This window comes from Myodes glareolus, chromosome 16 (genome assembly GCF_982192425.1).
Source record: "Myodes glareolus chromosome 16, mMyoGla1.1, whole genome shotgun sequence".
NCBI classification, from domain to species: Eukaryota; Metazoa; Chordata; class Mammalia; order Rodentia; family Cricetidae; genus Myodes; species Myodes glareolus.
The window spans coordinates 27,294,120-27,365,910 of NC_142041.1; the positions used below are offsets into that span (position 1 = coordinate 27,294,120).

The window sequence follows — 71,791 nt, forward strand, 5'->3', positions numbered from 1 at the left end:
TCTTCCCTCCTCAAAGATCTGATTGTCCCACTTCAAATGATTTAATTAAGCAAAAAAAAAAAAATCCCTCACATTTTTGGATTTTAGTTAATTCCAGAGTAGTCAAGTTTGACAACCAAAATAGCCACTGAAAATAAGTCCTGAGAGTGATCTGTAGGTAATGTGTCAAGTATGCAAACATAGTGTCTGTGTATGTGTGCCCACAGGTGTGTGTGTGTGTGTGTGTGTGTGTGTGTGTTCACAGGGGGTGTGGATCAGTCACAATACATGGCCTCTGATACAAACAGAGGGCACAGTAAGCATGAGATGTACAAAGTCATTGCTGGAACACACACTGCACACTCTAGCACAATCATGTCCTTGGTTTTTATTCATCCTTTGGAAATTTCATACGTGTATACACTGTCTGTTTCTTTTTCCTCAGAAAAAGTCTCACTATTTAGTCCTGGCTAGTCTGGATCTCCCAGATGTCCACCTACCTCTGCCTTTTAAGTGCTAGGACCAAAGGTCTGAGCCACCAGGGTTTTTAATGCAGTCTATATATCTATTTATCTGTCTGTCTGTTGTCTATACCCTTCTTTCAAATTCATGGCCTCTTTTTTCAGTAATTGTTTTTACATGCATGCATACATACATATTTGTATGTATGTATATATATATATATGTGTATGTAAACACATAGATACAATCTACTCAAGTCTATATAACATTACTTATATATCTGTTTCCAGGGGTGACCATTTGTTATTAGAATCTACTTGGAGCACTCTTCCCTGGGGAAGACTGTTTCTCTCTCTCTCTCTCTCTCTCTCTCTCTCTCTCTCTCTCTCTCAGAATTCTGTAGTTCCCTGTAGTTTTTTTTGTATAGGGTTAAGGACTTTCCCCATCCACCTTGGTGTATCTATTGCTGTTGTCCTTGTTGGTCTCATGTTGGTGAAATTGTATGGGTGTAGTTTCTGAAATCCCTGGGAGGGCCCATCTCATAGCAAACTCCCCGATGCCCTGGCTCTTAAAGTTGTTAGGTTCACAAGGACTCCCGAGCCTTAAGTGCTGGAGTTGTGTTGTAGAGGCATCCATTGGGTCTGGGCTCCACAACTCTGCTTGTTGATTGGTCGTGGTTTTCTCCATTGCTCTCCCCACCTGCTACAAAGAGCTGCTTCCTTGACGAGGGATGAGGAACACACCTGTCTCTGGGTCTAAGGACGGTGATTTAGGTGATTAGGGATGATGTTGATGTAGTAGAGTAGGAGTTGAAGGTTCTCTTCCAAGACTGATGACATCACTAGTCCCAGGTGGTGGCTAGGTTTTTAGTCTCTAGTCTCTGGTTCTTGTTGAGCAGGCTTTAAGTCCAATTGGAGAGCTGTTAGTAACCACCAAGGTATACATTTCACTACTGCACCCTTAGGGTTATTGTGCCATGCTGGTTGTGGTTCATAGGCTGGGAAGAACTGCTGTATGCTTCCCCCTTCTGAAAGCTCGCATGGTACCTTCTAGTACGATGAAAGCTAGGCCTCAGGGGGGAGGCTTTCAGGTCAGTTCCAGCTCAGAGACCTCTGGCCCTATGTCTAAAGTGCATGCTGTCTTTAGCAATGGAGACTTAACAATGTATCTTGATTATATATACCCCTCACTTCCCCCAGGTACCTGTGCCATGTCTCTCTCTCAACTTCATGTCCTTTTTTTTTTTTTAAAAAAAATAATGTTTTACTTATTTATTTTAACTCACTAAGTTCAATTCCTGTTGCCTATCTACCCACAGACCTGGGGTTGTCCACTGGGGCGAGGAGACTTTTGGTAGCCACTTGCCTAACAAAAAGTGACTCCCCCTCCTAGCAGCCATCAACTGGGAATAGCTCCTCAGATGTGGAGTTGGGCCTCAGGAGTGGAAGTTTTAAGCCCCCTGAACTTTGGGAGGCAACGGTGATTTGTGGGGGTCTGCTCTAAGGAGAGAGAATGCTGGTGTTTCAAGAGAAGCATCTGAGGTTCGCAAACAATGGGCCTTGAGGACTGCGGGCGCTGCATGGCCTGTGCCTGCAGAGAATCCAGCAGTTTGGGGCGTGAGTAAATCAGGAAGGACAAATGGGTGCTGGAGTCTGGCTAAGGTTCTGGGGTGGAATTACTACCCTTTGCTCATGAGTAAGGAACTGACGTTAAGTGGCTTTAGGTCTACCCAGGAGCAGGTGGTAGTTAGGGAGTTCCAGAAGGCAATGAGGGATAGCAGGGAAGTGCCAGCCTGTATTCAAACCCCATAAGCTGTCTGAGTGATCTTGGGTTATAGCTTAACCTTTCCCAGCCTCTTTCCTCCTTTTTAGACCTAGGAAAGCCACACTGTCTGAGAAATACTAAGCATTAGAAGGCACCATGAGTAAACGGGCTTGCTAAAGAATCTGGTGTAAAGCGTAGGAGCTTAATCAATGAGGGGTGGGCACATCACAGCAGGTATGAAAGGACTGATGACCTCTTGACTATGATGGAAGCATGAAATGGTTCTGATATAGAGAGGGAAGCAATAAATAAGGTTGGGAGGGCATCATATAGCAACATGAGTCATGGTATCCTCATCAGTGTCACAGAACAACTTGGGAACAATGTCGAGGAAGGTTCTAGGAAACACTTCCTGAAGAATTCTTAATTGGAGTTTTTAATTGTTGTGAAGAGACACCATGACCACGGCAACTCAAAAATGAAAACATTTAACAGGGCTGGTTCAGTTACAGTTTCAGAGGTTCGGTCCATTACCATCACGAGGGGAGCAGGGCAGCGTGCAGACAGACATGGTCCTGGAGAAATAGCTGGGAGTCCTACATCTTGCAGGCAACAGAAAACGGATTGAGACACTGGGCAGTGTCCTGAGCACAGGAAACCTCAAAGCCTGTGCCCACAGATATATGCTTCCTCCAGCAAGGCCATACCCACTGCAGCAAAGCCACACCTAATAGTGTCAATCCCTGTGAGATCCGCCCAGTTACATACAAACTACCACAAATTCTATGCACCTATGGGGTGTTAAGCACCAGAAATACAGAATCATCTTTTGACACTTGGGAGTTTTCAATTGACTGAGGACTTTCAAAGACAAACATCTGGACCAGTCCTGAAAGCCTCTCAGATTTTAGTTTTTTTTTTTCCCAGTTGTTAGTCTAGCTTTAGAACAAAGGTTTATATATATCCATGATTGGGGAGAAAATTTCAGATCTTTCCTATAAGAAGGAACTAATGGGCGGATCTCCTGAAATCATTTTGCTAAGACAAAATGAAAGCAAAACAAAACACAAAACTCCAAATCACCAAACCAAAACAATAACAAAATGCACATATAGCCAAGACTATACGTGGAAAGTGTTTAAATTATACTTAGGCCCAGAGGCCCACAATTACTGGGAGAGAGAAAGCAGGGTGTGGGGACCTGGGACACCTCTTTTTGCTATTCACCTGTCGGCCATCATAGCCACAAGGTGGGTAAGTCCAAGTGTGCACTGATAGAGGAAAAGCAAAATATGGACTAAATACAGCGGAGTATTTAGCTTTAGAAAAGAAGTGAATTCTGGCACTTGTTGCAGAACGTTAAGTGAAATCAGCCAGACCAAAAGGGCCAAATCCTGTAATCAATGTACAGAGGCAGAAATAGCTCTCAGGGGCTCTGAGCAGAAAACGGAGAGTTGTTGTTAATGGGTATAGTTTCAGCATTGCAAGACGGGAAGATTCTTGAAACTGCTTGGTCACTGTAAGTGTCCTTACTTAACACTATTGAAAGGTACAGTTAAAACAGTGGCACTTTTTACCACTATTTCTGCTATGGAAAAAAGTCAACAACAAACTTTCTGTGTTTACCCCTGTACATTTATAAATTTCAGCCACAGGCAAATCTGATTTATTTATCCCTGGTCTCCTGTCCCTTCCTATTCAAACCAGGCCTTTGTCCCTGTGGTCTCCAGAAAGGGGCTTTAGTAATTATTATTAGTGGTATTACTATTGGCTTACTGTTTATTTTAATTCATATACAGCTGAAGATCTGCTGTATCTCTCCTTTGTTTCTTTCTAAGCATATTTTATACTTGAGCTAATGAAGCTGCTGTAGACCAGTATGGAGAACAGCCTGGCTCCTGAGCATCACACTGGATGTAGTTGTCACAGAGCATGCCTGATGTGGGCCTGATGATCTTCCTTAGAACAACCACAATATTTCTGCTTTCAAAGGATCAACTCACAGGAAGACATACTATACGGAAACTCTAAGAGGTTTGGGGATGAGTTTGACTCGAAATTGAATTTGTGACCTTCAGAAAGAAGGAACTTTGGTCCAGGGAGCAGCAATGGAATAAAAGAGGAGGAGGTGGTGGGGTGGATTTGAGCACACTGCTCGGTTTTGGAAGACTACAGCCTCGAGTCTCACAATTTTGGGTTTACAAACAATATCATCTTGATGCAAAGATGATTCTTTCTTGTCTCTACGAAGACTACTAGGCAACAAATAGTTCCATCCACATTATCTGCAGTTGGAAAAAAATGGAGTTTTACACAGTGTGCATGTGTGTGTGTCCTAGGTGCACCCAGCATGCCTTACCCCCAGGAAACAGTCAATAAATGGTTATTGAATTTAGCACATCCTTCTTCCCAATTGCTGAGGTTTAATCTATCCCTGATCCAGAATATCTATTAACTTTGCAGCATCACTAAGCCTTTAAAAAAAGATCCATTTGTGGATGTGTTTAAAGACTTTACAGTAAATACTACTATCCCAATTAAGAGAAAGCTGCTCAAGGAAGCCCATTCAACACACCGGTAGCCATTGGTAAAATGTAATTTAATTTAATTATTTAAATTTACATTGTTAATATACAAGAGCATTTCTTTCAAACCACAGGTTAACACACACTAAAAAGCAATGCTGTTAGAGGAGAAGGGCTTGGGGAAACTCAGCCATTGGAAACAAAAGCAAGGCACTCTCCAATAACAGCAGGTAGATACCCAATTTCCAGCTGAGGGTGGCTTCACACTGAGAGAGCACTCCCTCAAGGGGAGGAGTCACCAGCCTTAATGCTTGTCCTCCTTAGAGCTAGGGAGCCATCCACTCTGCGTACACTTGTGTGTCAACATTAAAAAAAAATTGAACAGCTAGATGACTTGAGAGGCTCTCATAGTTGTGATAACTACGGAAGACGGAAGAACACTGGCTATATAGTCTTTCCTTTTAGCCCTAGTGTCTGGCCCTGTAACTAAAACAACTCCATTATTTCTTCAAACCAGTAGGCAGGATGCCTAGACAGCCCTTTCCCTTTCGTCTGATGGGTTTGACAAAAAGGAACAGCTTTTCCTTAGAGCACTGAGCCGCTGTTTGGCTCTCCTTTTCGGACCGGACAAAAACAAAGATTAACTTTCGAATACTCAAAGGTGCACGAGAAGGTTATGTACGCTCAGTACTTCTAATTTATTCAAATTCAATTTGAATTTGGTCTGAAGCGGTCCTGTGTGAAATGTTAGCTTTCCTGATATTTAATAATGTTTATTATGTTTGCATATAAGCTCAACAAATTAATGCCGAAGTACTACTTTGTTCAGGGCTGTCTGCAGGTATAGTGTTAGTATGAGTGACTATGTTTAAGAGTCTACTTCCTATGGATGCAGTGAGTGGTGGGGGAAGGACTAAGCAAAGGTGAACGAGGTGTTAGTCTCCATTCTGTTGCAGCTGCTTGCCCTGCAATGGGCCCCAGTCTTCTCCTCCATGAATTTCAGGAGATCTGATCAGCTGATGAGTCAGGCCCCTTCCAAGTCTGAGGTTCAAAATCCTAACATTCCAGGCCCTGCCATCTTGATAGAAAAGTAATATCTTTCATAAAAATCTCACACAAAGTACACAATCAAATATCCGAATGATTTGGGGGAAAAAAGAGGAAAGGATATGATCTGTTCTCTGCAGCTAACTGTAGAGATAATTACTTTGCAGCAATTAGGCAATTCATTTGGCATTTGTTTGATTGTATAATTTAATGACAATATAAACAACATAGTTTTGTTATTTTTTTTAAAAAGACTAAAGCAAACATGATTTAAAGCTAACAAAAGCTACTGTGACATTAGTTTGACATTCAAAGTTTGATTCTTAGCAAAACGGCCAAAGGTATTTTGACTTGATACAGAATATATAATATAAAGACTTTTAGACCTAAAAATCTTCAAACATTATTTGAATTTAGCAAAACATAAGCAAAATTTTCATATCAAAGTGCTAAACAGTGCTGCCTTAAAGGTCACTGCAAATGAAGGATAACATAATGGCCTGGGAAGTGACGTCTATTGTACAAATGGTTAATAAAAAGACACATTATAAATATATATGTAACCTGCTATGTTTATATATATATATGCTTATTTAATTTCTAACTGATGTATCCAAGTCACCATGAACACCCCATTTGATTATTCTGTAACTCAGCCTCCAGGAGCTGGTGGTCTTGCAATAAATACAGGCAAAGCTATTACAATATAACGTGCATACAAATGTTCATACAAATAAGGACACTATGCAACAAATTATTTCATAATAATATGGTATCAACAGTAGAAACATATAAAAGGGGGCACAAACACGGAATGTTGAACCGCAACCCACTAATCTTTCTAGTCCTCACATTAATACTATGGTTTTCCTTTTTTTAAAAAAAAAAATGATTCGCTTGCTTTCCAAAATTGTCTCTTTAACCAATAACAAAAATTAAATTTTATATGTGTATATATATATATGTATATATATACATATATGTATATATAAATCCTTATCACCTCTGGTGCTTACCCTGTGTGACCCAGTTCCTACTTGTTTGCATGTTCTCCTTGAGGGGAAGCAAAAACTTGATTGGTTCACCCAACACTCCTTGGGCTCCTGAATGGATGAACCAGAAGTTGCTACAACCTTAGTAGGTCTAGAGAACTCTGTCCAGGTTGATAGAGTATAACAAATGCAGTTGTACACAACCCATTCTATAACCCGACCTCCTTCAGGTCAGCTGGATAGTCAAAGGGGTCAAAGTCCATCAAGAATGGCCTGCAAGTCTTAGATGGGCCGCACCTCTGAAGGGTTCTACAGGGCAGGTGGATCAAGCCTTTGCTAGGAAAATGAGCGTGTCATTTGCTAACATGTCTGCCTCCTTATTTTCATATAAGGGAGAGTTCACCAACAAGACTTAGTAAGACAGCACTTTAAAAAATTGCACTTGTATATGGAAGCAAACAGCCATTATCATTTTGCTAAGTCTGATTTGTAGATAATCTTCCATTTTTTGCCATTTGTTTTTGTTTTTATAAAGAAGAAGAATGAAATGAAGGAAAAGGACTTTTCTGCCTTGCTTGCATGATGTATGTACCCTTGATATAGGAAGTATATCCCAAAGGGATCAGTCTTAAGACACAGTCTACCCTGGTGAGCAGCCCTCGGCTGGTCTTGTTTTTCAATACAAAGCAACCATAATTGTATTTTCCAGAAAGTTTTTAAACAGTTATATTATCCTTCCCCCTCCCTTGCTGGGATAGCATCATCCAAAAGTGCTTTGTCAGCAATTTCTTAGAAAAGCCTCATGAACTATATACCCCCTCCCACCCCACCCACCAAAGCCTAGATATAAAACACAACCCCAACACAATACTCTGCAAGGTTTCTGGCTTTAGGTTGTAAGGAAAGGTACCAGAAAAAAAAAAAGTCTTTTCTTTCTACGGAAGCTGCTTTTCCCCTGAAGGAAGGATGCAGTGGCCGGTGTTCAGATCCATCCTTTAGCTAGCTTAGTGATCAGTTGCCAGCAGAGCAAGGGGCTCCCTGCTCAGAAAGGCAGGGTATCAAGGAAGAGCTTGTCGATGATGGAAGGTGGGGCCACCAAGTCCTCCAGCTTCAGGTAGAAGATGCGCTGGAGGCCCTGGGTACAGATCTTCCTCAGTTCCACCAGCGCACGAAGCACCTTGGGCTCGGTGGGCTCCAGGGCCTGCCCCTTCCGCTGGTGCTCCTTCAAGCTGCTCGTGATCTTGCTGCACAGCTCCTCCACTCTCTTTGGTTCTTTTAACCCATGTCGCTCTGCAGAAGGACAGAGGAGGGTTAAGTTTTGGGGGACATGTCAAAAGGCTCGAGAGGTCAAGCTCTTTCTCCTTTTCTGCCAGATGGGTTAGGCAGGCATTGCACAAGCAGAGTCCCTGCTGTGGACTGGGGTGGCAGCTTGTCTAGTAGCTCTGTCAGGACCTGCTTTGGATTCCCAGGGACTGCCAGGTGTGGCACATGCTTAGAATTCCAGATTTGGAGAGGCAGGAATGGGAGTACCCCTGAGGCTTGCTGGCCAGCCAGTCTTGCCTCTTTGGCCTGGCACAGGAAAGCGAATGGATGTTCCTGTCCTGAAGCGGGAGGGAGCCACCGATGTGCACCCCTCAATGTCAGATCCTATGTTCCCATGCTAGCTGGTTTTGGGAAAAGTCAGCCTTCCTTCCCTGTTCTGTTTCTTCCCTCAGACCTATGCCTGGTAACTCTACTATGAGACACACAGAGGCAGAGAAGAAAAGTTCACAACAGAGAGGGGGAGGGGTGAGAAGACAAGGGGCAGGCAACTATCAAGATTCAGAGAGCACCCCTTAATTCCACAAAGCCATACAGAGACGTAGTCTCATGTTGATCATTGGGATCTTTGTGGTAAAGTTAGTGACGTTCTTCACCACACGGTTGCAGAAAGCTGGTATTGGAAGCCCATCTTCCAGGCAGAGTTTGTTCTCTGGCTATGAGCCCAACATCCCATACAAGTGACTTTGCTGTCGCAGCCTGTGTAGAGCAGAACCTCATTTCTAAGGGAAAAGTGGGGTCTCCTTTATCCCAGTTTTCCTCTACCGGTATATTTCTAACTAAAAACCATGTTGGTTGTGTGTGTGTGTGTGTGTGTGTGAGTGTGCACGTGCACCCATCCATGTGTCTTCCTTAAATAAAACTGCACTTTTTGAGGAGGCAGGTATCTTTCTAACAGTGATAAATCCATTAGTTCCTAATTTCTTCTCTATTTAGTTGTTTTAGTCACAGGTTTTGTTAGAAAAAGCTATTTATTTCCCTGAAGCAAAAGCTAAAAAAAACAAGAACCCAGGCATTTTTCTTTCTTGTCCCAAATAAATGAGACCTGTGGACCAGGAAACCTGAATCTTCAGTGTGGCTAGGGTATGTGACTTGGGTACGTACTTTCCTCAGTAGGGCCTTATTAAGGGGGGAGGCTGGAGTTAAGGGGCCCTAAGACCCCTTCCAGAGCTGATGGGTTAAGATGTAATTACATACATCAGAGAAATCACTCCTAGTGTCTCAGTGGATTGGATTGTGGCTTGCAGGTTTCTGGTCTAATGAAGTGTTCTATAGAGAAAGAAGCCTGGGGTTTGGCTCTGAATCCAGTTTTGACTCTGCTCTTTACCCCGTGGTCCTTCAAGACTCAGTGTCTTCCTAGGAAAATGGGAATTACAGGGTGGAAAAACACACGAGTCTGGGTCCTACCCTTCCTATTCATCTTAAGCATTTCACAATGAATTGGCAGGAAAGTGTGATCATCTGTACAAATGCCCTTCAACTAAGACGATGTGACAGATGCCACCTGCAGAGTGCTGCACCCGGAGACAGTCAGCACCCGAGACAGTGGCTGAGGCTTGGTGAGGAGGACACAGCTAGAAGACAAATCAGAGAATGGAACCCGACACCCCCAAGCTTTGCAGCGCTTGACTCTGCTGGCCCCCAGGAAACTATTAGTTGGTTTAACCAGGCGCAAACCTCCCCATATGCATACATAGCCTCTGTGCTTGAAGTGTTTCAGAAGAAACACTGAAAGGGAAGGGAGGAGTCCTGCTGACAGAGGCTTTCTACTGAAAGTTTTATTTGTTCGCCCCAAAGCATAGAACCAGGTGGGAAACTTGGCAGTAAGTGTCGAGAGACATCAAACATTCATAGCCTCTGACCAAGCTAACCCATTCTTGGGAATTTATCCAAGGGAGTCAACTGGAAACAAGAATAACCTTATATGTATGGAATTATTTGGTGCAACATTTATCTATTGTCACCTCACACCTAAGAAACCAAACAAAGGAAACACTGGGGGAGATACAGAGTTAGAGAACAGGGGAACTGCTGAGTAAATAAATAGTGGCATGTCCATACAGTAGGAGATCCTAGCACTGTTGGGGATAAGTATGAAGATTACTAAGCAAGATGGGGAAAATATAAATAACATTCAGTGAAAAAGAGAATATTAAATAGTACCTAGGCTGTGATTTCATCTATGCCAAAATAATACTAATTATCTGGGGTTGACGAGATGGCTGAGTAGGAAAAGGTATTTGGTGCCACCCTGATGACCTGAGTGTAGTCTCTGGTCTCCACATGGTAGAAGGAGAGAGATGGATTCCCCGATGTTGTGTTCTTGACCTCTACAAATGTACTGTGGAATGTGCATGCATGCACACATACACACAAAATAAATGAGTGTACAGTTCTTTTCTTCACATAAAGGATGAGAAGAAATGAAACGCGAAAATATTCATGAGATAACTGGATGGCTCTTTTACCTATTTCTTTTTAAAATTTCTAGGTTAGTGCTATTTGGAGCACTATTTTAACTATTGTTAAATGCTATTTTAACATTTTAAAATAGACCAAAGTGGGAGATAGTCATCCATGAAGATCTGTCGTATATGTAACATGGCCAAGCACTAACTTGCTGGTATGAAATTCTATTAGCACTGAGCTACATGAAATCTGATTTACAAGCTCAGGAGAGGGGGTGTCTCTTACAATCAAATGCCACTCCATTAACTGAGGCTTTCCCATCCTTCCAGGACCTCCTGTCTCACAAAACATCCAAGATCCCACACTCATTATCAGGATGAAGAAGCTGAGCAATTTGTCCAGTGTGATGCGGGAGGGGGCGTCAATTGATTGTGGGTCCTTAGAGCCAGACTTTCTCATGGCCAAACTCACAGACGGGCATGGAGTTTTCTCTGCTCTCCAGCCGCTTGCGGCTGCTCAATAACTATGGCAACCATTCTTTATTCAGCGAATTGAAGTGGAGATCGATACCTCCTGCCAGCTGGATCAACCGGCCTGGAATTCCTTGAGGAATTCATAGACACTCCTGTCAGGAGCCAAAGGCACCTCACTCCTTTCTTGCTGTAAACACTCAGAGTCTGTGGCTTCTTCAGTTTTCCAGAGGAGCAAAGATAAAATTCAGGCTCTGTGCACACTCGTTCTGGCATCCAGCAAGGCTCTCAGATCACCAGGGAGTCACCAAGTATCTGGAACCTTCTCAGCAATCTCAAATTTCTTAAAATCCTAATCACTGACATTTAAGTGAAGGGACACCCACCCCCTCCTCCTTTGCAAATTGGCAAAGAGCTGCAGAGCTGAAATGCAGAGTTCATAAATACAGAGGGAGGGGGCAGCCAGATAATTGGGTTTTCTCCTTTCCTAGAGAACCATGCATAGAAGAATAAGCTTTTTCTGGGCAGGAGGGATGCGACTTAGTGGTAGAGTACTCACCTAGCATGTGTGATGCACATGGTCGGATACTCAGCAATGGAAAAAAATTGCCCCCCATGATTTGACCCATCAGGCTTACCGCACTGAATTTATACAATATTCATCCTGCCCTTCAGTATTTTAACTCAAGCATTATGTTTCCAAGACGTGAAAATAGAATTCATAGTCACGGTTAAGCATTAGACGTGTGTCACAAACATTGTGTATGTACATTGGAAGGGCTTGTGACTTGCTCTGTTTAAATTCTCACCTAAGAGAGGACTACAACACCAGAGTCGGGTTCCAGCTAGATGGGCAGGTCAGTCATTTCAACCTGCTGATAAAATTCATCTAATAGCCCTAAATTATAGTCTTTGACTTAGATTATTTTAAGAGACAGAAAGAGACGAATGATCTGTTATCTCTAATTACTACGTAAGAAGATTCAAAGAATGAAGCCAATTGCCTACAGTCGAAAGTCACAAATGGTCAGCTTCTTTCAAGCCAAACCAGAGAGAACTTTGCTCACAGCCGCTGACTATCTGCCTTTGGCTGCCTCTAATGGTTAGAAAGTTTTGCCTCCTTCTGATCTGAACTGGCCTCCCTTTAGTGTCCTCCTGCTTTCTGTGTATCTAGTTAACTGGTGGCTCATTACCTTTTTCCAATAGATGTTTATTAACTATCTAGTCTGTGGCTACCAGTGCTTTGGGCAGTTGGATTGGAGCAGGGGAGAAAACAGCACACTCTACCCAGTGGGGCAGTTCTCTAAAGACAAGTTTGGGTTCCTAGGTCTGATAGTTATCCATGTTCTGCTGGGCAGGAAGAAGGCAGGAGGGAGTCGGAGGTCAAGAGGAGATAGGAGGTGAGAAAGGAGGGGGGGAGAGGGAGCGGGTGGGGTTTAATGAATAAAATAACGTAAGTCTATACTCATGTTCTTCCCATCCAGCTAGTTCAGATTCACCCATCTCAGACCCAACATTTCGCCAAGGAAGCTTCCTTCTTGGTGTCTATCCAGGTCAGAATCTCTTATATAGAATACAGGATCCACTTCCCTTCGCAGGACAGGCAAGTTTGAAATCCGATATTCATTTGACAATCGCCTGCCTCTTTCATTAGATTTAAGCTCCCTGGAGAAAACGCCCTAGATTTGCTCCCTGAGGTCCCATCTCCTGCACCAAGCCTAGCGCATCAGGGATGCCCAATATGCATCTGATAGATGAATCTGTAAGACGGAAGACCAAAGTCCCCCAAGAGATGATTAAATGGACACTAAATGCGGAAGTTGCTCAGGTGCAAACGATGAGTCGGGAGTTGTTAAGACGCTCCCAACAGCAAAGAAGTTGAACTCTCAGACTTACCCTGCAGGAGCACCCCCTCCGAACCTCTCAGCTCTGGCAGCTATTAGCTGGGTGACCGGGTCTGTTTCTGTCAGCTCTGTCAGCCATTATCTGGGTGATTTGGGTCAGTTTCCAGGCTTGTGAGAGGGGGCTAAAATGGCAGTTGCCTCTTGTCTTGCTGTGAGAATTAAATGACCTCTACATGCAGAGTGGTTGGAATCATGCCAGGCGTATAGTAGGCACCTAATAAGTACTTGCGGCTACTCTCCATATTTAAAACCCAATTCATTACCATTCACGTCAGCCATGGCTCTGAGTTTATCTGCACGGAAATCCTTCCCCAAACTCTCCTAGGGAACCCCTTCTTGGGGGTGGGGCCTATTAATTTAACCTATCCCAGTAACTTTAGAGACTCTCTGTGTGGCGTTCCCAGCATCTGTGTTCTTCTCTCAATTTCAACTTCCTCTGGAGAAGATCTCTACTGTCTGCTGCCTATGTTGCTTTAATTGCTTTTGACTGGCTTCCTGGCTGTGATCCATCCCAGGTGCTTCTAAATTCATCAAGCAACATTAGGATCATTTATGTAAAGTTCTTGACACAGCACCACGTACTGGCTAAAAAAAAAAATTAGCTATTATTAATATCAAAGGATCCCTATTACCAATAGGTTCCATTGTTCCTCAAAGAATGGTTCGCAATCCAGCAGCATCAACATAAGCTAGCAGCCTGAGAGAAAGGCAGAACCTTGGGTCCCGTCCCAGGCCCACACAACCAGAGCGTGCAACACTATGTCCCGTCTCTGCGTGATAGGTGGAGAAGATCAACCCTAGACAGTCCTTGACCCCTCAAAGCAGCTGGCAGCAGCTCTACCCTGGTTCACCTCGTCTCCGTACACTTCACTCCCCAAGACAGCTTATTTTAATTTCACATAGTTTCGCCTGTGTTATCCCAGCCTCCAAGAGTTCTGTCTTAGCTTCTTATTTTGAGTTAGCTTTCGCTGTTTTACAGTTCTCATTTCTCTGCCTGTTGGCTGATAAAAGAAGCGCCAGGCTCTCTTCCTCGGAGCAGAAAGCAGTGGCCGAAGAAAGAGATGGGCAGTATTCCACAGTAGGCCACCAGCCAGCTTTTGGAGTAGGATCTTGTGGCACTGGCCAAATTAGAGATAACACAGAGCCAGCAAACAAGAAAGGGAAACTGACTGTTACCAGAACAGCGAACACTCAACGGGTCTTCCTGCTCCAAGCCTCACCTTTTTCTCTAGGAGTCATGCTGCCGCCACTTGATGTGTTATGTGATGTGTCACGTGTCCTTTACTGACCGGTGGGCCGTCCCAGAACCCACGCTGGCCAGGAAGCCACATGTCAGGTCAAGGCGTCCAAGTGCTTGTCTGTCTTTGAGTCGGTGTCTGTCTCTCCAAAACCATGACTCTTGAAGGAAAAGGGACTAGACACCTGGTGTGTGGCAGATGCGCCACAGACAGCAACTGAGTTCATCTCAGTTGAACTTAGGCAGCCCTTGAGAAGTCAGAATCTTTTCTAATAACAACGGCAGGCTAAAAATAACTTAGGCTTTCCTAATTTGAGAGACTTACTGATATTTACAAGCCATTTATTCAACTAATATTGGTCATGTGCCAGACACTAAGGACATTTTAAAGATTAATGAGATCCTCTTTGCCCTAAGACTTTGGTATGGGCACCAATCTATATCCCAGGTGCCTAGAATGAGCCTCAGAAGGAAATCTGTGTGTGTGTTTTTATGAGCTTGTATGTATGTGTGTGCATGTGTACATATATATGTGGAGGCTTTATCACTCTGGATCTTAATTTTAGAGCCCAAGTCTCTGAATGAATCTAGAACTCTCTGATTCAGATAGGCTGGCTAGCCAATGAGCTCCAGATCTCTCTCTCTCTCTCTCTCTCTCTTTCTCTCTCTGTCTTCTTCCATTGCTGGGGTTGCATGGATGCTGGCGATTGAACTCAGGTCCTCATGCTTGCACTGAGCCTTTTCCCTCTGGGCTGTCTCCCCAGACTCGGTAAATATAATCACACTGACATGAACTGAATGATAAAACACGTACCACCACAGAAAATTGAGACACTGACAAATGGTCACAGTCCGTACATGGAGTGGCAGAGGGATGAAAATGGAACTCCTCCACAGTTTCTCCAACCACTGCTTTGTCTGAGAGAAAGCATGCATGCACCATTACATATTCAAAGACTGAAGGGACTTAAGCCACGATATTGGCATCACCGCCCTGCTTTTGTGAAGCCCCTAAGAAGGCATAAACAAGTGTATCATATCTATGCAGTTGTATGGAAGCTAAATACATTCATAGATTCTGAGAACAGTTAGCTCTGGCTGGAAGACAACATTTAGGATAATAATAATAGTAAAGGGTTGGATGACTTTTCCCCCTCTGTAGAGCTACACACTAGTTTCTTCTTTATAAGAAACATACAAATACAGGTTATGGTCTGTATGATATTACTGTGCTCCCATTCATGTGCTGATGTCTTACCCTCAAGTGACAGTACTGGGAGGGGGTGCTTGGAAGGGGTGTCCAGAAGTGCCAGACAGGAATTTCTATTGGCTATAAGTTACTCGTATGGTTTTTTTTTCGTTATAGCAACCTAAATGGTCTAAGGCCTGACCTCTGTGAGTAAAGAAAACACTGGCTTTCAGATAAGATGAGGGATTGCCCAAAATCACGCAGCTAAGAAGTGGCCAGATAAAGACTTGAACTTCACTCTCCAATCTCCAGATCCTGAAACTGACCCCTTTCTTTTCCAAACTATATTATTCTGCCAAATTTCACCCGTACTTGCCTTTGCCACGTGACTTCATAGCCATATCTGGTGAAAACTCAGAATGGCCAGGTATTCAAAGTAAGCAGATGAGCTCTGGAAAGGCAGGTAGAGGGGTTGGCCAACTATTGATCCTGCCACAGCCCCTAGATCTGCCTTTCTTCCTGCTCTGCCTTAGAGGTCATGTTCTAAGGAGACCAGGAAAAACAGAAGAGAAAGGACTCATTGTATTACCTGTCAGAAAACTTGAGTCTGGAAAGGAATGCCTTGGGGAATTTAAAAAAAAAAATCCATTTGGGTATCAAAATTTCCTCCACAGCCTGGCTCTACAGAACCTGTTGGAGCACATTTCCTTATCAATCACGAGATGGGAAATAAAAGCTTACAGTCCAAGGTTAATTCATAGTCTGAGGCCACAAGGTAAATATCTCAAGGAATGAGTTTCCCTGACAATGCTTTGCACTTTCCCAGAGCTCAGAGACTGCTCTCAAGCTGCTGCCTTCAGAGGCAGTGAAACTGTCTCCCAGAGGGGACTCCACCTTTGCTTGTATGCTTGCTCCAGAACATATGGCCATTTGGACTCTGTGAAATATTCTCATCATTTTGCTCAGTCATGAATGTGATTAAATACAGGAAGAAAAGAATCTGGCCATCCACAATTTCCCCACAACTGTACTGGGGTGATTCATGGTCATGCCCTGGACCTCTGGTTCCCATGAGCTGGAAGACTCTTTATGTCTAGATGCTACTGCTTTGGGAAGTAATTCATGACCAGAACCTCTAGTGTTCTTAATTCCCCAAAATGCAGCAATTATCCAGCTGTCCTCTGCACTGACTTTGTCCCTTTAAGAATCTACACACTGCCAGGCATGATGCCACACACCTTTAACCCCAGCACTCAAGAGCTGGAGGCAGGCAGATCTCTGTGAGATTGCCAGATCTCTCTGAGAGGCCAACCTGGTCTACATAGTGAGTTCCAGAACAGCCAGGACTACATAGTGAGACACTGTCTCAAATAACCAAACCAAAACAAAAGAACCTAAACACTAATCACCGTGCATAGAGTTCCTTATCTTCTATCTTGGTAGATTACAAATGTCCTGAGAGCAGGATGCACGCCCAGTTCATCTTCTCTTTCCCACACACTGACAGTCTGGTATGGAGAGGCCCCAATACCTAGATATTTATCAAATAAATCCACACTTACTTTCTGTTGGAGGACTGTAAGCAGATAGCAACACTCTGTACCCCATCCGTGGCAAAGAAAGAAGCAAAGCCTTCCCATTGCTCCAGGAATTCGACTTTGGCAAGAGACAATGGTTAGGGTGGGTGAACTGGGGACCCAGAAAACCACAACTGTGGGAGACACCCTGTTACTGTAGGAAAGGAGAATGATCAGGAAGAAATTATTTCCTGTCCCGTCTCACCACTCAGGATTTGATGAAGGGGATTAGAGAGAAGGGAAGGAAGAAGAAAAATAAATTAGAGGGAGACATCCATGTTTGGATAAACTATCCAACTCCTGAAGCCGTCTTCTGGAAGCCACGCTGGCTAATGGTCTAAAATCTTTTCCCTTTCACTAGTTCCTCTCTGGTTTCAGAACAGACAGTTCTCTGGATGAATATTCTCATTCCTAGGGCTCCTCCGATGCTCCACCACCATTCTTTCTGATCACGTGGCTTCCTGAGACGCCAAAGCTCTTGGGAATGCACACTCAAATGGTCCTGGATAATCGCAGCAGTGGGCATTGCTTTCTAGGCATTTTTCTTCCCCTGTTGTCCAATACTTTCATGCCACCCAAACCCTTCCCAGATGCCAAATCCTAAAAGTTCTGTGAGATTTGAGGGCAAGTTCTGCTTGCATAATATCTGCAGCATCTCTCACAGTGTGCTCTGTATAGGATGGCGGGAAGAAAGGCAGGAACTTCAGTTACCCTGTGGGAAAGATCTACGGACAAACCTCTCAGCCCATTGCCAGTCTAACATAATTGCTTGGCAATCACTGCCCCCGCTTGAGTCTCTCAAGTGTCTAAGAAAATCATCACCAAACACACTATACTGCCCTGCTCTGTTTGAGACAGACTGGCCTGGAACTCACCATGTCGGACAAACTAGACTTGAACTCATGAGCCTCTCGTCTTAGTCCTCCGAGTGCAGGAATTATAGGTGTGAGTCACCATGCCCAACTCTTATAAAGCTGCCTTATAAAGCTACCAACTTTCTTCAAGACAATGAGTTTCATTTTGCACTGGCCAAGGTTTCCAAAGAGAAGGACCGTATAAGCCCAACTGGAGCGAACCTCTATCATCACCAGTCCAAGGAGGAGCATAAGTAGATCTAATGTCTGCCACGAATCCAGTTTGGCTACATCAGCAGCCTAGTTTTCTGTAATCTACACTGCCACCCCATGGAATGGATGTTATCATCCCTATTGTGTGGATGGAGAAACAGAAGCACAGAGAAGGAAAATGCGTTACTCAATAGCCCTTGCTGACGAAACGCCAGACTCCAGATTAATAAAAGAGTTGCTAGGACTGGAAGCCCATGCTTTTACTGCCAAATTGCTCTAGGACAGCCATATTCCCAATAGCTTCCGGAAAACTGTATTTATGTCCATAATTATTCCCTCCACAGTAGCCTGGAAACACTCTCTGCTCCCGCATTTGCGATCTCTTGACACTTGGTCCCCACTCAACCCTCTGCATCCTACACATTCTGTCTCCTCCGGGGATGTGTGCCATCGTGTCTGAGAACCCAGTGACATACGAGACAGCCCCTAGACCAGAGAACATAGATTCAGCTCCCATTTCCATAGTGACATGGCAGTGAGCTGGTGTTAGTTATAGAAAGCTAAAGCAGTCTCAAAAATTGTTGTCTTTTGTAAATGAACTCAGTTCTATACATTCCAGTTCTGGAAGCCTAACTGTCCCAGCAATGCCCAATGGCTCTGAAATGGAGAAGAAGAGCTAGGTGATCTTGGGGCTAATCTCCTTAGTTTTCGGAGTCAAGGGCTTAAACACTGATTATTTTAGGTGCTCTGCTATGATACCGGAAAGCGCTGTCAGTGCAAAGACTAGGGGAAAGAAGTCAGGCACATGACCAGCCTGGCCTCTAGAGGTGCACACATACATCTCACTTTGGCTCAGAGGTGACCTAAGCAGATGCAGGTAAACCGCATTTGGAAGGCTGAGAACCACTGGCCTAATGCTGTGACCCCTTAATACAGTTCCTCAAGTTGTGTGTGACCCCTAATCATAATATTATTTTTATTGTTACTTCATAACTGTCATTTTGCAATGGTTATGAACCGTAATGTAAATATCTGCTATGCAGACAGTCTTAGGCACCCCTTGTGAAAGGGTCATTCGACTTCCCGCCCCAAAAGGTGTCATAACCCACAGGTTGGGAACCCCTGGATTAGGCAAAGCGAGGCTGCATCAGAAAGGAGAGGCCAGCTGTGCTGAGATCACAATCAGTACTCCCTACCTACCTGGGAAATGTTTCCTTTAGCCAAGAGCATATCCAGCCAGAACTGGACCCTCAGCCAATCAGTCTGGCTGGTCTTGGGTCTGACCCAAAAGATGGAGATGAGCTTCAGATCTTGTCACTGTCTCCCCAGGCCCCAGTATAACGGATTAAGATGCAAACTAATAAGAAACTTCAAGGATGAGTGATGAAGGGGCAGGGGGGGTGCAGACCAGCACCCCCAGAGCGCAGGGTGATGGGCACGTAGAAGGAGTACAGTAACATAGAAACTGAACATTTTTTATATGCGTGTATTTTCACAGTGTGTGTGTGTGTGTGTGTGTGTGTGTGTGTGTGTGTAGGTCAGAGGACATCCTTGGGTATCTTTAGGAGTGCTACCTACGCTCCTTGAAATAGAGTTTCTCCTTGACCTGGAGCTTACCAGTGAGGTGAACCTGGCTGGCCAGTGAGCCCTCAGTGATCCTCCTGTCTCTGTCTCTCAGTGCTGAGATCGCAAGTACATGCCGCCACATCCACCTTTTTTTATACGGGTTCTGGGGATTGAACGCAGGTCTTGGCGCTTGCAAGGCAAGTCCTCTCCCACCTGAGCTTGCTCTTCAGCCCCAGAAACTGAATGAATTTTATACTTCTGCTTTTGAATGTTTTAAAAAAAAACTGTGGAGTTGAGTTGTTTTCATTTTTGACAAATAACTTTTTTTCTCTCTCAATTTCCTCCCAGTCAGGATTAGTAAGTGAAGCTGTCTTCCATATGCCTGCAATTTTTTGGTTTACTTTAGGTCTCGAGGCAAGAATTGGGAAGGGATCCATAGGAATGGCAGGGTGATTAAGATTATCTTTCTGGAAAACTTTTGTAAAAACAGCCTTGAAGTAGCTAGGTCAACTGCCAACAGAGCTCCAGATCAATTGGGCTTTGATGCTAGCTCAATAGTGCCAATCCCCTCTCCTATAAACTCGGATGAGTAAGTTATGGATGTATGAACTTCAGAATAGTGGCAGCCATTTTCCTAGTTAGCTGTAAAGAAGCCCAGAAGCCACCTGAACCCAGGCAAGAAAAAAGGCGACACAGTCCCTGCCTTTTGGGCGCTGGTTCTTACCTGTGATCATGCTTAGTGCTGACAGGCAGGCTAAGGCTTGGATATCAAGGTTCAGGCTCTGCAGATTTAAAGAAAAGTCTTTAATGGAGTCGAGCCACTCCCCAAATCCACGAAGGCACTGAAGTCGATGCAGGACAAGTCCATTGCAGAACACAAACTTATCTTCAGCAGGGTTGGACCTGGGGGTGGGCAGAAGAGGGAGAGACACAGTAAATAGGTCCACTCAGTCCGGCTAACACAGCAGCATCGTAACACACAAGGACCAGCATCAGCAAGGGGCAGCGTGGGAAACTGTGTGCGGTACCATCACGAGCAAAGGCGTGCTCCTGGGAATGGACGACCTGACCGGCTGTCCCCGGTAATGTCCTTAAGGAACAAGGGCTGACACCTCTGCTGTCTAGTGCTAGAATCAGTGGCTGCCTTGTCTGGGATGGAATGTGGAGAAGCCCTCGGAGATTATGGAGGACAGTGCTTCCCAGCCTGTTTTCTGCAACCCCTTTGGCAGGGTTGAATGGCTCTTTCTCAGGGGTCACCTGAGGCCATCTGTGCATCGGACATTTACATTATGATTCATTACAGTTGTGAAGTAACAATGAAAGTAATTTTATGGTTGTGGGGGTCACAGGAGTCCTTCACAACATCAGGCCCAGTAGGGTTCCCTCACAGGAGTGAGGAGAGGGTCGTGAGAGCCTCACCTGAGATTATAGTCACTGGCTCCCTCCCTCCCTTATACAATCAGAAGTGCTTAATACTGTCCCACCCTGTTGTATGCAGTCAAGGGAGGTGTTGGAGTTTATAGAAAGTAAATATTTCAGAAAACTGTCTGAAGGGGGGTGCCCTTCTAGGCAACATTTGCGAGGTCATTATCCATGTGAGGTGTGACATTTGGTGACATATCTGGGAGTGCACCCACGTTCCAGTAATCAAATCTTCATATATGCTCCTGTTTGCCCAGTAAATGTACTGGTTCACTATTCTGCACTTGGATGAAAGCATTTCTTTGACCTATTGATCCCCTCTGTGGGGTGAATAGATCTTTGTTATGAGGTTTCCTCAAGAAAAATCAGACAATGGCCCCTCTCTGCAGTGAACAGGAGACTTCCCTTTGGGGCTCCGGAGTCAAGGCTGCTCCCTTATTTTCTTCAATGCCAGAAGCTGATAAGGCCCAAGGCTAGACACGACAATTCCACTATGTAAATTCAAAGCAACAAGTTTCTCCAAGTGCCAATCACAGAGTCAAAGGTGGCAGAACATTTTACCTCCTTGAGCTTAAATAAGGGGGCTAGAGAGGGATGTTTCTAAATGTGTCAATAGTTCATGCTGTGTCGGTAACCATCCCCTTTCTCGCTTATAAAAGGTGCCCTGGAACCTCTTCTCGGACATCTTAGCAGGGTGACCTTGAGCCCTCCTTTCATCTCTTTGGACTTCCTTTCTCTTATCTATGAAACAGGAATTCAATCATAATTTCCTAACATTGCAGAGGGAATTAAATAAAATGAAGGTTTGGTTTTTTTTTTCTTGAAAGCCCATGCACAGAGCCTAGCACACAAGAGAATTCAGAGAGTATTAGGTATAACTCATTCTCAATTCTGTGGGATGCTGACTTTAATCTCAGCTTTCCCTTAACTTTAAAAGGTCTTGCTCTCTCTCTCTCTCTCTCTCTCTCTCTCTCTCTCTCTCTCTCTCTCCGTTGATTGCACTCACAAGCCAGTGTCTTCCTAACTGTACTTCTGGAAGAATAGCTGTATTCATTCCCCCACTCAGCGGGTATTTACTGAGCACCAAGGATGTGCTATTCCTGGAGACAGGCTACGCAGAGAGCTTGGTGAAGAGTGGCGTCCACCTGCATGGGGCTTATCTTCTGCATAACCCTTTGCTACATGCCTAAGATGACAGGCAGGTCTCCACCAGCTCTCACATGCACTGGATTGACTGTAAGTTAAGCTAAACCCTTGTACTCTAGCTACAAACTCAGCCCCATCTCTCCCTGGGATCCTCCCGACAGGGGGCAGATGGACAGAATTATATATATATATGTATATATACATATATATAATAATTTTGATATACATATTTAAGAAGGACATGCGTGGAGAGGAGCTTAGGTCTGAAGTTCAAGCTATTTGAAAAATCACTTCCTATTGGGCATGGCAGTGCACACCTGGGTCCCAGCACCCTGGAGGTTGGAGCAGGGAAGATTCCAAGCTCAAGATCTAAGGTCAGGCTAAGCTACCTAGTGGACCTATTTATCTATAAATAGACAAATAAATAAAAGATAGATAGATAGATAGATAGATAGATAGATAGATAGATAAGAAGGCAGGTAGGTAGGTAGATAAGTAGGTAGATAGGTAGGTAGATAGGTAGGTAGATAGGTAGGTAGATAGGTAGGTAGATAGGTAGGTAGGTAGGTAGGTAGGTAGGTAGATAGGTAGGTAGGTAGATAGATAGACAATAGATAGAATTCATATACTCCTCATGTTTGCTGCCACTGAACACTAGAGAGCAAACCAAATCTTTTGACCCAAGAACTCAGCTGTGGAACTAAAGGGAAGAGCCCTTCAGGAATGTTGCAACAGTCACTTGTGAAACAGAAACTCAGAAAGCAAACCCAGAATTTCCACAAATAGCGTCTGCACCCCGAGAACAGTTCTAGAACCACAGACTTGAGTGACCACAAAAAGCCATCCTCTATTTTGCATAGGAAAGATCTGGATTCCTAGTGAGGCAATACTCTGCTCAAAGCCTCTCGCTGTGCCTACTCCCGCCAGACCTCACGTACTGGTACCCGGAGTCCTATGCCACTCCACCGTTCCTTCTCTCCCCCACTGCTCAGTGCTTTAACGTCTGAATACATTTCATCTCCACTTGGTCAACAAACTCCCCGCTGTTACAAAGGAGAGGGCCGAGGGAAGATAAAATCATAGAAGGTACCTGATGGAAAGTCTAAGAACAAACAGCTCCAAAAAGGCTGATTCTATAAGTAACGTCTGATCTTCTTTCGGGAGATCAGTGAATCCCGGGATCTTTTCTGCCCAGCTCCTGGACACGTCGATGGAGGCCGTCAGGAGGTTGTAGAACTGCTGCACGTGCTCGGCATCTGTGCCTGCAGTGGCCTGGTCGGTGGGACAGTACTGGAAGGCAATGCACAGAGAGCATGACCCTGACTGCATGGGGGGTGGCGCCATCTTTTGAGACTGACTCTGTCTAGATGTCAACGCCTGAATCCTACCTCCCTTTATAAAACCCATTAACATTCACAGTCTGGTCTGATCCCCCAATGACCCTGGGACATCAAATAAAATGAATTTATTGTTATCATCCAACAGACAGAAGTCCCTTCAAGTCCCATCAGTCAGGGACTTGACATCACTTGGAGAGCTTTAGGACACACTCGTGTCTCAGTCCTGCCCCCAGAGAGGCCAATTTAAGTGGTCTGGAGTGAGGTCTGCCCTTTGAGAACTTTAAAAGCTCCACAGATGAAACCACGGAGCATCCCATAGGAGAAACCCCTGTCCACATGGGAACCATTGCCCTAGGGTCTTGGGTCTGAGTAGGACTTCTGGCTCTATGGGTTTTGCTGTAACATTGTGGTCTCCCAAAAAGATGGCCCCCAATAAGGATCCAGAGATTTAGTCACTAAACCAGTAGCACCAACAGCACCTGGGAATGTGTTAGGCATGGCAACCTGAGGCCTGCTTCATCAGAAACTCTGGGGGTGGGTCCAACAGGCTGCTTCTTATCAGACCCGATGGTTCTAATGTACACGGAAGTGTGAATAAAAAACACACAATTAACCAGTAAGAGAAAAGATGATTGATTTTTGCTTGCTGTTGATGGATTTCTATGAGATAAATCTGGAAGTGTATGTGGTGGGTGGTGGCAGGGTTCCTGCGTGGCAGAGCCCAGACAGCTATTGGGGATTGTGGCTGCTTGTATTAATCAAAATTAGATCAAATCAAGACTTCAGTTCTGTTATCACACTAACCATATTTCAGGTACTTAAAAGTCAAGGGGGGTGGGGTCCATGTTCATCATCACAGAAAGACATACTAGATAGCACGGACCGAGGAACATGGGGGCAGCAGGCGGGGAAGAAGAGGAGAAGACAACATAAAAGGAGGAGGGGGAGGAGGAGGGAACTGAGGGGGAGGAAGACTCTCCAAAGCTTTAGGCTACTCTGGTAAAGGTGTTTGCCTGATTGGATGGAGGTGGAACCTTTTCTGCATCAGGCAGGATGATCTAGGCAGCACAATGAAGATGGAGGGAAACAACAGCCCAGAGGTGTGAGAGATGCGGTGTGAACAGCGGTGTGAATAGGTGCTTCACTTCCCTAGTGTTCACTGTGCAGAGCAACCTTGCAGCCCTGCCCCTTGATCCTCACCAGACAGGGCTTTTGGTCCTTATTTTATGAGTGAGGAAACCGAGGCTCAGAGAAGCTCTGAAACCTTCCCAGGTTACATAAGTGACAATGGCAAGCTGGGTTTATGTGCCTGGGATTTTAAGTCCTATGCCTCTTGACTTTGGCTTTTATATTTTGAGACGGGGGCCATGGCTGGTCTGAAGCTCACTACATAGACTAGGCTGGCCTCAAACGTACAGCAATCCTCTTGTCTCTGCCACCTGCGTGCGGGGACTACAGGCTACCTGTTAGTTAACATGTCTGATGCTAGCTGAGGATGTAGTTTCGCACTTACACAGAATGACTAAGGCTCTGGCATCTAATCCTCAGCACCCCTGAAACGTTCTGGAAAGGGTTGAGGCAAAGGATCAAACTCACAGTCGTGTTCATGTTACACGTTACCTGTACATGTACAGGTCAGCGCTCTCCCACTGGACTACATCCCCACTGACTTTCTCTTTAGCACAAGAATAGTCAAGGGGGGTGCCTAAGTTTGCCACAAAGCCCAGACCTGATTGGAGGAGAAACAGCTGATGAGAAGCAGTCAACGAACAGCAAGGCACACCTGTAAAACTTGCCCGCGTGAAGAGGTGAGACTCTACAAGTAAGTTTTCCCCCAGAAGCAGTAAGATATAAAAGCACAGACGCCGGATGTTGAGCCTATGGACCTTAATCCTGGTTTTATTTGGGCCACTAATTTGTGAAATATTGTATTGAGGCCCAGTTTTCTTCTCTGTGGAGTAGGGATAATAACATCTTTAGAGCTCTGTTGTGATGGCCTTGCTATGGGAAGGGCCTGCAATATAGCGTGAGCTAAACAGCAGATCTCAGTGGCGTTACTGATAAGCAGTTCTAACAGTGTGGTCATCCCTCACCTTCCATATTTATTGAGTGGGGGCTGTGCTGTATTTAAAGACAAAGCTTTCTAATTTTCACCTTAACCCTCTAAGATCTTGTAGCATCCGGTCTAGTTCAGAGCCCTGTGTCCCTTTTTTCCCAACAATCCCCCAGTTTGCCTGGGATTTTATGAGGCCCCAGATACTGGGTGGTACCATGAAACAGGGGAACAAGTCCAGGAGACAGAGGCAGCTCCCTTCTGAAAGACCTCTGACAAGGCCGTGAGACCCATGAGACCCTGGGTGAGTCTGCCATTTTTTTTTTTTTTTTTACACGTACTCTCTTAACTGGAGGAGAACAGAGAGAAGAGATCAATGTGCATCTCTAGACAAATCACATAGCGGCTGCTCCATGCCTGCTGTCACCTCTGGGTGCCCAGCGGGTTAGCTAACTGCTGTTTCTCCTGCCTCGTGCGTTTGAAGCTTCTAAATATTGCTAAGCCACACTAGATACGATGCTATGGCCTAGAGTTGAACGCTAGTCCTGCATGAGTTTGTTTTTAAACAGTGACTTGATTGGAGGAAGAAAAGTCTAAAGGGCTTGTAAACTCCTCACTGAGAATAGGAGTCCCAGCTTACCGCAGCCTACATTGACTTCCCCTAAACCAGGGCTCAGGGATCAACCACAGTTCTGCCTCCAGTGTTGGCACAGCAGTCACTGGAGCTTGCAGTTTTCACCAGGGTCCTCTGGAGGCAAAGCCCTGCTGGGCTCACAGTCCATGCCTCCTGCATGGTAAGAGCAGCCCCTGCCTGCTTGGGGCATGAACTTTGCTTTCATAGATCTCGGCAAAGAAAAAACAAAACAAAACAAAACAAAAAACCAAAACACAAAACCAAAGCCCAACAGGCCCAGCTTGCCCAACTGCAAACCTTTTGGGATTTACCTGCAGTTATTCTTGTCAAAAGTCCCAAAATTCTGGAACCAAAACCAGATACAAGCTGAATTACCAGTGACAGGTGGGTCAGCACTCAATGATATGGAGAGAGAAGGATCACGTGTGTCCCTCTGGACATATAATTTAAAGAAACAGGCCAAAGATTCCAGATACTTTACCTGGTGTAGCCATTTAACCTAGCCATGGGAGAGCTGGAACCCGTCTGTGCCTGTTACAGTGGTTTAAGATCGCCAAAGAAAATCCTAAAAGCTATCTGTTCATTCACTGTTGCACAGAAACATAGACCGAATACAGAAAGAATTTTTTTTTAATGAACTTTTGTCTCTGTTTCTGCTAATGCTTAATGTCAGCCTATTAAGACACTTGGTCCACCGGAATCTGACTTTAAGTTCTAGTCAGAGGTGTAGCTGCCTCTCCACCAGCAGCATGGCAGGATGCAGACTTCTACAAAGGCCCTAGAAGGAGAATTGTTTGGTGCACACAACAGCAGATGGACATGGGCTTTAACCCCCACAGATTGCACACTGCATTCAGCAGCAACCGTGGGGGTCAGGTTTCAGCAGTGGCCCAGGCCTATAAGTTATTCAACTGGAGAAAAGCACTCTGAAAATTAGCCACGTGATGCTTTAGTAGCAGAACGGAGCTGAATATGCATCAGACTCTCGGCTCTTGATAAATATGTGAAATATCTGAAGGAAATGAATTCCCTCCCCAGCCCCCCCTTAGTATGTTACATGTCTCTCAGCCTTTATATCTCTATAGATGATAGATTTGATCCTTATATAAGTTAAACTATGTATACATAGTCTTGGGTTCTTTACTTTGAAGTGTGCCACTTTAGGGCTGGAGAGATGGTGGAGTGTATAAAACACTTGCCATGTAATCATGAAGATCTTTGATAAAACTCAGGTGTGCATGAAGGCCCACCCATAATCCTAACCTGCTAAAGGTGGAGGACACAAGAGATCCGGAAGCAACTTGGCTAGCTAGATTATCTAGCTCCAGGTTCATGAGAGACCCTGCCTCAAAACATATGGTGGGGAGTAACAGAGGAGACCAGACAACAGCCTTTGGACTCCACAAGCCATGTGCATGGTCACCCCCACACGTACTTGCATACACTGGAACATGTATACACACCACACATACACATACATGTGCTGATAAGCAAAGTGACGTTTTAAAAATTGGTACTGAAAAATATAGGTGATGAATATATTTTTCCCAACTTCCTCCTTTTTTGGTCTGTCAGTGTCCCTCTACCAGGAAAACTAAACAAAAAACAAACAACCAAAACCACCGCAGGTGATATTTCCAGTACCTTCTTTCTCTCCCTGGCAGATAAATTCCCTGAGGGCAGAGCTTTGTCAGATCCACCATCCACAGGTCCCTGCCCTATGTGTTTGTTAAGTGAATTTAGGGCTTCCTGGAAGTTTCATAGCTCATCCTTTCTCATCCCTAAGAATAGCTTGGGCATTCAAAGTAAAGTTGAATTGTCATTGGTGGCTCTCAAGCCTTACAATGCCAAAGGATCATCAGAGGCTCTTGTTAATAAAGATTATTCTGGCCTTCTACTTTCAAGTCTGAAATCAGTAAGTCTGGGTGCAACTTGGAGGAACCTGCTTGTTAAAGCAAACACTGCGGTCCTTTGTGGTTGAGGCAGTCTGGGTACCACACTCCAGGAAACTGTGGTCCACACTCAGAGTGGAGCAGCTGTAATGATGGGAGGGTTGGGAATAAGAGGACTAGAAGGGTCCACGGAAGTGCACCGGGTCTAATCTCTTCACCATTTAAACTGGAGGCCTTCACGGTAGGAACTGGTTGATGCCACCCAGTGAATTAACTGGGAAACATCCTTCCCAAAGCTTCTTGAAACCAGCGTTGACAGCCTTCACGCTGTGGTCTCTGTAAGCCTACCATGTGCTGGCCATGTTGGGTCTTAAGGCTATCTCATTAGCATTTAAGTGACATTTGCTGGTGTCTGGTTTGATGTGAGCAATAGTTCTCGTAGTTGCAGTCTGTTACTGCACTAAGTGGCACCGATTACCAGAAAACATCCTGGCGTGCTGAAAAATACTTGGAATGACCAACTAATGAGGACATTAAGTATATTTCCTCATTAGTAATTATGCAGGCGCTGAAGCCAAGCCTGGTATCTATATATACTTGTATTGCTAAATTAAAAGCAACTGTGGGGCAGGGAATAGCAGCATCGCGGGTGGAAACAAATCAAATGTGACATGTTTTGACTGCGCTGATGTACAGTGATCTGAGCTCATTTTTGAGAGAGAGAAGTTTGGCCCACAGGAGAAGGGAAGGTTCCAGAGCCAGGAATGCGTCACAGAGCTCAGGAGCGCTCATCCTGGCCTCTTCGAACATTCGCTCCCTCTGAGACTTGGAACAAAACCTTTCCTTTTCCCACATTCGGGGAGAAAAGGGTTCACTGAGTTTCTACCTTTCAGGCACATACCCTGCTACATGAAGATTAAAAGGCACTGGCTGGCAGACACTTCTTTCTTTGCTGACCTAATCACCGTGGAGAGCAGCTAGCACTGTTAGTAGACTGTACTGGAAAAATTGACTGTCAGGCTCAAACTTGACAGGACAACTCCTTGTCTAACATACAATAAGCTATGAATACATGCTAAAATGTTAATATCAGTAGCTGAGAGAGGGATTGGGTGGTTGTCAAGGTACAGAAAACAATGAGTTTCTTTGAATTTATTTCTAAGTGAATTGATTTTTTAAAAAGATATAAGGCTGGAGAAATAGCTCAGAGGTTTAGAGCACTTGCTGCTCTTTCAGAGGACCCGGGTTCAACTCCCAGCACCCACATATGGTCCCACAACCATCTAACTTCAGTTCCAGGGAAGCAGATGCCCTCTTCTAACCTATATGGGCACCAGACACCCACGTGGTACACAGACACACACTCAGGCAAAACACTTATATTCGTAAAAAAAATCTAATAATATTATATAAAACTACCATAAAACATGAGGATATAATATAAAATACACATTACTATTATTGTAATTTTTTTAAAAATCAAATTAAATTCCTACTTAAAAACTAGTAAATTGTCGTTAGCAGAGACGTATGACGACGCAGAAGCATCCCCCTGAGTGACTGTCTCATCTCAGCCCCACCACCAGTCCTAGGCTACAGAATTTGCCCTGCTGAGACTTCATTTAGTTCTCTGCAAACATGGCGGGGGAGGGGAGGTTGTCTTAGATGATCTCAAGGTCATTCAGTGCTGTGATTTCATAATTAAAAAATTTTAAGGGGAAGGTATCACACAAGCTTAGTTTCAGGCAATGACAATCTTTAAATAAAGTACTGGCATTGTAATTTTGGTGGCAGAGTAGAGGACTTATGTGAAAATATGTTTATGCTGGTGTCTGGCTCAAAGTAGGCATCTTGTTTCATTCATTTAGGAAAGTTCTTTTATTTTCCCTGTTTATTTGTTTGTGTGTATGTGTGTGGGCACCCCAGTGCCATGGTGTGGGTTTGGTTGTCTCCATTGACCATGGAGTTTCTGGAGATTGAACTCAGGTTATCAGGGTTGACAAAAAAAGCCTTGGCCCATTGAGTCATCTTGTTTGTTTTACTAATTTTGTGTTCTAAGTGTGTCTGTGTATCTGTACATGAGAGTATAAGCATATATGTGCATACTTGTGTGTGTAGAGACCAGAGGTCAATGTCCAGTGAGTTCTTTGAAAATTCCCCACGTTTAAAAATTTCTAATTATTTGAAATATATTAAGTCTTTGAAAATCTCGTATATGCTTTGTCTTAGTCACTTTCAATAGTTGTGGAGACCCCATAACCAAGACAACTCACAAAAAAAGCACTTAGTTGGGGGTGTGTACACAATATCAAAGGTCTAGGCCATTATCATTGTGGCAGGAAGCATCACGATACACAGGGTACTACAGCACTGGTTTAGAGCTATAGCCTAATCTGCAGGCTGAGAGAAAGAGCCTGGGCCTGGTGGAGGCTTTTAAAGCCTCAAAGTCCACCCCCCAGTGATGTGTTTCCTCCAACAAGGTCACACCTACTCCAACAAGTCCATACCTCCTAATCCTTCTCAAACAGCCACTCCCTGGTAACTAAGCATTCAAATAATATGATCCTATGGGGAGCATTCTTATTCAAACCACTACATGCATACAATGAATGCATTTTGATCATATTCACCCCAACTCCTTTTCCTAATTCATTTTAATTTTGAGAAAGATTCCCACATGAAATTTGGAGCTTACCACTGGCTAGACTGGACAGCTAGTAACTCCCAGGGATCCTGGGGCACGGCCACCTCACCAGCTCTAGAATTTCAAGTATATGCTTCTGGGGATTTGAACCAGGTCCTCATTCTGGGGTGGTATGCACTTTACCAACTTAGACATTGCCTCGGCACCAGTTCCAACATTTTGTTAGATAACAAAGTCAAGTTACATAATCATGTATATTTTATATATATGTATGTATACACACACGCGAGATATACATGTTCTTTTATATTTCTGCATGTAAGTACTTACAGTAAGGAACCAAAAAGTAAACTTCAGAATCATAAAGCCTTTAAGAGTTTGAATGGACTTAATGTCACGCACAGAACCCTTTGTGGAGAAGTCTGTCCTGTGCTGTCCTTGAGTACTCCTTGGCTTGCTGATCTCACTCTGAATCAGTTGGTGTGGACAGAAAACTAGTCTTCAGAGCTGCTTTGAAGACATGCTCTCCCACCCCCGCCACCATCTTCTTTCTCTAGATTTGCCAAGGGGAACAGAAGTATTCTTTTTCTTTTTGATACAGGGACAAGAGAGTGAGAGCGACCTAATTTCTACAAACCTCCCTTTCTGTCTATCTATCTTCCTTTTTTATTCTCCAACCATCTCTTATAAGTTTCCATAAACAGTGTATCTACATTCCCCTTAAATCTGGTCTTGGATTGAGCTCAATCCTTGACGTGTGATCTGAAAGGACAGAGTCCATGAGACCATACGGAATTGAATTCTGGTTCCATACTTCTACTACCACAGCAGGTAATTTAGCATCCCTCCCTGCTTACACACACACACACACACACACACACACACACACACACTTTGTTGGATCATACTAAGTGTCTGTGGAATAAACTCCTGAATGAACCACTGACAAGCCAAAGCTCTCCCCTTTAACAAAATCTAAATGTTGAGCTTCACATTTATTTTTGTTAACTTTCTTCGTGATGGTTTCAGCCCTTCCTGTTCCAACCTGTCGAGATCGTTCTGAATGTTGGTACTGACATCCATCATATTAGCAGATCCCACCCAGCTTTCTGTCATCTGCAAATGTGATCAGCATGCTCCTGTGTCTTCTTCCAAGTTTTTGATGAAAGCTCACTGTATTTTTTAAAAAGTCTTTTAATTTAGTTGATTTTGGTCCAATTTTTTGATAATTTTGTAGAGCTATCTAAACGCAGGAGAACCCAAATGATGAAGTTCAACCTGATTCCAAAACAATGCAATTAAAATAAATTTGCTTTGCAGAATTGAGCTAGGCCTCAAAGGTAGCATCAGCATGACCCAGACGTTGACATGGGCAATCTGTATTTGGGGCAAAGCTAACAATTAAATTGGATAAATGTTTGTTGATGAAGATGATGACTCCAGACTAACAGACTGAACAGTGCAGAGACAAGCAAACACACTGGATTGATTTTTTTCAATGTAGAGACAGTTCCCAGCTGGGACAACCTAGCGGACTGGGGAGATACTGCCACTGCATGAGAAACCAGGCCACAGAGACTGATAATTAGATAGTTTGTGGATTCAGTATCATTCACGCTGGGGTGTTGGGGGGAGTGACTTTTCTGGATTGACCATCAGTAGCAATGCCAAATGCCCTGGGACGATGTCAGATTGTGTGCCACAGCCTTAGCTAAAGCAGTGTCTATAAGCCTCCTTGATGCAAAGAATTACAGAGGGAGAGGCAGAGGTGCTTTGGGAGGGGGGAGCGTCTTCATGCCCAAATAGTAATCCCGATCCTCACTGCAAGTAGAGAGTATGAAATGTGACTCCTAACTTGGCCTCTGATAGATGTGTTTTGCTTTGCGACCTTGGGCCAGTCAACTTTTTCACCTCTCTTTGTTTTCATTTCCTTATTGGACCATGGGGACAAAGACTTATCTTAGTGCTGTTGCTACATGGCACCAGACAGTGTAGTGCCTATACTTACTAGCACATTCGATAAACAGCCAAAGTAAAAAGTTTGGTCAAAGTAACGCTATACAAGGTACCATGGTGAAGTTTTGACAAATGTCATCATAGTTAATCTTCACAAACAAACCTGGGAAGCTGATAATATTAGCAAATGACAAAATGAGGAAACTGAGGCCTTAAAAGATCAGTTTCTCAAGGTCACCTAGCTAGTCAGTGCTGACCCTGGGATTTTCATTTAGCCTTGCCTGCTTTCAAAACCTGAGTCCCCAGTCAGTGCATTATTCTGTTGTACTATTATACTATTTGAGACTTGACTTTCATCAAGAGATGCTACTTAAAATCAGAGTAAGAGTCCTCAACCTTTGGTGCTGAGGATATACCATACTACTTACAGGGAGTCTTGTGATCAGGTGTAGAGAGGGCTTTGCTGCCTAGAATGAGGGTAGGGAGGAGGGCAAGAGGATCTCAGCACATACAGTATCATTTCTGTCAACATTGTAACCTAAAAGGAGTCCACCCAGCAAAGGCATACTGCTGTTCTCTGCCAGGCATTCACCCAGATGCTGCAAATGATGAATTAGCCATGGGGAAGGCAATCAGATCGACCAATGGGATACCCCCACACAGGTCTCTTTCATTTGTGTTTCTAAGTGTCTTCAAGTGGAGGTAAATTCCCCTCCAGCTCATAGCAATGATACAGTGTGATACAGTGTCTAACATGAAGAATTATTCAATAACCAGGACCATTTTCTTCTCTCTCACCTGTACTGACTGTATTTTACTAGAACTCTGCTTTCCAGAGTCCTATAAAAATGACTTTATCATGCTGGAATATTTCTCAACAATCTTTTATGGCCCTTCTCAGTGCTATTCAAATTTAAGGAAATTTGTAGGCTTCATACTGGTGAGATTTTTTTTTATGATGTCCTACATTAAATTAAAATGTTGATATGTTTTGGTTGACTGAAATAACAACACTGGTAATCATTTATGTTTTTTTCAAAATGGTTCCATCAGCCTTGTGTGACTGATGCTCAAAACCCTCTTCTGGTGTTCAATATGGTAATCATTTTCCACTGCAGGGAGGAGAAAGCCAAGCACAGGAGCCAGGTGACACAGGCAAGAGACAGAAAAGACAGCGTTCTATCCAGACCTCCTGATGCCAAGGCCAGGACTTGCTCCTCTCCATGGCCTAATCCCCCAATATAAGCAGCAAGCTAATCAATGAAGATGCAGTTGGGTAGACTGCTTAAGGATAACTTGGGGCTCACCCAGAGGGTAGATCATAACGTGAGAAACACAATAGTCACGATTTCCAAAGAACTACAGGCTGTAGTTCATCTGTTCAGCTTTTCATTGGCACCACCAGGAACCCTGCAGCCATGTGTGTGACAGGTGTAGCCCTGTCAAGGTCATCGTTAAGGCATTTAGAGCTTCAATAAGGCGAAAGTTATTTGGTATCATGAATGAACTAGTTGCTAAATGAAATGAAATCTATAGAAATGGAAAAGGGAGGCCACTGACTAGCACCGTGCCAGGCACAGTCATCCAATCAACTCTTGTCACTATCGTCATGAATGGAGCAGCGTAATCACTCAAGAGCATTCGTAGAACTTACTCTGGAATAATCCAGATCTCTGGGTGTCGCATCTGACAAAGCGCGGACGAGGGCATTCATCATACAGATGGGAGGAGATGGTGGGGAAGGCTGCGAGGGCTCCTGCTGCAGTGGGCTCTTTGGTTTGGAAGGCAGCCGGCCTCTCCTCCCTTTCAGGCTATCTGTACGCACGACTGATGAGACACAGAGAGAAAAAGCCATGTTTAAAGATCGCATTCGGAATAGGCATAAATCACGAAAAGGAATCCAAACACATTAGAACTTGGCACTGATGAATGAGAGCCACCATTTCAAAGCAGTGTTAAGTTTGGAATAATGCTCAGCAGTGATTGAGTTGAAATAACGAGGGGAAGAAAGTTATCCCGTACTTACATTTGGTGATGAGTTAGCTCTGAAAATCTCCATCTCAAATAGAACAATGGCTTTTTTTAAAAAAAAAAATTGATTTTTGAGAAATTAGAATAAGCTGTCCTCAGTGTTACGTTAGGGTAAATATTGATACCATTACAAAGAAAATGTTTGAAGGAAAGAGACACTAGTAAATTTGCTGCCTCGACGTAAACATTACAGCTTTCACTGTTTGAGGTTATGCGTAAGCAAGCCGGATGAAAAGCATGTGTTCTTACCTTCTTTAACCATGCCGACGCTGAGACACTTCTGGAATCGGCAGTACTGACATCGATTGCGGCGTCTCTTGTCCACTGGGCAGTTTTTATTTGCCAGGCAAACATATTTTGCATTTTTCTGCACCGTTCTCTGAGAAAACATAATGCAGAGATAGTCAACTAATAGTTTCTGGAAAGAGGTAAGACCTGACAAGATGTATTTTAATTACACCGTGAAAAGCGACAGTGCAATTTGTATAATTAGATAAATTTAATTTCCTAACACGCTAGCCTGCAGGAAAAACAATTTTATTAGTGTTCCTGGCTGACAGTGGAAATCATCTTGGGTTGTTCTGAAGCGAGTCTCAGGAGGCACCCAACTCTGAATGATAAAATCATATCTGAAATTACCAGGTCAACATATCGTACCTCAGAGGATTAGATTATCTCCACTTTTAATATCCCCCTGGGAACAATTTTCTACTTGTTCTACTCCCCTGATTATTGCTGACCTTATTAAAATAAAATCAGAATTATCTGGGCTGTCCTATGTATGGCATCACTATTGTAAGCCAGATAGCACAATAACTGATTTTGTTACCCAATAGCGATGAAATCATACAGAGTAAAGTCAAGAGCTTGTCTTGTTAAAATATATAGGAAATAATATTTTCTTTCTAAAATATGTAGGGAATCATCTTTTAATTAAAAAAGAAATCCACGTGATTGCACTACCTGGCTCACTCTCTCTTTAAAGGATACATGTAATAAACTGTCCATTTCCGACTTCCAATTCTTAAAGTTGGATAGAAAAATCACTATCATATCCATGAAAGAAAACCCAAAGCCGGGTAAGAACAAGAGAAAGATATATGAATGTCATATACATCCCAGTATTTCACAAATGACTGTTATTACTGACACCAAAAAGAACCACATTGTCAAAGACACATTGTTAAACTCGATGTTGGAGATAAAAATAACATCACAGTTTTCTGAATCACGTAGAATTTTGAAATAAGACACGGAGCAATAATTAGACGTAATCTTATGCTCCAAATGTAAAACGATGCTTTAAGAAAATAAACCACCAAAAACCCCATGGAAACCTCTGCACAGGTGGTTGCGTTTTTACCACTTAGGATAGGATGAATCGCTCTGAAAGGACCTGACCTACACAAGTTCACCCAGAGCAGAACTCTGAATTTACTTGGGAAAGAAGTCTGGGCTATGCTTTAAAAGAAGTACAGGTCTGTGCTTAGTGACCTGTTTGGGGTTCAAGATTCTAGTTTTCCCCTGACTCTTTGTTTTCCACTCTTCTCATTTCCCAAGTTTCAGTTTTACCCTGTCACCTTTTCGTTTCATTTAAGGGAGTGATTACACACATACAAAGCCGATCTACACCAAGTCTGAGACATGGCTGCTGGGTCTAAATGCAAAACTCAGAGAGGAAGACTTGTGGGGTTTCTGCACCTCCATTCTCTGCGTCCACAGGAGCCTTGGAAGGAAGCACTTTCACAGAACATGCCCCTACATCCTAGCACTCTTTCTCGACACTGTCCTCAAGGCCATGTGCCCATTTACTTTAGATAATACATTTCCCCGATAGCCTGAAGCCTTCCCCACATCTGTGTACATCTGCACAGTGTAAGGACACAGAGATCGTTACAGTTCAATCACCGAATTCCCATCATTAACTGCACTTCATGTCACATTTTTAAAGAATTCAATTTAATGGTAGAAAGCCACTGGGTAAATCCGGCTCCGGTTCCCTTAATTAACAGATCTGTGGGGTGGTCCAACCCCAGCCTGCCCCCACCCTTTCAAGTATAGATCTGTTTCCAAGGGGACGGTGAAGAAAAGGGAGGTTGTTGGGGGAATGCTGCTGCACATTTTTAGACTTGGGATGCTATGCTGCCATGTTGCGATGAGTTCTCATTGATTTGGGAATGGTTCTACCATAGTCTTCATCAACTCTTACTGGAATGTCTTGCTTTTCTCCCTTCCTGCTGATCGTTCATTGCCCTTCAGCATTTTCAGTGAGATGCTATAAAAAAAAAAAATCAAACCTGCTAAAGGGATGTAGTTATGTGGAAGTAGCTTTGGGAAATCTTGAGTAGGTAACAGGAGGTTGGGGGGGGGGGAGAGATAAAAAGGGAGAAGGCTAGCCTGGGGTTGGGCTCTTGCTCAGTGGTAGAGCACCTGTCCAGCAAGCACAAAGCCCTGTGTTCCAACACTGAGAAAAAAAACAAAGGCTAACCGTAAAAGGAAGTTCTGCCCTTAAAATGCTATCAGCTTGTGTATCTGTAGGGATTTAACATGGTGATATCTTTATTCAAGCATTCTAGAGAATTCAATGCGTGACATGATAACCATCATCACATCAAAACTAACTGCCTGTTGGATATATGTCCAACTACAAGCGTGTACATTGTCATAAATACTTCAGAGTTTCTGCTCATTAATAACTAATGTTTTATGGCTCTTTAAAGACTAGGAAGTGCTCTTGTATGCTGATATCTTATTTAATACAGGTTTTCTCTAGGTGTGAGTCACTGGCTGAGAAATTAAGATCTAGCAAGAAGACTTATGGCCAATGCTATAAACTGGTAGGTGGTGACGAGTTAGGATTCCTATTTGAATCTTTCAGCCCCAAGTTCAGCATGCTCCTAAATATACTCTGTTTGCCCCCACAATCCTAGTCACCCAATCAACATTCTACTTCACCTATGTCATCTGTGTGGGTTTGAGCATACCTGAAATATCAGTAGGTTAGGGTGTAAAGAGAGTAAGACACAAATCTCTAGAACCATCAGAGATTCAACGACAAGACAAAGAACAAGAGAATAAGTAAGTGACAACCCCCCCCACACACACACACAAACACACGCACCCATCAGAGGTGGAAAGACTATTAAATTCCAGGGTCAAGCGAAACCAGCGACCTCTATCCCACACTCAAGCCACGTTACTGCACAAGCCTGCCTAAGGGGTACTCTCTAGGGTTCAGCTTTTTGCTGGTAAATATGGGGAGGTTGCTGACACGCCCACTGTACAATTCTACACTGTGTCTATGAGAGAAGGATCAACGTGGGTACTGTGTCTGGGCACAGACCTAGGGAGGCAAGTGTTTCTAGAGGACAAGGTAGATTGGCCAGACCTGAGTTCTACCTTCCTCCCGTCTATGGAGGAAGCTGTCCCAAAATGCCTCTAGCTAGTTTACCCCTGCCCCTACTTTGCCATTGCAGAACTATGAAAAGGAGGCAGGTTAGGAGCACACAGGTATGAGTGGACCCCCTGTCTCCACCTCACTCTCTGAGATGAGTTCCGTGACAGCTGAATGACCTCTCTGAACCTCTGTTTTCTTCTCTAAGAAACAAGGGTAATTACCCTCTATCTTCAAAGCACAGGGAATACAAACAGCTACTGAGGGACCAAAATTCAAGTCTGATTCCAGACTTGCAGCTCTTCTTGTGAAGACCGAGAGACAAATGCCTAGGTCTGCCATAAAGGCATTATTCTCTTAGAGGCTCTGGGTATGTATAGGCAAGGAGGGATAATGACGTTTGGGCATTATTGAAGTTTAGATACTTTAGAAGTTGCAGAAGTTCCTGCCCAAGAAACAAACAAACAAAAACAAACAAACAAAAAATCAAACAAATAAAAGCCGAAACACTCAGAAGGCAATGTCAGGTCAAGAGGTTGGGGCGGACCCCTCAAGTTCATTGCAAGCTTGAGTTTAAAAGCCCTGAGAAAAATGGGTCTGAAGTCCTAGCCTAGGAATAGGAATGCATTGTGAGTAGGCTTTCATACTGGCAGGGGCAAGAATGTTGCTACACTCCCTTAGCTGCCTCAGCAAGGGGCCTGACTGCAGAGCGGAGGATGCACCTGGAGGAGGCATGCTCTCACCTTGAAGAAGCCCTTGCAGCCCTCGCAGGTGCGTACCCCGTAGTGCTGGCAGGCGGCATTGTCCCCGCACACGGCACACGTGCCCTCGCCGGATGATGAGCTCCTGTTGGGTGGCGATGGCAGGCTAGGGCTCTCTCCCAGAAGGCTGGACGCCGTAGGGGAGGCTGTGAGGCCCAGCGGTGGAAAGGTCAGTGTGGCCGTCCTCTTGGCCAGCGGGAGCCCGTACGGGTGGCCCTCGAGCGCAGCAGCTTGGCTGCCTGCGGCAGCCGCGGCTCCTAGGGGCAGGCTGAGTGCAGCGGCGCCTGTGGGGTCGTAGCCGAGGTGGTGGCCGCCCGCTGGGCTGGGCGCTGGAGGGTGCGGCGGCGAGGGCTTGAAGTGGAAGAGCGGGAAGCGCGCCGTAGCCATTGGGGGAACCGCCTTCATCTGCGGGTCCAGCAGCTGGCCCGGTGCGATGCAGCCAGGCGCCGCGGGCAGCTCGTCGTCCCACAGCGCCCCCGCCTGCGGGGGGAAGCCTGGCGTGGTTGGCGTGGACGGCGGAGACTGCTTGAAGTACATGGAAGTGCTGGGCACGACGTCGTCCTCAGGGCCAGAGGGAGGAGGAATGGACGGCTGCTGCTGCTGCTGCTGGTGATGGTGGTGGTGATGGTGATGGTGGTGGTGATGGTGGTGGTAGCCGTGTTCACGGCCCTCTTCCATCTTGATCAAAGGCCGCGGCCCGGAAGGCGGCATTTGGTACAGGCAGGAGGGCTTGAGTTCGCAGCTACTGGGGTAGCCCTCCATGAAGGTACTGAAGCTGGGCAGGGACGTCGTGGCGGTGGCCATGATCCCTGTGCTACCGAGGTCCATGGTCAGCTTGGCATAATCGGGGTTCATGATTTCTGTGGTGTATTCCGAGCCATACGTCTGCGTGGCGTAAGTGGACCCCGGAGGCGAAGGGCTATATTGGGCTTGCACGCAGGGCATATCTGCAGGGACAGAGACAAGGGCTCAGAAGCCAGTGCACACTCCTTTGCCAGCTGGATTCACTGCTGGCAATCAGGAAACAGAGGAAGTGACATCCTCTTCCACCTGCTGGCAAAGACTGAGTGCCCCAAGTTTACTTTCTTCCTTGAATCCCTGATTGACAAAGGGGCCACAGGAGCGATAGAACCTGACCTGCTCGGGATGACATTACCCTCCTTTGCTCTGTTCAGCAGATCTGGATACAAATGTTTTCTTTCCCTCAAAAGCCCAGAGAAATTTTAAAAAGTAGTTAAAATCCTAAAAAAAAACCAACTGGAGTGGTCTCCCTAGCCAAATCGAAGGCCAAGGGAAAGGAAGGGAATGCTTTGTTAGTTAATTTGGGTAGAAGGAGGCCATTGGTCCCCAACCAAGACTTACACACATTAATTTGTAAACCCATGTGTTAGTGAAAAAGATGTCCTGTGTGGGACAAGGGAGGCAGTGACATGCTAACATTTCATGAGTGCCAACTAAGGCTGCCCACACAAGTTGTGGTGGTGGTGGCTGCTTCCCGCCCACTCCTCCAAACAGGATTAGCAGCCTGCGCAAACTGGACCCCTATTGATGATTTCAGCCAGCTTAAGTGGTGAGGTGGGCACGTAGGCCCAGGAAATGGACTCGGGGGAGTTGATGCCATCTGCAAAGAGAAAGATCAGCTGCAGCACAGCACACCCACCAAGCCCGCTTACTCTCTGCTGTGCTGTGCGGGCGCGGATGCATGTATGTCTACTAGGCTGCTGCTTCCCCATTCTGACTAACAGGGCATTCTGATCCAGCAAGGGTAGAGCTGTTTTATGACAACAGTTAACAGCTCTTCTAACAGGCAGGGCTAGTCTAGGTATTTTCTCATGATGGGAGGGGAAAAAAGAAGAAAGCAAGTTCAAAGCAGATACAGTTTCTCTGCCAGTTTGCCTCGGTTGGGCCCTGGAAGCAGTTGGTATCTGAGGCATTTGCTGTAATCCCAGAGGTTGAGGTGGGTGCGAAGGCCCTGGGAGTTACTGGCTCTACTGGATGATTTTTCTAATAATTTTCCTTCTTATGGCTAAATCAAAGGGGCAGCATGGGGAGTTTCTGGTGGTTGGTTTTTCCGAGTCAAAGGAAACCCAGGTGCCTAGCTTCTTGGAGGGTGTGGCGTGAGGGTGTGACTAACAGAGAAGCCAGGGCTTCACATTTCCTTTGACATCTTCCTCTTACCCACATTTCCAAATCTGATTGAGTCATGCGTGCATGGGATGAAATCTTGACTTGAAAAAAGGTGCTGAGGGCCTGTTGGAAGAAGCAGTGGTGAGGAGGAGCCAGTTCAAGCCTGCTTTCTTTTCAAGCCAGGCCTTGTGAGCTAGCTGGAAGCTAAAGGATTGCTTATCTGGGTGTCTAGTTCTTAGGCTGAAATGAAAGCTGGTCATTTAAAAGAAAGAACACAGCCCGGTCTGTCCATCTTTCCCCTCCCTTTGCATCCCTAGGATTTTCCCCTTAAAACCACCTGCCATTCATTCTTCCTTGCTGTCTTCTTCCTATTGCTCTTTGTCTTTCTGAAGTCTCCAACAGGAGGATGACACTATCTTTGGTGCACACAGGCCGGATGCTTCCCATCCCTTTAACAAACTTGTACAAATCAAATCTGAGGCCTTTACATTTACATCTCTGTCTTCGGCTCACATGGGTTTCCTCCTTGTCTCGGAGACTCAATTCTCCAAACTCCTGCATTGGGGTTTAGACCAATAAATGATTGGGGGTTTAGGCCAATAAAAGTGTCCCCTATCTCTCCAAGTGATTCCTTAAATGAATATGTTGGATATAAAAGGACAAAAATAAAGCCATTAAAAACAAAATATCCTAATCTCTTTGGAGTATTTGCTTTTCTTCGTAAGAAACATTATTTTGAGAAATGGTTCATATAATCTCACTGCTCCACTTGGTAGCAACAGGGTGTGGTATACAGCGGAGCTTCGTGCCAGGAAGCCACCTGTGCTGTGAAATCCGGGGCCAGCAGCCTTGTGTTGGTACTGGGCGAGTTGACCAGACTGCCTGTGGGGTGCTGGTTTCTCCACCATTTCCCTTGCTTCAGACCTACCTGGAGGGTATCTTGCGCGCTGAATGGTGGGGCTGGGGGTCTCTCCAGCGGAGGCTGAGAGTGTAGAAGGCGGGGACGTCGGACTAGGCGAAGCAGTCGCTGTGCAGCCTGGCTCTGCTGAGGATTCAGGCTCAGAGCCCGGGCTTGTCGGGCTGCGCTCTCCCGCAGTGGGCTCTACAGGCGCCGAGAGAGGGGACAGATATTGTTTGTGGTAAGACTAGGCTGGGTCATCTTTCTCAGGGTTGGGTGAATGGGGTGGGGGTGGGGAACCTGTAGAAATGCTAGTTAATTACAAAGAATTATCATAAGATTAAGTGAAAATGCGTAGGGCACACAGAATCCCTGGGCAAGGAGCATCACACCGTCGTGGGTCGCTAAGGGAAGGTTTGCCTTCACCTGGAGAGCTAACAGACAGCCCTTTTGTGGCACGCAATCTGATGCTAAAAAGCCCCACGGCCTGTCGTCGCCCAGAAATTGATCTTTTCTACACTCACTGTTGGTTCCCTGCTTGCGAAGTCAGGGGGACCGAAGAAATGAGAACACTTGAGGAACGAATATAGCCCGAATTTGGGGGGTGGTGATGTCAGTGAGTATACAAGAAAAGAAAATAGCCATTTTTCAACTCCGACGGCCCCCACTTCTCAAACACAAATTTTACACGCCGCGTAGGAAATGCACAATGTCCGGAACGAATGCATGAATGCCCGGAGGAATTAAGAAAGTCTGCGCTTTTCATTCTAAATGCTAATGGAGCTTCCCTTCTATTAGTCGCTAGTTTCGGGGGCCAGGGGTCAAGCAAACAAAAGGGCACAGAGGAAAGCAGGCCTGTTCTGGGAGCCGCGCGCGCTGGGCGGACAGCTTTGGCCACGGCTGCAGCGGACCAAGGGAGGTCCCCTGCACTCAGCGGGCGGTATCCCCGAGGGTGGGCGCTTTTAAGGCTCCAGGCCATCGGGTGGCTCAGAGGGGGTACATTCCGGAGGGCGCCCAGAGCGGCTCCCGGGCGAAGGTCCCGGTGCACAGCCTAGAGAAACTTTGTAGCTGGAAGCGCAGCTTGCCTGGCAGGGAGGACTCCAGCTGCCCCAAATTCCGGCTTATAGCGCCCCCTTTGTCAGGGGTGGGTACAGCTCAAAGGTTAGGAAAGTGCCCCCCCCCCCGGGGAGGGGAGACCAACCCTCAAACTAACTAAAAGACCTCTGGTGAGCGCAGGATCTAAGAGTAGGGTAAGTCTTATCTCCTGCCGCTCCCGCACCCCGAGTTTGCTTTTAGAGAGAAAGGGGCTCTGATCCCCCAGGTCTAGGAAATTCTCGATGGCCAGGAAATGGGGGATTCCCTTGCCATCCCCAGCCCGAGGTACTCCGACGGAAATCTTGCGCTTGCTGAAGCGCTGGCACGAGTGGATCTTTCCACAGCCGTAGCATGTGCTTCTCGCCCTCCCCCTCTCGCATCTTCAAAAGAGGGGGTGTCCAGCAACCCCCCTTCCACTGTGTGCGGGTCTTCCCACCCTCCCCCGGAGCCTTATCCAGAGTAGTCTTCTTTCTCTAAGGGGCAGCCTCTGAACTCGGGTGGGCGGGGGTAGCGTCTCCCCAGGGAAGGGGTTCCTCCTGGAGGCCCGCACACCGCTCACGGTACAGCCCAGCCCAGCACCCCATTGCTTTCTCCGCCCCCCATCGGCCGGTTACCTAGGCAAAGCCTCTGCGCCTGGAAACACGTTCTGTCGCTCCGGCTCGTGGCCGCTGGGGCCGGGAGCACAGAGCCTCGGGGTTGTAAATTAGGAAGAAATAACTACCTCTGTCAAAGCCCCTTTCTTTCTCGGGGGCAGACGAAGGGAACACCCCCGTGTTCTCCTCCCCGTGGTGAAGTGTGTGGAGGAAACCGTGAAACACACCATTGTGACCCCGGCTCCTCCGCGGAGTTTCCAACCCTGGGAGCGGGGGCGGAGGTTGGGCGGGGGCAAGAGAGGTGGAAGAGAGACCAGCAGAAAGGGAAAGACAGAGATTCTCAGAAAGACTTAGGGAGCCCAGACAACCCCCGGGGGAGAATTTCTGTGAGCGAGTGCTGGGTCCCGGGGGTGGGGGGCGGGCGTCTGTGGAGGGAGGGAGCTATGGCCCCGGGAGTCTTTGGCTTTCAAGTTATGCTTATCTTATTCGGTTAAAACAACTCCAATAAAGTAATTTCATTCACTGTGTTCAGTATGCGCGCTGAGCATCTTTTCTTTCCCCAACTCGGTTCTATAGAAACATTTTCCGGTTGTTGGAAGAGAATCACTAGAATTAAAACAGCGAGGGAATGGCTGAACCGAACCCTGTGACCTCTTTCCCAGCACCCAAGGCCCTAGGAGAAGCAGCTCAAGAGTACTGATGACCACACACTTCTCGCGGCTCTTCCCTCGGGAGAACCCGGGCACATAAACAAAAGGCCACCTCCAAGAACGTTCTTGGAAATCAAGGGACCAATGATCATGAGCTCCCTCATGACTGCCGGAAGCCTCCAACAGGTTTGAGAGGTGCCTTTGAAAGCCAGTCTCCGCAGGCTGCGCTCGCCTGCTCAGCTCTCCCTCTCACCACCCAGAACTTTCCTTTCTACTAAGAATAAAACATTCGGAGCAACTTCTCCGAAAGCGCATTGAAAAGTAATGCAAGCCTTTTCCACACCAGCCAAGGCCTGGAGAAGAAGGACGCCGTCCCCACGCGTGTCGGGGCGCTAGAGTCGGCAATTACACCCGATTACCTCCGTGGGGAAAAGTGTAAACCAGTAAGTCGGCGACGCCAGGCAGACGTGCCTAGTGGAGCCCCAGGCTCATTTCAATACAATAAGCCGCATTCCTACAATTACACCCTCTTTGCTGAGCTCCTCCAGCGCCTCTGCAAACTCTGGCCGCTGCTGCCCAGGCACCGTCCCTCCTAAGCTTTCTCCCAGACAACCAGCTCCGTTTCACCATTAGGCACATTAACTTGGACCCACCAGAGTCCCCATTTTCAATCCCACTTAAAACGCAGGAAAATTACTGCCGTTCATCACCGGGGCTCCAACTCTCTGCCGCCGCCGCCGCCGCCGAGAGCATCATTACCATGACAACTAGAGCCGAAATACCCTGAATTACAACGCTGGAGCTGCTACAGCACAAATCCAGGTCCTCCTCTTTGTTAGAGGCTTTTCGCCTCTTTGGGTGGGGAGAGGAATCTCACACGCTCCAGGGTCCCCGAGGGCCGGCTACAGGGGAAAAGTTTCAGATTGGAACCCACCCGCCGCTTGGCGAGCAAAGCCAGAGTGGGGAGGCAAGTGTGTGTGGGGGGGGCACCCCACACTCAAAGTTGTCAATTTAAGGAGCGACGCTTCCCAGCGCGCCAACTTTTAAGCAAGTCCCCGCATTAACTGGGCAAATCATACGTACTTGGGTGCTGTGGCGGTTCCGTCTTTAGAGCGAGTTTCTAGAGAGCGGCCCCGAAATCTGGACTGGGGGAGAGTCACAGCTGCTGTCCCGGAAGGGCTGCGGTGCACAAGCCCAGCGGCTCCCAGAGGCGGTGAGCGGCTGGCGGGGGATGCTGCGATCCCAACTCATGGGAGAGCGCCGCCGAGAGGTTCCACCGGCGTCCAGTCTCCTGCTGCGACCCGGGGGTAGGATGTCGCTGCGGTTCCCACCTCCACGGCCACTGCCCGCTCTGTCAGCGTTGCAAAGTGAGCCCGAGAGGGGCGTCCGGCTGCGGCGCCGCGCAGCACCGGCGAGGGCGCCGGGCGAGAGGGGTGTGAGCGCGCGGGAGAGAGTGGAGTGTGTGTGCGGAGCGTGTGAGCGCGCGTGTGTCTGTGTGTGCGAGTGAAGGAGCGGGTGTGAGCGTGTCTGTGTATGGGGAACGGAGGAGGAGCAGGCGCTGGAGTGGTGGGGGGCGGGAGGCAGGAGACTCGGCTCTCCCGGCTGCGCGTTCGCTCGCTCTCTCGGCACGTCATTTATGCCACAGGAGCCCTAGCGGCCTCTCCATAGAGTGCCTGGAATGCGAGACGTCAATGTGACGCCATGGGACGCTACGTCACCCTCCTCCTCCCTCCCCTGGCCCAGCCGGTTCCGCGTGTGCGAGGGTGTGTGTGTGTGCGTGTGTGTGCTTGTGTGTGCGCGCGCGCGTTTCCCCGGTCATTCGCACGGCCGCACAATGGAATCCGCGGGGGAACTGGCGACCCCAGCCCCGTGGCTGCCAATCTCTCTGCCACGGAGCCGCTCGCCCGGCGCCCGTCTACCGGAGGGTGCAGCAGCCAGCCTGCGGGTCAGGCGGGACCGCCCAGCTGTCAGGCTCCGGGTGGAGTAGAGTTGGAGGAGTGCTGCTGGCTGGCCTCCGAGGCTGCCCCGGGGCAACGAGCCAGGTCGAGGGGGTAAGAGAGAGGACAGCTCTTCCGAGAGGGAAGGCTCCGCCAGCCAGCTTCTCCGAGTGACCTGGCAGTCGCTGCTAAAGGAGTCTGGCACCAGCCCGAAGACTCCCCGAGGTGCAGCTGTGCTTTCCTCATGCAGCGGTTCTGAGGCTGTTTACGTCCCTCTGGCCCTCTGCGCCTGGGCTCATTTGCCGCCACCTCCTCCTCCTGTCTGTTGCTAGTGTTTCGCACTGGGATGCAGACGGCTCCAGGGACAAGATTTTCTTTCTTTATTCTATGGTGTGGGGTTCTTTACTGGACACTTTATAACCCAAAGAAGTGCACATCCAGCCACGCGCGCGCTGCACGAGAAACTATATATAAAACAAACACACCACACGTGTCGAACAGCTGAGCGAGTATGACTGTTAAACAGAGCTTCTCCCCTCCCCAGCACCGGGGCAGACAGGGAACTCTACTCGCACTTTCACTTTTTTTGAGGGTTGTAGACGCCTCCCCTTCCATCTCTCAAATGAAATATTTCAAAATCAATCAACAGGGTTTATTAATCTGTCTCTAGGGGATTTCCTATGGTCTCCTGGGACACATTTGTCTTCCTAGTTATGCAGAAAGCCTGGGCGATTGTAAGAGGGGCAGCAATTTCTTCTTGGAAATGAACTTAGGGTATCATTTTCTTGCTCAAAACAAAACAACAAAAATCGTATCCGAGTTGAGAACTCTTAGTTCCAATGGTTGCTGCTAAATGAAAGTAACCTCTCCCAGGAATTATTTTTTACGAAGGAAATGTTTGAATGAAACAATACAGACAGCTGCGGTCTCTAGCGGCCTGCGAGAATCTCAAGTGGCGTTTTTCTTTTGACCTATTCCCAAGATTTGAGCGTGTGGCTGTCAAAGTCGGGGGAAGAGGACTCCCCTGCTGTAGCACAGGCTTCAGAATGGCAGAAAGTTCAAACTAGGACCAGAAACTCGAAAAATAAAGCAACAGTGTGCATCATGTGTCTGTAAGTCTACGCCTCCACTTTCACTTTAGCAGGCTAGTGTGCCTAAGACCAGGAGAGGACGCTCCAAAAGTTGCCCTAGCCGGGGGAACCGAGCCCCCTGCCTGCGGGTGCGTTCCCATCCCCGCCCAGAAGGAAGGAGGGCGCTCCTACATTGTCTCCATTCAAAGGCTGGGGGTTGGGGGAGCAGGACCTGGAGCCGCGCGGCGCTGACGCACGCGAGGCGCGTGATTGACGCAGGCGATGTTACTAAATTGGGCGGTTGGCCGGGCCCTGGCGGCGGCGCGCGCGGCAGATAGCGGAGTAGGTTCCCCTCGGTCACCCCCGCCCGTCTCCATTCAGCGCGGCGCGGGGCGGGGCGGGGCGGGATGCGCGCGGCCGCCTCGGGATCCGGCGAACCAAATATAGACGGGTCCCGGCTATTTTTAGTGGGTCCTCGGGAGCGCGCTCGAGCCGCAAGTAGGGGCGCCCCGGACTCGTCCCGGAGCGCGATCGGCGGAGTCGCCATCTTGTACTCGGCCTGACCCGTCTGGTGCCGGGCAACGGGGGCGTGGAGGGCCGGGGGCTGAAGGGAGGCGCGGGCGCGAGCGGGGGCGCGCTGCTGGTGACACGCGCGCGCTCGAGGCCGGGCGCGGTGATCCCCCATCTGCCCGCCAGGGCACCGCAAGCCTCTGGGCCAGGTCTCGCCACCCGGCCTACCGGGCGGGCCCTGACTCGCGAAGGGGCGGAGCTGCCTGCGGCCACCACTTCCTGAGAGCCGGGGATACCCATCCCGGACGTCACGGAGGAGCCGAGGCGGCGGTGGCGGCCCAGGACTCAGACTGCACTTGCATCATGGGTGCAGCAGCAGCTGCCCCGCTCCTTTGTGCCTTTTTCCCCCCTATTGAGTAACTGCTTTGTTAACTGAAAATACCATGACGGACCAGTGCGATCACCAGTTCCAGACCTCAAAGAAAGTGAAGCTGTCAGGCAAGACGAGGGAGACTCCCCCAGCCGGCTGCGATGGTATCTGGTGGGTGGGTGTGTAGAGAAGCACTTGACAGTTTTCCACGTATTACTTCTTGCCTAACTCTTCACCCTTAAGGTTTAAAAATACTTTTATTTCCATGCTGTCAAAGTTTCATCCGTGTTCTGCACCCCACCCATTCCCCTTCACTTCAAAAATCTCCTACAGAGCTGGGATCACTAACCAGGAACCCTAAAATCAGGAACAAGTTTTAGGAGCCGTGACATCTTTCCATGGATTTATTATACAAAACGTTACATTTTCTAACTTAATATGTAAAAGGCCCTTGCTCAGTCAGCTATAAAGTCACTAACTTTGTTCATATGAATGGGAGGCTTCTGAGACAAAGTTCACTGTGCTACTCTAGCACAGAAGCTAAACATTGTTATAGTTTACCAAATATATGATACCACGCGCATGTATGTAGGTAATAAAAGCCAGCATCGTAGACGTCCCTGGACTGAAGAAGTATCCTCTCCCACTCTTAGTACTGAACTGTGTAGGGCTCCGTACTTAAAAGCAGTGATGTTTTCCCCCCTGCCTGGCGGTAGTGGAGGGGAAACCACTATCCTTGTTTACCTTAAGAAAAGTACAGTTCACCTTTAGCTAGCCGAGCATTTCTAGCGATAGATTCTGTCTCTGAGTGAGTGTCTTTGAAACCTATCCTGGCTAATCTCGTGCCTCTTTTCTCCTGTGTTTTTTTTATATCTTTCCCGTCCCTACATCCATCAGATCCCCAGCTGCAGTTCCCAGATGCTCGGTGGGCATGAGCCAGTCTGCTGTTCCTGGCTGGGGCTCCTCAGAGTGGGGAGTTGGGCTCACCACTGGAGAGTTTCCAGGGGTCATTGATAGCTGGCACGTCTTTGAAACTCAAAAAGAAAGTCATGGAAGCAGAGATGGGGGGGCTCTCTTCCAGACTTGGACACCCTCCTCTGCTTAATCAAAGGTCCCCAAACGAATGCAGTTTTTCCTGCTTTAAAAAAATATGTTCATAATCCATTCTTTTCTGCATTTAAAGGCCTGATTTATTACAAATAGGAAATAATATTCTATGAGGTCCATGCGATTTTCTTAAAAAAGAAATCTAGATTACTTTTTGATTATCGTGTTTTTAAGTGAAATTCAGTACTAGATACAGCTAAATCTTTAATTTTGAGAAACTCGATAGGATAAGTATCTTAATCTGTGGCATAATGAAAACATTCCAGGTCTGGTTCTTTTTCTAGGAAAAGGGACATTGTATGTTCTAGTTTGTACACATAAAGTAAAGAAAGCCATTTCTGCTTTTAGGGCAGGCAGTCTGTCAAAAACTTTCTATACAGTATAGAGTTGTAAGATAACTATTATATTATTTTCATTTCATTTGTACCTCTAATCTGCCTGCAAGAAAGAAAGATAGATTTCTCTTGCAAAATAAAATGAGGGATTTGAGGAAATTTCTTGTGTGTGATATAAAACAATTGTTTTAGTAAAGTGGGATTAAAACGCCTGCTCGGAGAAGAATGACATGTAATCTTGTTGATTTTGCTAGTGTGTAAGATGATTACTGTTATAATAAGGAAAGATGAAAAAAGAAATATATATTCCAGGAGCCGGGGAGACGGCTCAGTGGGTAAGCAATTGTGAATGCCTTGCAATCATGAAGACCAGGGCTTGAATTTCCAGCATCTGTGTTAAAAGCCATGTATGACTTTGTGTCTGTAACTCAGCTTTGGAGGACATGGGACCTGTAGATACTGGGAGCTTGTTGACTAGCCGGTCTAGCCAAGTCATCTTGAAACTCTCTTCTACAAGAGACCCTGTCTCAAGAGAATAAGATGGAGAGCTACAGAGGGAAACATCATATGCCCTTCTCTGACCTCCACATGCATGTACACATGTTCATGCACCATACATGTACTTATATGCATTGTACACACACACACACACACACACACACACACACACACACTGAAGCTACAAGCCAGAAGTCGTCATCTAAGAAAAAAAGTTTTGAATTTTAAGTCCATGTTTTCTAAAACCAGTGCATAGGTCCTACACTAAACACACTCATGTAATACTCCAACCAGTGCATAGGTCCTATGCTAAACACATCACGTATATACTCCAACCAGTGCAGAGGTCCTATGCTAAACACACGTGCATACTCCACCAGGTCTATCTAAAATTTCCTAACTTCAGCTGACATTCTGCATTCCTCTCCCCACCTCTGCAGCTGTACCTGGATTTTGTCTCCTCGAAGCCCAAAGGCCTGTTATTTCTAGACTCTTCCTGTCATAGCTAAACTGCTATCCTCACACAGCCTTCGACACTTTTGTGTTCTGTCTCTCTTTCTTGTGGTCACCCTTCCCCTCCTGCTCCACTTACTAAGATCTTACCCAGCCTCTAACATGAGCTTATGGTGAACCAGATCGTGCTGGAGTTTTTCATAATGTTTTTATTTTTCTGTTCTTTAATTCTCATTTGTCCATAACTTACAACCTTGTCAAATCCCAAGCTTCAAAAACCTGCTTCACTCTGACTCTTTGGAATTTCTGTGGGACTCGAGAATGTTCCCAGATAATAAACAGCCAGAAAACATGTCCTGTATCTAACTTGACTGCAGAAAGACAGCCATAGTAAGTTCCGTGGCAGACATGTGGATAGGGCATTTTTGGCGTGGATGGGTATATTTGAGGTCACTGGCGTTGTTTGCTTTACCTGAACTTTTCATATTCCCGACTGAACACAGCTTGTCAAGGTGCCCGCCAGGAGCACAGACAGCTGCGTGGTGACACAAGGAAATGACAGTTTGGCTTGTTGCGTAGGAAGCTCTGCTATGATCTTTTCCTTTCTTTCCTGGCAGACTTTTGGTTTGACTCTTACTGTGCTCTAAGTTGTTTCCTCTGTGTGTGTGCTTTCTCTGACGCCGGTTTCAGCAGTGAACTCCAGCTATCGACTTGCAGTCCTTACTGTCCTTCTCCACCGGGAACGACGGCATCTATGCTCAGTCAGTTAAATGCAAAACTACTTGAATTCCTTACCTTTTCAAATGTTGAAATAGACTTGTATGCCACTGTGTTATGTGGGAGGTGAAAAGGGTGAAGGTTTGGGGATTAGGCTTTGATCGAGGGTCTTGTGACTTAGAATCTTACTTTTCCAAATCCTACTTTAACAAAGAAAAGGCAAGACAACAAGTAAGAAGAGCCTTCTGATTTTATAGAAAAATTTCTAAAATGTACAAACCTGAGATGGAGAGAATACTTTGTGGTATAAGGGTTAACAATGCTTTATGGTCTCATTAATGGCTTCCCATCCACCTGTAATGCTAATGGCCGGGACAGGCTTGTAATCTGGTTTAAAAGATAATTTGATTTCTCAATCGCATTCTCCCGGGTCACTGGCAGCTGGAAGGTCGCAGTCACTTCAAAGGGAGAGGTTATTGCCCAGGTATAATAAGGCAGTTGGAATTTTAGCTAGCTGCTCACTTCTTGCCCATTGTCCCAGCTGTGAAGAAAATACTGCCCTGTGTGTACAAGTTCAGTTCCTTCCATTTCTCCAAAAGTGAGAGGTAAGGCCCTACAGAGCTATTGGCTGTTTATCAGAGGCTAGGGCAGGCCTTGGCAACAGGGAGGCCACCCAGCCTTGGTAAATTAATCTTTTAAGGGCCTGTCAGGGTCTGTAAATGACAGTGTTGAGTTCCCTTGATGATCTTGTGGGTCCCAAAGTTGAATGCTCTTTTGAACTAGTTAAATTCTGTGAATCATGAGTCTTCCTGCCCCAACCCTTAAGTAACTACGACCTGTTGTGGTCAGGAGCTCATTAACACTTCACTGAAACACACGTGCTTTTAGTGGTAGTGCTACATTGGTAGCAGTGTTTTATTGGGCTGCTTTGGCTCGCACGGTAACGAACTCCAGCCATCAAACGAGTGGGATCTCGGTGGTCTGAGAGTCAGCGTACTGCCAGCTCCACAGCCCTTTCCCTGTCCGCAAGCTAGAAATGAGCAGAAGCCTGGGGAGTCCAAAAGTCATTTTATATTTAGTCTTGGAATTTGTCTTTGAACATTCATCTGAATATGGATGAGTCACAAATTGACTTCATACAAATTAGCAAACTTTCTTGGAGCTGATTCTGTTGTTTGCTGCTCTTCACTCCTTCCTGATCCTTCCTGCGTGCTAGGCATAAGCCATTTCTCACGAGTGGCAGCCGGGCCAGAGCTGTCCTCTGGCTTCTTCCTAGAGAAGGGCTGGTGACGCCGGGAAGAGATGTCAGTCTTTCTGTGTCCTGCCGAGTGTGAGTAGAGAAAGTAGACTCTCATGGCAAGTCACCAGGAAGTCCCAAGAGCGTATCAAGTTGAAGAAATGCTGGCAAAGTGACGAGGAAAAGCTCAGTGGATTCTGCTTGTGAACTTGCTTGTTCTGTGGTTGGATTTATCCTTTGGCTGAATAACCCGGCTTTGTAAGCTTTGGAAAGTTATGAATTTTAGCAGATTGCAGGTTTCTGTATTGTCTAAGTCAGGTTTGGATAGTAAAGACACAGTTTGTCCATTAGGGTTATTTTTAAAAAGCCTGTTCCACATATTTAGGTATCTGGTTTCCTACTTAGATCATGTAATTAGTAACTGATTCTGATTTTTTTTACCATAGTTCATTTTCCAGTATTTATTCTGCATGTTTATAGTTTAGTGCTGGAAAATTCTTCCCTGACATCTGTTCTAGATTAGTTCCCTAGTCCAGTTATGTTTCCTGTTTTATCAACTGTGGCGAGGAGAATAGAAAAGTCATATTTTAAAGATCCCTGCTATTCAATTGGAGTAAAATGGAATAAACTGTCTTATTTTTATAACTTCTGAAAATAATTATTTAAATTCACTTGTTAAATCACCATCTTAAAAGACAATAGAAAAAGTAAATAAAAATTTGCAATGTATTTATCATAGTACCAATACCTTTTTGTAGTTGTGAAATGGATGTTTTAATTTTCAAACTTTTTTTTTTGAGGCAAGGTTTCTCTGTGTAACATCTCTAACTGTCCTAGAACTCACTCTGTAGACCAGGCTGGCCTCAAACTCACAGAGATCTGCTTGCTCTGCCTCCCGAGTGTTTGGATAAAAGGTGTGTGCTATCACCACCTGACTCAAACATTTTTTGGAGTGCTTATCTCAAATTTTTTAAAAATGTCATCCCGTTCCAGTTGTCTTGGGCCTCTGTAATTTTTGGAATGACTACTTTATTCTCTTCTCTTCTCTTCTCTTCTCTTCTCTTCTCTTCTCTTCTCTTCTCTTCTCTTCTCTTCTCTTCTCTCCTCTCCTCTCCTCTCCTCTCCTCTCCTCTCCTCTCCTCTCCTCTCCTCTCCTCTCCTCTCCTCTCTTCTCCTCCCCTCCCCTCCCCTCCCCTCCCCTCCCCTCCCCTCCCTTTCCCTCCCTTCCCCTCCCCTCCCCTCCACTCCCCTCTCTTTCCCTTCCTCTCCCTCTCCCCCCTCTCTCATTTACAGGGTTTCTCTCTTTCTCATTTACAGGGTTTCTCTGTAGCTTTGGAGCTTGTCTTGGAACTAGCTATTGTAGACCAGACTGGTCTCGAACTCACAGAGATCTGCCTGCCTCTGCCTCCCAAGTGCTGGGATTAAAGGCACGCACCGCTGCTGCCTGTGACCGTTTCTTTTAAAGAGTTCACTAGGCCCTCAAAGTAGGTGCTCCATTAACATTTGACGAACACGTGAAATGATTGCAAGAAGCTTATTAAAAGTATTCTCTTCTTCATCCTTACCAGCCTGTGGCCTTATTAGCTTTCTGAGGTCATTTTACTCATGTGTTGGGCGTAAGAGGAGCAGAGAGAGCCTGGTGTGCACCCACTAGTCAGTGCGCCTACCTGCAGGTAACGCATACTGACATTTGTGTTCGAATGCAGAACCAATTCAGCTTTCCAAAGGACTTGTTGCACTAGTTCTTGTGCGCACATGGGTGTGTGTGTATGAATGTGTTTGGTTGTGAGAATATGTGCTCATGTCTGGGCAAGCGGCCAGAGGTCTGTCCCTCTTTATTTTTATCTATCTATCTATCTATCTATCTATCTATCTATCTATCTATCTATCTATCTATCTATTTTTGTGGCAGTGTCTCTTACTGAACCTGGAATTGTTAGACAAGGCTAGGCTAACTGGCCAGTGAGCTTTGAGAATCTTGCTGTTTCTACCCAAGTTCCCCATCTCAGGAATTATGGATATACACAACTCAGGTAGTATGGCTTTCTATGTAGCTGTGGGGTTCCAAACTAAAGTCCTCACGCTTGCATGGCCTGCACTTCACACGCTGAGCCGTCTCCACAACCCTGCGCTGGTTTGGGACTCCCATTTCCCAACCCTAAGGATTCATCTCTGGCCAGTCTCTTGATCTTGATGAGCGACTGGTGTTGTTTTTGCATGATTTCATTCTTCCTTCTCTTCCTCACTGTCCCCGTCCTTGGCATATGTGTTGGCACGAGTGACTTTCTCACGTGTAGTTGTCAGACTTCCAACCGTGACTCTCACTGTGCTTTCCAGCCCTTTGTGCCTCTCTTCAAGGCCTTCAAGTCACTTCTTGAATGTGCTACCCACAGGCTGAGGGTCCCTAGACTGGAGAACATTGGCTAGGTTCTTGAATTATAGCTATGGCACATATTTAACATTTTAAGACTAAAGTTTTGAAAAGGGGATCTAGTCACATGGTGCAAATAACTAAACACTGAATAATGAAAAGTTCCCTTTTCTCCGTCTCCCACCTGCTGAGTCACCCACCTTTCTTTTAAAGATCGTTTTCTCCTTGAGCCAAGGTCTTACACTGGAGTCTAAGCTAATTTCCAGATTGTGGTTAGGCCTGCTTCTGCTTCCCAAGACTGCAGCTTTTTTTCCCATCACGCCCAGCTTTTCTAGAGGTTTTAAATACATCTCAGAGCTGTTACAGATATGAAGTCAGCTTTCCTTGTTATACAAACAGGGCATTTCCATATTGTTCTGCCCTTTTTACTTAACAGCATATCTTGGAGTTGGCTTCACAATAGTGAAAGGGGTCCTAGACATTTTCCACTAATAATGTATCTTAGAGATTGCCCCCACAGTCATTTATTTAGGTGGTCCTATACCAACAAACGTTTAGAAAGCTTCAAGTCTGTAGTTAAAAGTGTTGCCACAATCTGGGCATGGTGGTGCACACCTTTAATCCCAGCACTTGGGAGGCAGAGGCAGGCAGATCTCTGTGAGTTCAAGGCCAGCCTGGTCTGCACGATGAGTTCTAATACATCTAGAGCTACATAGTGAGACCCTGACTTGAAACAAACAAACAAACAAACAAACAAACAACAGAAAGCCCCACAACAACAATAGCAAAAATCCAGAACCAGACAGTTTTAGCCTGGTGTGGTGGCACATGGCTTTAATCTCAGTGCTTGGGAAGCTGAGGCAGAGGCAGGTGAATCTTTGTGAGTTGAGGCCAGCCTAGTCTACAAAGTGAGTTTTAGGACAGCCAGAACCGTTACACAGAGAAATCCTGTCTTGAAAAACAAACAAGCGAATAAACAAACAAACAAAACAAAAGAGTTACCACAGTAAATATCTATGCTATGACGATGATTTCAAACATGTGCAAATATATTTATAAAATTCCTAGAAGTGGGTTGCTGGACCACATCATAGTACCTTGATAAATAATGGCAAATTGCCTCCCCAGAAGTTGTAAAACTTAAACCTTTCTTGACATATAGGCAAATGCCCAATTTATGCATATTCTTGCCAACAAAGTAAATTTTTTAACCATGGGGTTTTTTGTTTTCAGTCTGGCAAGTGAAAACTGTTGGCGTGGTTTTACTTTCTGTTTCTCTTATGAGTAAGTGTGAACACTTTTCCCTGTATTTGAGAGCTATTTCTCTTTCCTCTTTGTGAAGTGTCTCTTAGGCCTTTTGTATGTTTTGGGAGGTGGAGGGGATTAAACATTCCTGTGTGGTCCCTGTCACGGTATGGATATCTGCCTGTGTAATCTGAGTTGCACCATACTTTCCCCTAGTTTTTCCTTTGTCTTTGAACTTTACTTCTAGTTTTATTGTTATGCAGATTGAAAAATATGTGGTTGGATTTGTCAGCATTCACTTCCATGACTTCTGGCATTTGTCAGTTAGAAAAACCCATTTTACTCCAAGTGTATGAATGAATTTATGTTGGTTTGTATCCTTTTGTCATGTCTATTTTAGATTTCAATACTTGACTCTTTTGTCTTGGTGTATGCCATGGAGAAGGTCCAACTGGGTGTTTTTCCTGATGGCTCTTCAGTGGCCTCAGTGCCGTTTGTCCACGTCTCTCCGGTTGCTGCTCACTGAAGCAGGACTGAATCATGCACTTGCTGTTCTCCCACCTTTGCTGTGATGAACACGAACACAGTCCTGCTTGCCTTCCCGTAGAGCACCTCCGCACTGGTGCCAGTGTCTTCCACCATGCTACTTCTGCCTTCCTCAGCAGCTCCAACGGTCTGGCAGTCATCCTACGGGTGGATACAGGCTGCCCAGAAGGCTTGCCAGTTCGCATGGTGCAGTAACTGGCTCAAAAGGAATCCTAAGTAACTAAGGTTCATTCACAAGACTCTTCAAACCTGAGGTAGGTCCTGACTGTCGATGGTCACTGCTAACCAGATCTCTAGAAGTTGAGTTGCACTGCCTGGGTCCTCTCCTCCTTAGGTCTGATTTGTTTCTCTTCCTGAAGAATCCCCTCATCTGCCACCTCTGCTTTGTCTGACCAAATAGGATTTTTACCTCCTATTTTCCAGGGATACCAAAGTGGCCAGAAAACAGTGCCGATGTCTCTATCCTGCCCTGGACAGCTCTTTTTCCTCCTCCACCGGAACTGTAGCTGTGGATGGAAGGAATGAAACCTCTCACCTGAATGAGAAGCAGATTATGTTTTTGACCCCAACTTTGTCCTACCAGGTGAGAGTGTCCAGGCCACTAGAGCCGAATCCACTTTGTCCCTGGTTCCCTTGGCTGTTCTTTAATAAAATACTTCCTTTCATTTTGAACCACTGCCCTAGGCATTCTTCTCTGCCAAGCCTGCCCAGGCCACCTTGCCTGTTCTTTATTATTGAGCCTTACTTTGTGATCCTGTTTCTTATCTCAGGCTTCAGACCTCCCTCTGAGGGTGATGGGACATTGTGCTCAGTACCAGTCTGACTTAGAAGCCATTTTGGTCAAATAGGCTTCAGTCAAATGCAAACTGATTAACTGGAAAAGTTGGTTAAAACAATTTGGTAAAATAATGTATCTTAAGTTCTTAAGCTTTGAGTAGTATTAATAGTGTATTTTGGGAGTGATCAAACACTGACTCACTCTCGAGCTGTTTTCTAGTCTCTTAACTGTTAGTGACAGTGGCGTGCTGTTGCTTGTGACATGAAAACGTTCAAGCAAGCTCGTTTAGCTGCCCAGCAGCTGGAGAGAGTAGACAACTGTAATCTTAACTAAGAGGCAGTAGAAGCTGGTTGGAACGAATCAAAACATCTAGAAGCAAGATAAAAACATGTTGGCTTGATTGTTTTCTTTTTCCTTCATTAAAAAGGTCAAACTTGTACAGTACAGGACACTCAGAAAAATACAGATAAGGAATACAAGGAGAGAGAGAGAGAGAGAGAGAGAGAGAGAGAGAGAGAGAGAGAGAGAGCTGCAAATGAGTTTATGAGTAACTGATGCTGTCCTCTGTGATTCAAAGGTATTTTATACACCAACTCTGCTTACTGTCATTTGCCCCGATTGGCCTAAGCATTCTTAAATATTATGTTATCATCTTTTGCATAGGTTTCTGTTCATGTTTGCTTTTTTGTTTTACACCTGTAGTCTAGTCCACTTTCAATGAATTAAAATTAGATTCAGTAAGTAGGTTGCCATTCTCTTCCCTTCTGTCCATTCTGCCTCAGCTTGTATGCAGCCTGGGCCCTCAAGACACTCGAGTTTACTGTAAGTAGGACACCTTGTAGCTGAAGCCACTCTACCAGACTCTTCTCTACAGTTCTCAAAGGGGACCAGTTACCAATTCCTGGAGAACTTTCCCTCCCTCCCTTCTTTCCTTCCTTTCTTGCTTCCTTCTTTCCCCTTCCTATATTGGATATTTATGAAATTCATTCTTGCTGGATATTGTGCATATAAATTGCATAGTGGAAGTGGATGCAAAGGAATAGATTTGCCATACAGTGAATGCAGCTTGCTGCAGAGAAATCCATCTCAGTGGAGGGAGTTACTGCTCTGAGATGTGCTCTCGCTGTGTAGTCCAGATTGGTCTTCAGCTTGAGTTTCTCCTGTTCTAGCCTCCTGAGTGCAGGAATAACAGGTCTGTAGCACTGCACGCAACATGGAGGAAGTTTGCTAAAGAGATTTTCTCTGAAAGCAAAGTTGTCAAATATATGCTATATGTTGTACCTGACTCTGAGTCCACAGAGTATAAGCCTACGAGTTACCATTTCTCTCCAGACCGAAACTGATGTTGGAATGAATCATTTTCAAAACGAGGCCCCACAAAGCTGTCCCCTTTGCAGTTAGTGCCATGGAAGTTGCTTACCATTCTTGATCTGTTACATTTTTAAAAATATTTATTTTTTGTGTGTGTATTTACATGCAACTGAGTGTATATGTGTGTCATATATGTGCAGATGCCCACAGAGGTTGGATGAGGCATTGAGCCTCTGTAACTGGAGCTACAAATGGGCACTGGACCCCTGGAACTGGAGTAACTAATGGTTGTGAGCCGCCATGTGGGCGATGGGATCGAACTCAGCTCTTCTGCAAGAGCATGAAGTGCTCTTAACTGCTGAGCCATCTGTCCAGCCCTTGTACATTTTTTTCCCCCAAAGCAAATCAATCAAAAAGGTTACTGTGTCTTCTAACTGACAAATTCATAATGGGCTGTGGACAGATAGTAATCTGAGTTTCAGGCGAAGCTCAACCATGTTAGTTATGATCATGGAAGCAACACAGCTATACCCTTGGTGTGGGGTGACAGTGATGTCCCAGGAATACTCATTACCGTGAGTTGCCATAGTGATAGGTACCCCAGCATTTATCCTACTTCAGGTGATTCTTAACCAGCATGGGTAATCTCATTTTTTTTTGCCCATGAAGGATCAGGTGACCTGTAAGCTATTTTGGCCAATAAAATGTGGAGAACAATGTGGAGAGCAGAGGTGGACAAAACATTTTAGGAAGCAATTCCTTGACATTACAGGAGGAGGGGAGAGGCAGAAGTATCGCCTCTTCTTTGTTTTAAGGTGTGTGAGCTTTCTGGCCAGAGCTCCTCCAGCCACCATGGGCTCCTGAGAAAGCTGCTTTGAGATGGAGTCAGTCTCAAGGATGTCAGAACAGACGGCGGCAGAAACCTGAGGCTGACCTTGTGGAGTCGCTGACCACGTCGTGCCTTTCCTCTGAACTTCCAGTTCTGTGAGATAACACAGTTCCTTGTGTGAGTTAGCAAGATCTGGGACCTTGCCGCCTGAAGTCAAAGCATCCCGAGTCCCAGGCAGGTCCAAGTCATGAGGATTTGATCTTATTCTGATAGCTTTCCTGTTATCAGAGTTCTTTCCTCTGTCTTCTGACTTCAGAACTTGGACACAGATTATAACTGGCCATCTCTTGCTGCCATCTTCTCTCAATGACTATGTTGTAGACCAGGTTTCTCCACAAAACCCATCAGAGAATGAATCAACAGTACTGTCTCCATTGCAGCTTCTCAGCTTTGTTCATCTTACGGTGGGTTTATCCCCTTTGCCATTCATTCTTAATTTTGGCTCTGATTCTGATCGCTGGCTTTGATCTTGGATCCCCGTGCTGGGTACGGGGTGACTCAAGATGGTAGCTTTGTTTCTCTCTTCCTTCTCCTCCCCCTCTTCCTTTTGTCTCCCTCATTGGCTTTCTGCTCACTTAGTGCCTGGATGGATGTTCTCATGGGGCCAGTGGAGGCTTTCCAGCAGTGAAAGGAGTCTAATGAAATAAAACCAACCAGCTGGTTTGCTAGACTAGTGGTTCTCAACCTGTGGGTCACCACCCCAGCCCTTTCACAGGGGTTGCCTGTCAGATATCCCGCAGTCCGATATTTCCATTATGATTCGTAACAGTAGCAAAATTACAGCAATGAAGGAGCAACAAAATAATTTTATGGCTGGGGTTGCAGCGTTAGGAAGGTTAAGAACCGCTGTTCTAGATAGACCCTTCTGATCAGGAGGAGGCAGGTCAGTATTTGGGCTGTTTCTCACCCAGCCCGTTTTATTTAAGTCAAAGAAAACGCAACCTCAGAAATGGTCTTTACTGTGGCCTCACCAGTTGCTACCGGAAACCTTGCAGATCTTATATGACGTTGAGTTTCTTCTTTAAAATTTATTACTGCCTATTTTTTCTATTTTTTGAAGTAATTATGACTTAAATGAGAGCTTATAAACCTGATAAATTAAAAAAAAAGTAAAGGCTTGGCGGTGGTGGCTCATGCCTTTAATCCCAGCACTCGGGAGGCAGAGGCAGGCAGATCTCTGTGAGTTTGAGGGCAACCTGGTCTACAAGAGCTAGTTCCAGAACAGGCTCCAAAACCCTGTCTCGAAAAACCAAACAAAAACAAACAAACAAAAAAAGGAGAAAAATCTGCTTAAGTTTTTTTTTTTTTCTGATTTTTTCCAGTGAACCAATAGTAGGTCTTTAGAATGAGCTCTGTGTAGCTTGTTGGTTGTTTGGAGAAAGGCAACGAGGTACAACCTGAGGAATGAGAGGGACGAATTGAAATTTGTATTCTTGATCACGTAAAGCCCGAAGAAGAAGAAGAAAGACAGGGCACACTTACAGGGAAATAAAGGTCAGCATGCTTGTCTCCAGGTTTCTTTTCTTGTTGGACCAGAATTTCTGGTCAGCCAAATTAGGAGACAGTGAAATACCCCCTCTAGTGGCGAGGGGCCAGATCCTACCTTGGCTGCTGAGTGTTGGAGTGGGTGGTTTCTAGGATGTCTGTTTGCTACAAAGAATCTTGAGTATCTGGAGGTTATGATCTTTAGGGCAGGTTTCATTCCCAGGAGACCCAACATATGGGTCAGGACAGAAACCCATCTGGAAATGTAGAGGCTGCAGTAGGAGGGAGATCTTTAGAGTTCACTTTTAAGAAGAGTGTGGACAGATCATGAGATAGACTCGTTTGACTAAACTTACTATTAGAAAGAAGTGATACAGTGTCTTTCTAATTCCACCCTGAGAGGGAAAAGTCCTATTCAAAGTGGCGGCTTGGGTCTTGGAGGTGGTTAAGAGAGTAAAGACACTTTTTTTTTCCAAACCCAATAACCCAAGTTCAAGCCCCGGTACAGTATGGTAGAAAGAGAAAACCAACCCCAGCAAGTTGTCATTTGACGTCCACAATTGCTCCATGGCACAATGTGCTCACACATGCATGCGCGCACACACACACATAATAAGCATAAACAAATAAAAAATTTAAAATGTAAGTAATGCCATGCAGTGGTTTCCATCCGTTTTCATGTAGCGCAGTGGCTGTTGATTTCTGCAGTGTGACTTGGATGGGGAATTTTTAGTGGTGATTCTGAAAAAAACAGATGTTTGGTTTTCATATTAGAAGTGATTTAATTTCTTCCTATGGGAAGGTAGTGAAGCTAAGTATACTAAATAGCGTATTTCCCATGACTCATGTAATGGATGTAATAATAGAGGTTGTGATTGTTTATCAATCTCAGTCCAATTATGTTTTTTTAGATCAGCTCTCTTTTTTATTACATTATTGGTCCTAGGTGCATCCAAATGGCGTTCATGCCACAGCATACATGTGGAGGTCAGAGGACAGCTTGTGGGGTTGATTCTCCCCTTCCAGTGTGTGGATCCCGGGCATAAAAACCAGGCTGGCAGGCTTGAAAGCAAGCTCTTTGTCTGCTGAGCCATCTCATTGGCCCCGGTTATTTTGTTATTGTTTTAATTTCTGTTTGGGAAGAATTATTTTAGGCTGATTTAAAGATTTCTGAAGAGGTAAAATTTCAGAGAATAAGATTTTGATGGCACTCTATTATAGCTAAGAAGTTTTTAATACCACTTGTCTCTAGCACAGAAGAGTAGCTAGGTACAGGAATGTATTTATCAGTATGCCATTTATTTACTTGAGACAGGTTCTTACTATCTAGCTTTAGCTGGTCTGAAACTCACTATGTAGACCAGTCTGGCCTTGAACTCAAAAAGATTCACCTGCCTGTGTATCTGGAGTGCCAGGATTAAGGCTTATGCCCTCGTGCCCAGCCAGCCTTATCTATTTATTTTTTAATGTTAAACATTCTTATCTTGAAGAAATTTGAGACTGTAATTTGAGGCAGAAATGATAATAAATACCTAGAAAATAAAAATATACACTTTATGTGAACATGAACAAAGTGAGATTGTGACATGCTGGGGTTGATTTTTGTGGAGCTAATGTACTTAGGTTATGTCTATACCCCATGAAGGTGTTTGATCTCTCAGACAAGAGGAACTAGGAGTGTGGGGAGGTCAGGGTCACCTGTTGGGGAAAACCAGGAACAGGAGGAAGAGGTCAGTGAGGAACTTAGCAGAGAAACTTAGGCCAGTGAGAGGGAGAATTAGGATTATGGTAAGTGAACTCACGGAGAACATGGGAAGCAAATTGATTCGAAATGATTTGTTAGCATCTCTGGAGGTAGAAAGCTGGTCAGATGATCTTGATTGAGTTAGTGTGATTGTAGTAAGGTTGTCTGGTCAGGTGTTCTCTGCTGACTTAGTGAGACTGTAGTAAGGCTGTCTGGTCAGGTGTTCTCTGCTGAATTAGTGTGACTGTAGCAAGGCTGTCTGCAACAAGTGACTAGATCCCAGTAGCCAAGAAAGCATGAACCTTAGTGGTTTTTCATTTCTATAAATAAAAGTTGATATTAAGAATTAATATGATGATGATATTGCCAAAATTAAGCATGAATTGATTTGTGCAAAGGTTTGCAGTAAATGGCTTGAGCAGAGGGCCCAGGCTCCAAAGCTCATTTAACATTTCATGCAGCAAGTATAGGTCATAGCTTGTATTCACACAGGCCCAGTATTCTGACAGTTTTATTTAAGCATTTTCATTAAGATCTCTGAGAGAAAGCCGTGCATCTGGAGGCACAGGGAGGGTAATGGAATGAGTAAAGTATAGTAAATAGGGCTTAAATGATAAGGGGTACACAGATTCAGGGCCCCACTAAGATGTCTTTAGTCACTGTGCTAGTTTCCTGTGGTTGCCATGGAAAAGGACTGTAAACAGAGTGACTTTAAAGCCATATCCCACTGTTTTGGAAGGCAGAGCTCAGCAGGGTCACACTCCCCGGAACTTCTCTGCTTTTCCTAGCTCCTGTTGCTGTTGGCATTCCCTGGCCTGTGGGAGTCTCACTCCCTTCTCTACCTCTATGGTTATGTGGCTGTCTTCTTTCTGATCTGTGTTTTCTCTTTGGTCTCTCTTCAGTCCATTTCTGCCTTTCCACTTGTCATTAGATTCAGGGTCCTGGTGGTAGGTGAAGAAGAAGGGGCAAGTAGGTTAGGGAATTTTCAGCTAGAAGGTAGAGAAATGTTAAAGTATTTCTGACTGGTGCTAAGTGCGTATTCAACTTTCAGAGGTCGGACATCTTCAGCATAAGCTGCAGACAGAGTAAATTGTTTAGTATAAAGTGAAACGTGCTATTCTCTCTGCAAGGCCGTCACTGAGAAAGCTCCCACATCAAGCTGAAGTTCCACCAAATTGTTGTGCCATTGTTTACATTTACAAAATTATAGTTCAAACAACTAAAATAAGCTAATGTATTGTCCAGTTTTGTGGGATTGGCAAGGTTGAAAGTTGGTTATTTTATTTATTGTGTAATTATTCTAAAAGGTGGAGTGGGGAAGGGGAGACTTCTATAAGTGGGTGTAGGCAGTATGATTAGTTTTTCCCATGAGATTATGTCGGCTGTCTCCTTTGGGCTCCATGCATGTAACTTCTTTGGGGATAGGGACTTGGTGAGACTTGTATGCAGTCAGACTCCCAGTGTGGATGTGCTCAGATGACATTACTCTGGTGACACCCAGGTCCCATCAGATAGCCCAAGTCCCATCCTGTTTCCTTTCTGGAGAATCTTGGGTGTTAGTAGAATCTTCTCATTACTGGACCATTTCCTGCTCCTTTTCTCTATATGTAACCTGTTCTTTGTGAAAGCTCAGGCTTTTTCAGAACACACTGAGGTGCATGTCTGTCTCATTAACTCCGACCAGGGATGTGTGTCTTCCCGGCCTGGCAGCTGTCTCCTCCTGAGGGCAGTGCTCCCATGTGTGTGGATCACTTTCTCTCTGCCCCGCCTTTGGCACGTATTTTTTTCTTCAGCTCTGAAAGGCCTGCCCTCTAGGTCTCTTCTTTCTACTGTTTTTACTTTTGGTTTGGATAGTGTGATCCTCAATCACTGTTTTGCAAACAGATTTGTCATTGGAGCATCTGTATCTGTAATATATTTTATTTTCTCCTTGGGAATTTAAAATTTATAAATCATGCCTGAAGAATTCCCCAATCTATTATTTTGTTGCTAATTTTGGAATTCAGTCACACGTACAAGTAAAGCCTGAAAGTAAACATGATTTACAATAGAAATGTGAGACTATGTTTTTCCTTGGGAAACATTAGTGCCATATACAGCCTTAAGAGATTGAAGTCCCATCCCCCACAAAGCTGGGTGTGGGGACACACACCTTTAATCCCAGCCCTTGAGAGGCAGGGCCAGGTGGATCTCCGAGTTTTAGGCTAGCCTGGTCTACAAAGCAAGTTCCAGGGCAGCCAGGATTACACGGAGAAATCCTATCTTGAAAAACTAAACAAAACAAACAAAAAAATTAAAGCGTCGTTTCCACAAGATCTTATAACAAGTACCAACATTTCAGCAGCTTAATACAATAGAAATTTATTCTCCCCTCAGCAATAAGTCCATGTTGCCACATGGCTTTTCTCTATGTGGTGGTTCAGGCACACAGGTTCCTTTCCACACAGGACTCCACTGTTTCCCACGGTCTTCAGTTCTGCTTCCAGAGGATGACGTTGCAAACTAGGGTGGAGGGTGTTCAGTTTCCTTTCAGGTCACCTTGGCCTGTGCATGACACACATGATTTCTGTTTATTGTTCCACATTCTATTGCCCAGGACTAGACACGTGATCTCACCTGTGTGCAAGGTGTGTGGGTTGGGGGGCGGGGTGGAAATGGGAAATAGTTTCTGGCTGGGCAGCATTAGGTAAGGCAATAAACAATCTTATCTATAGTTGGCAGGTGTGGAATTTAGGGACACTTTGATAGAGGGCACAGTAGGAATTTATGTTGAATTTGAGAATAAACATATTCTTTGGTCTTGAAATTCTCCCTGCATCATGTTTTCCCCAAAAGTTCCCTGAAAATATGTGCTTACTGCATTAAGATACGCCTAACAATTCTGAAGTGATAAAATATTGAAGCGTTCTGAGTGTCCATTAAAAGGGCCTGGAGGAATACAATGCTATGTATCCATGCAGTGGGGGCACTCTGAAGTCACTAAAACGAGCAGGGCAGGGACATGTTTCTGCTGATTATAGAGAGAAAATTGATGGAGGAGGGTCATCTGTCTATTGTGTTACTTTCATTGGTTAATAAAGAAACTGACTTGGCCTGATAGGTCAGAATATAGGTGGGTGGAGTAGACAGAACAGAATGCTGGGAGAAAGAAGGCAGTGAGGCAGATGCCATGATTCCCCTTCCCGAGACGGATGCTGGCTAAACCCATGCCGGTAAGCCACGACCTCGTGGTGACATACAGATTATTAGATATGAGTTAGTCAAGATGTGAGAGTTAGCCAACAAGAGGCTATAACTAATGGGCCAGGCAGTGATTAAAATAATACAGTTTCCGTGTAATTATTTCAGGGGTAAGCTAGTCAGGATCCGGGCGGGAACGCAGCCTGCCATTCCTTTAACAGAAAATCGAGGCACAAACTCCGCATTGTTCCCTCTCATCTAAAGGGAAGAAATGATACGTAGATGTTCATTCATTCATTGAACTTTTGTAGCAGGATCACAGGATGATGACATCGTACTGGTGACAATGGCTGCTTATGGCTCACTCCGAGGTAAATGACAGGAAAGTCGGGGTGATGTAGATCCACTATGTATACTTTTGTCTTCACTGTGACCTGCTTGTAAACATCCGTTGTCGGAGCAGTAAAGAACATGGGAAGATGTCTGGACAGTATGGGCTTGCTCATAAATAAATGGCACCTGTAAAAACATACATGTTTTTCTGCTTGTCTGTGTTTTCAGCCTTTCATAATGTACACATCACCCATAAAATAGGTTTTTCCAAAAACTACAAAAGTAAGTGAAACGTTTAAAAGGAGCCTTTGGCTGACTGTATGGCCTCCCTCTGTTTCCCTAGTCAGATTAGGGAATTAGTGAGTTAGCGATGCCTCCCTTTTTTGGTCCTTGCCTTACTTTCCTATACAGCAACCACGCTCAACTTCATCACCATATACATACCTAGCGCCCATGCTCTGTGTATTCCTGGAGTCCTGAATCACCATTCATCTAGGTCTTCCTCTTTGTGCCAAGAACAGTGTCTTTCCTGTAAGAGGTGTGCAGAAAATACTGAGTTGGCAACTAGGGCAGGGAGTACATGGGCAAATGGCTGTGCCTTCTGGACCTGTGTGATGTCGCCAAGTTCAATGCCAAACCCCAGAGATCACTGACTTATTTGTAGTACCTGTGGGTTTTAAGGTGCAGTTCAAAGCACACATGCCAATATTTCTGTTCTGAAATGATCCCGGTGGTCTCTGGGGACCTCTGTCTCTGAATCTTAAGTTGGTCACATGGTACAGCCACAGAAGCAAATGTAGTAAGCAGTGACCATGTTAGAAACGTCAGAGTCAAGCTGCTACTGATGTCATGACTACAGTCCATGTTCTCGATACAATGAAGTGCCATTTCCTTCCATCTTTCTCTATGTATTATTTCCTTTCTCCATTTTTATTTGTTTCTTGGACACTTCAACATAGTTTTCATGTAGAATTTTAGGAGTCACTAATAATGAATGAGAAAAAACACAAAAGTCGGGGAGCTGGCGGCGTTATTTTCAACTGTAAGTTTTTAGTTAAAAAGTTCTTGAGAATAGAGTTAGAGGTCTGGGGTCTCTTGGTTCCCAGTCTTATCCCCCACGTCATTTTCACCTATGTTCTCTCCCTAGTCACATGAGGACTACTTACCATAGCCTAGAAGCTTGCCCTAGGGACTTTCCTCAGACTTCTTTTTGGGAAGTCGTCTGCATAGAACCATCGATCAGGGTTTTACCGTGTGATGGTTAATTTTATTGGTTAACGTGACCGGGCCACATGATGTTCAGGTTATGTGGTTAAACCTTATTTCTCCATGTGGCAGTGAGGGTATTTCAGACACACACACACACACACACACACAGATAGAGAGAGAGAGAGAGAGAGAGAGAGAGAGAGAGAGAGAAAGAGAGAGAGAGAGAGAGTTGAGAGAGTTGACTCTGTGGTCCTCCCCAGCATTGGTAGGCATCTTGAAATCCACAGAGCCTGAAGAGAGTAATGATACTCAAAAAGTGGAAATCCTTTTCCTGCCTGACTGCTTAAACTGGGACTTGGGCGTCTGGGTGGAGTGGGGCCCATCACACCTTCAGTCCCATTCTTGGGCCTTTGCATTTAAACTGGAACTCCCGCTCTCAGTTTGGAGTCTCAGCCTTGGACGCAATGCTGAAACCACACCTCTGGCTTTGCTGGATCTCCAGTTTTCAGCCCACAAACCCTGGATCTCTCAGTCCCTGCTATGTGAGGACCAAATTCTCAAAGCATCAATCTTAATCTCTCTTCTCCTTCCTCCCCTCTTCCCCCTCCCCATATCCTACCTCCCCGTTTCCCTCTGTCCTTCTGTTTCTGTTGGTTCCCTTTCTCAGGAGAATCCTGACATAGCTATCTCCTAAGAAGCTACTGCAATGTCACATAGGTGCCTTGTGTAGGAGCCCAGGGTGAGTAATACCACCTCAGAATCCTCACTCTGGTTACCCCGCTGTAAATGCTTCAGAGAGATGACAGACACGAGTTCTGAACTTTGTGAAGTAAAACAAATCTCAGGCACCCTGAAGGCACAGTCTGGGAGTTTTCATAAGTGTCCCTCAGCTTCCTCCACTTCAGTCTTCTGCTTTCCTCCCTAGTGAGTCATGTGAGAAACTTGTCTCTATATTTCAGGTAATGGTACTAGTTGTAGGTTCCTAGTACTAATGGCTAATGAGCCAGCAAAATATCTTATGTGAGTCTCCCTTTAAGAGTTGGTCTGTTAGCTTGGACATCTGCCACATTCTGCCATAGCCTTGTTGTTCTGTCCCCCTTCCCCATATTCCCCAGATTTTTCCAACTTTAGGGCCCAAGTGGGAGTCTTATGTTGGAGGATGTTGTGCAAACCACATGCGTAAAGAAAATAATTTACATTTTTCCATTCTTAGCTTCTGGAACATCAGTGATTCCATCCTCCCACTTGTATTGGGCAGAAATTGAGGTATTCTCCTTATGCTCCCTCATCTTCTCCAAAACCCACCACACACACACACACACACACACACACACACACACACACTTCCCTGCTGTACGTGCAGCATGGGTCTAGCATAACTACTTTTTTCTCTGATCCAAGGGTCCAGGAACATGCAGTATTTTTGACAATAAGGGATGCTTTAGCTCCTGACTCTTTTTTTGTCTCAATTCCAACCCTTTCCATTCATAATTGTCTGTTTGATTTTTCCCTGTTTTTTTATTCATGACTTCCCTTTTTAGCCTCTGCCGAATACCTTGTGTGTATAGACATTCAATAAATGATTTCAAACGAATAGAATAAATACAACATACAGATTCAATATCTCAGCACACTATGGAAAGCAAAAAAAAAAAACCTACCTTGCTTTTTTTTTTTATGAGACCACATTATCCTTATGGGTTGCACACTCTCTCTAATCATGTGATCACAGTTACCCCAAGTGGTGACGAGAACACTGACGGGCTCCACATCAGAGGCCGGTGTGCCCTGCGACATCTGTTGCACCTTCGAGATCTTTGCAATCTATGACTTCACAGTCAGCACGTTCCCACAGATTTAAGGACACAGAGAAAGTCATACATTGGAAAAGGCGTGCAGTACAACGGTGGGAAGGGATGGCAGAAATAACTTGAGGAAGTATAAGATAACTAGGACAGTCAAGTTCATTGCTCCAGTGCACCTTCTAGGTTAAGAACCATGTGCATCAGTTGCTCTGCAGCTGTCTAACAGACTGAATCCCCTAACTGTAAAGTTTTATTTGGCTCTTGCTCACACCAGCAGCGTTTTTGAAACCTTGTCTCTTTGTTGTCTTCCAACCCTAAGTTCCCCACGTCCCCTTTCTTCCATCCTTACAAATATATTCTTGGATTTTAATTGCTTCATTTTGGTTGACATCTTTTGTTGAACAATGTGCTAAACCCTACAAAATTATAGCTATGGTTGCCAAGCCTGGTGATCAGGAGTAGACATGTTTCATCATTCTTATTTTTTGAAGAGTTTGGGCTTGTTTAGACAGTGATGTTGGGACTTCCTTGCACACTTCTGCTGGTTTTTTAGTCTTTGGAAATGTGAAGAAACAAACACAAACATTAGGAGCTTACGTTTATGAAGAGTAAGTTAAGACTGAGTAAGACTGATCTCGGTAGGTTGAGGTTACTTACTGCTCTCAAGAGGACCTTAGTTTGGTTTCCAGCCCCAATGTTGGGTGACTCCAAAATGCCTGTAACTCCAGCTCCAGGGACCCCAACACTCTTCCATTGTCTGGGCACTCAAATGCACATATCCTCCCCCAACATATACAGTTAGAAGAAGAAAATCTTAGAATACTCTTAGTGTAGCATTAGCAGCTCAAATAGAGTGATCATGACTAAGTGGACTTTATTCCAGGAATCTGAGACTGTTCATGTAAAAACCACTTAGTGTATTTCAAATGTTAGCATGAAGTCCTCTCAAGTTCAGAGACATTTTGTGCACAACTCAACACTTCTTGACTCCTCAAGCTAGGAATGAAAATTTAGCCTACAAAATTTCTATAGTGATTTCATATTTGACACTGAAAAACTGGAAGCCTTCCCCAAATGACGGAGAATACCCTGTGGATGTCCTTTCTGCCCATTTCTATTTGACCGCTCCGGAAATCTTGCCCTCTTTTTTTGTAATGGGGTAAGTAAAAGAAATATAACTGGGAAAGAGAGATTAAAAATCTTTATTTTTAAGTAGAAATAGTTTTTATACAGAAAATCTTAAAGAAGCTACAAAACAATTAGAATCAACTAGTAAGTGAATTTAAAAAATCCCACAGTACAAGGTTAATATATAAAAATGGATTGTGTGGGCTCAGTGGCTAGGAGCACTTGTGGATTTTGTTCAGTACTCAAGATCCACATGGTGCCTCACGCCATCAATAACCCCTCAAGGGTGAAGGGCATCCAGCAGCCTCTTCTGACTTCTGCAGGTACCAGGCATGAACATGGTGAATTTTCATACATGCAAGCAAAAACACTCATGCACATGAAATTAAATAAAATGACCTAGAATTAATTTTATGTTTATAGATCTTTGGTGAATAATTGGGAAAAGACAATAATGCAGTTCTTCATAAGACAGCATCATGAAATATGCATTGTTGACCCAGACATGAAATTTAAACTGTAAAGCTTCTAGAACAAAATTCAGGAGCATCTCATCACAAATTTGGATCAGGATAAGATTTCTGTGAAGAGGTATGGCAGCGCCAAATAGAAAAAGACTGATGAGTTGGAATTTAAAACTTTTGTTTATCTGTGCTTCTAAATGAAAATGAAAGCATGTGGATGGAAATATTTGCAGTGCACATATCTGATCTGATAAAGTGCTTATGTCTATGATAAAAACATGTCTACATAAATATCAGCAATAAATAGCAAGCTATTAAAATGAGTACAAGGTCTGAACAGATTGGTCAGGAAGACATACAAATAGTCAATAAGCACATGAAATTGCTCTATACTATTGTTTGGAAAATAAAAATTACAATGAGACACTATTTCATTAAAACAAAATGCTAAAATTATAAAGATGTACTAGAACACATGGTGTGGTTATGGAGAAAGTTTTGGTGGAAGATGAAATTGCAAATCACTGTGGAGCCCATAGGAGGTCTTGGAGTGGTTGAGAGGGAGGTGAGAAATGATATAAATATAATGCTCATATAGGAGAGTCTTGGAAAAAGTCATATATAAACTTTAGGTCCAAGAAAAGGCAGTATATGCTCTTTCCTAATGTCTACATTAAACATTTACAAAAATATATACAGTGAGCCAAAAAGAAAATGTCTCATAGTAGTAAATGCATAGGCCAGAGTCTCAGACTACAATGTTATGACAATGTGACATTGATTAAAAATTTACAAACAAAAGAAAAAAGTCCTAAACTCCAGGATGTTTTAAAAGACAGTCTTTTAAAGCACTTTGGGACTGTACATGATGGTCCATGCTTTTCATCCTAGCCTTTGGGAGGCAGAACCAGATGACTCTCTGTGA

At 45.2% G+C, this 71,791-nt stretch overlaps 1 protein-coding gene across 2 annotated transcripts; it reads right to left on the reverse strand.

The window, feature by feature from the left end:
* Positions 1 to 4,785: 4,785 nt before the first annotated feature.
* On the reverse strand, positions 4,786 to 45,787 carry Nr4a3 (nuclear receptor subfamily 4 group A member 3). Of its 2 annotated transcripts, XM_085677176.2 has the most exons (9): positions 45,228 to 45,787; positions 41,837 to 42,010; positions 40,960 to 41,031; positions 38,764 to 39,728; positions 34,876 to 35,005; positions 34,250 to 34,422; positions 23,167 to 23,366; positions 20,233 to 20,411; positions 4,786 to 8,059 (listed from the first exon to the last, which is right to left on the reverse strand). In XM_085677176.2, the coding sequence occupies exons 4-9, from the start codon at positions 39,724 to 39,726 to the stop codon at positions 7,812 to 7,814; spliced, it is 1,893 nt and encodes a 630-aa protein (XP_085533302.1). In that variant the 5' UTR covers positions 39,727 to 39,728; positions 40,960 to 41,031; positions 41,837 to 42,010; positions 45,228 to 45,787; the 3' UTR covers positions 4,786 to 7,811. The 2 variants fall into 2 exon arrangements, with proteins under 2 accessions (XP_085533302.1, XP_048276352.2); XM_048420395.3 differs by lacking the exon at positions 40,960 to 41,031.
* Between the last annotated feature and the right edge of the window lie 26,004 nt (positions 45,788 to 71,791).

Coding starts and splice junctions, on each gene's coding strand:
- Nr4a3 (XM_048420395.3), bottom strand. CDS start 39,726: ATGCCCTGCGTGCAAGCCCAATATAGCCCTTCGCCTCCGGGGTCCACT. Junction 34,423..34,875: donor CGTCGGCATGGTTAAAGAAG/GTAAGAACACAT, acceptor GTGTCTCATCAG/TCGTGCGTACAGATAGCCTG. Junction 23,367..34,249: donor GAGATCTGGATTATTCCAGA/GTAAGTTCTACG, acceptor ATTGCCTTCCAG/TACTGTCCCACCGACCAGGC.